The sequence below is a fragment of the Enhydra lutris genome, unplaced genomic scaffold, assembly GCF_002288905.1.
Source record: "Enhydra lutris kenyoni isolate GAN:26980312 unplaced genomic scaffold, ASM228890v2 scaffoldscaffold26, whole genome shotgun sequence".
NCBI lineage: Eukaryota > Metazoa > Chordata > Mammalia > Carnivora > Mustelidae > Enhydra > Enhydra lutris.
In genome coordinates, this window is record NW_019154110.1 from 21791658 (window position 1) to 21861102 (window position 69445).

The 69445-nt window shown below is 55.8% G+C and overlaps 2 protein-coding genes across 2 annotated transcripts; one reads left to right on the forward strand and one right to left on the reverse strand.

Annotated features, from left to right (window-relative positions):
* Positions 1 to 11591: 11591 nt before the first annotated feature.
* On the forward strand, positions 11592 to 15131 carry LOC111151755 (distal-less homeobox 3). Its single transcript, XM_022509929.1, has 3 exons — positions 11592 to 11916; positions 13006 to 13196; positions 14784 to 15131. Exons 1-3 carry the CDS (start codon positions 11592 to 11594, stop codon positions 15129 to 15131), a joined length of 864 nt encoding a protein of 287 aa, XP_022365637.1.
* Positions 15132 to 30159: 15028 nt separating this feature from the next.
* Positions 30160 to 35942, reverse strand: LOC111151591 (distal-less homeobox 4). The gene is made up of 3 exons (XM_022509668.1): positions 35465 to 35942; positions 31814 to 32010; positions 30160 to 31392 (listed from the first exon to the last, which is right to left on the reverse strand). The coding sequence occupies exons 1-3, from the start codon at positions 35718 to 35720 to the stop codon at positions 31150 to 31152; spliced, it is 696 nt and encodes a 231-aa protein (XP_022365376.1). The 5' UTR covers positions 35721 to 35942; the 3' UTR covers positions 30160 to 31149.
* Between the last annotated feature and the right edge of the window lie 33503 nt (positions 35943 to 69445).

The following is a 69445-nucleotide window of genomic DNA, read 5'->3' on the forward strand; positions in this document are numbered from 1 at the left end:
GTTTGAGCTGTCTGTGAGATGTCCAACTTAGACCATCGGGAAGGCAGCAGGAGACCCAGCCCTGCACCCAGGGAGACCTGTGCTGGAACTGTCATCAAAGCCGTAGGAGCGGAAGAGATCATGTCAGGCACAAGTGAGCCGAGGGCTGAGAACAGAGCCAAGAATGGGATCCCAGGACATCCGTGACGTGCCCGGGTGGGTGCAAGGTGTAGGGGACAGAGCGGGAATCAGGGGTGGCCCCTGTCCTTGAGAAACTCACTGTCCAATCAGTAAGAGAGACACAGTGACAGATCATCTCAGTATAATATGGTAAGTGATAAAAAGGATGCATGTTTGTTTGGCTTCGGGGAGCTGGCCCAAAGCGATTTAGGAGAAAGCACTTTGGCTGGCCACCAGCAGGGTAATGGATAGCTAAAGATGCTTTTGCCTGCACGGCATCTCTCCCCTCTTCTGGGAAGAGTCCCCGGTTTCCCTTTGCCACTTCTCTATCCCCTAGCTGTCTTTGAGGGAGCTGGCTTCCTACAGGCTCCCTCCCGCTCTGGGGAGAGCAGATAACCCAGGCTCCTTTGGACACAGTAAGGGGTTCAGGGACAGGCGTGTGAACTCAGGGCCCCGACTGAGACCCAATCCCAAGACTGTGTCTGGAGAAGCGCTTTCCTGGCTAGGATTTTTATGTGAAGAAGCCTGGGCGAGGGGAACCCCATAGAAAGCAGATGGAGAGAGAGAGATGAGTAGACCTCATTTGAGCTCTGTGAAGCTCCGGGCTTCCAGAAGGCAGTGAAGGCCCTCAACCACAGTGACTAGCTTTTCAGAGGGCCAATCTTTCTAGAAGAATGCAGCCATACCAGAAAAAAAAAAAGAAAACTTGATAAAATTTGATCTAAGCATGTTTTATGTCTTTAACATAAAAGTATGGAGTTATTTGAAATTATGTTTTTTTCTTATTATTTTCTTTCCTGGTCCATAAATGCTGTTATTTATTTATTTTAATTTATTTATTTGACAGAGGGAGAGATCACAAGTAGGCAGAGAGGCAGGCAGAGAGAGAGAGGGAAGCAGGCTCCCTGCTGAGCAGAGAGCCCGATGCAGGTGGGTCTCGATTCCAGGACTGTGGGATCATGACCTGAGCCGAAGGCAGAGGCTTTAACCCACTGAGCCACCCAGGCACCCCAATGCTGTTATTTAAATGAAATAATACGACTAGTTAAAAGAGGCAATTAGCACCGAATGATAATAGGACCAATTAAATAATATGTGTGAGAAAAATATAACAATATTTTTAGGACATCTCTTTTTATCTGATATAGGAAAATTTATTTGAACTCTTTAAGAACTCTTTGCTGGACATTTAAATTCTGCGAACTATATGATAGTGTATTCTTTTTTAAAAAATTTAGGTTTATAGGGGTGCCTGGGTGGCTCAGTGGGTTAAAGCCTCTGCCTTCAGCTCAGGTCATGATCCCAGGGTCCTGGGATCGAGCCCCACATCGGACTCTCTGCTCCTTGGGGAGCCTGCTTTCTCCCCTCTCTCTCTCTGCCTGCCTCTCTGCCTACTTGTGATCTCTGTCTGTCAAATAAATAAATAAAATCTTTTTTAAAAATTTAGGTTTATTCATTTATTTAAGTAATCTCTATGCCCAATGTGGGGCTCGAACTTACAACCCTGAGATCAAGAGGCTTCCAACGGAGACAGCCAGGCATCCCTGATGGCCTATTCTCAAGATACAGAAGTTTAAGACTTTAAAAAGGAGAACATACATGTGGTAGGACAAATGGAGCAGATACTGTTCATATTTAGTAATAATAATAACAATAATAATAATACAACAGTGGCATGTTTCTGTCTGACTCATGACATGGTAGGATAATGTGACTCTCAGTTTTCTATTCCAATAATACTTCTTTGAACTTCCTGCACCTTTTTTCAGGACAGCCTCCTTTCCTTTTATATATAGTGCTGAAACTTCACAGAGTCAAATGTCAAAGTCACTTGGACCCACAGCTCTGTTCTTAATAAGCCCTCAACATAGGATTCCTTGTGTCCCTCCAGTGTGATAACTTCCAACTAAATCTGTCCTCAACAAAAACATATATGGGCATGGAACACTTAGGATTCTACTTACTCGCAACAGCGGGATTTTAGACTTCTGGGAATATATTACGGCTCCTCAAAAATGCCCAGCTACTTTGCATCTACAATCCTATTTTTTGTAGATCTGCTGTTTATCAACTGGTCCTTTGTGTCTATGAGTTAATCATATAGACTAGCCACGACTAAAATGTCCATCATTTTTTTAAAAGATTTTATTTATTTATTTGACAGAGAGAAACAGAGAGAGCAGGAGCACAAGCAGGGGGAGTGGGAGAGGGAGAAGCAGGCTCCCTGCTGAGCAGGGTGCCTGATGCGGGCTCTATCCCAGGATCCTCAGGTCATGACCTGAGCCAAAGGCAGATGCTTAATGACTGAGCCACCCAGGTGCCCTGGTTTACTTCTTTCTTAGGAAAAATGGTTTTAAAACACAGAGGTGATCTTGGGGCACTTGGGTAGGTCAGTCAGTTAAAGCGTCTGTCTTGATTTGGGCTCAGGTCATGATCCCAGGATTGTGAGTTCGAGTCCCCGTGTGGGGCTCACAATCAGTGGGTAGTCTGCTTGAGGTTCTTTCCCTCTGTCTCTACCCCTCTCAAATAATAGGTAAATCTTTAATAAAACCCACAGAGGTGATCTGTAGTGTGAAATCCAAGTTGGATTCTGTGACGGTTAATTTTCTGTGGGCTGAATTGTGTCAAGGGCACCCAGGTGTTTGGCGAAACACTATTCTGGTGTGTCCATGTGGGTGTTTATGAATGAGATTAGCATTTGAATCAGTAGACTGAGTAAAGATTACTGTCCCCATCCTCGTGGTTGGCAGATGGGGGTGGGAGGGTTGGGGGGTGGGGCGGAGGGAGGTCCTTGCATCCAATCTGTTGAAGTCCTGCATGGGATAAAAGGCTGAGTAGGAGAGAAGACACTCTCGCTTCTGGCTATCTTCATGTTGGGACACCGGTCTTTGCCTGCCTTCACACTGGAACTTACACCATCCATGGTCCCAGGTCTCAGGCCTTGGAACTCAGGCTGAAACCTCACAGTCGGCTCTCAAGGGTCTGCAGCTTGCTAACTAGAGATCTTGAAATTCCATCTTCCATAACTACATGAGTCAATTCCTTAAACAGTTAGATGATAGATAGATAGATAGATAGATAGATGGATGGATATCATATTGGTTCTGTTCTCTGGAGAACCCAGACTAAGGTTGATTTCAAATAAGTTACAGTTTCTATTAAAAAAAATTAAGAAAGTCTTGTGTGTGGGGGTTTTTTTTGAGTTCTGAAGCACTCTTATTTCCTAAATGTGAGTCTTTTTTTTTTTTTTTTTTTTTATTGCCTGAGTTTTAGCACAGCCTATACATGATACGGAATGATTCCAAGGCAGTCAGTTCATCCTTCTGTAGGTTCTCCATGGCCTGTCCAAGGATCATCAAACAGTTTTGGAGAAATAGCATATAGATTTCCATTTTGCTCTGATTCATTTCATTTTTTAATAGATTTCATTTCTTTATTTGAGAGAGAGCCACCAGAGCAAGAGAGAGCATGAGAGGGGAGGAGGTCAGAGGGAGAAGCAGACTCCCCATGGAGCTGGGAGCCCAATGCAGGACTCGATCCCAGGACTCCAGGATCATGACCTGAGCTGAAGGCAGTCGCTTAACCAACTGAGCCACCGGGTAACCGTTGCACTTTTCAAAAGATTTTATGTATTTATTTGAGACAGAGAGAGCGAGATGGGGGGAGGGGCAAAGGGAGAGGGAGAAGCAGACGCCCCGTTGAGCTTGAAGCCAGCCCCAGACCCAATCCTAAGACCCTGAGATCACCACCTGAGCCAAAATCAAAAGCTTAACCAACTGAGTCACCCAGGCGCCCCTCCTTGCTTCATTTTGGTCTTTCATATGCTTCCAAATTAGAAAAGGACATTCCTCTTCTCTCACCCTAAAGAATGACTTCACAGGTCAACATTCTGACATCTGTGCCATGGACAGCAACCCTGACAGTCATCTTGTAGGCAGGTGTCTAAGGAGAATCTCCTTCCATGTGTATAAGATCAGTAATCTCACTGTGCTTCTGTACATTTCAAGGAAACTGAAACATGACTAAAAATGTTTGTTATGGGGGCTCCTGGGTGCCTCAGTCGGTTAAGCATCTGCCTTTGGCTTGGGTCATGATCCCAATGTCCTGGGATCGAGCCCCAGGTAGGCCTCCCTGCTCAGCAGAAGCCTGCTTCTCCCTTTCCCTTTGCCTGCTGCTCTGCCTGCTTGTGCTCTCTCCCCCCAACTTCTGTGTCAAAAAAAAGAAAGAAATAAAATATTTAAAAGTCTTTAAAATAGTTAAAGTCTTTTCCATTTACTTCTGACTCCAAACCTGCAAACGTACCTCCATCCCAGAGGGGTTAAAAGTCAGACTGCCAGGGCGCCTGGGTGGCTCAGTGGGTTAAAGCCTCTGCCTTCGACTCAGGTCATGATCTCAGGGTCCTGAGATCGAGTCCTGCGTCAGCCTCTCTGCTCAGCAGGGAGCCTGCTTCCTTTAAAAAAAAAAAAAAAAAGGCAGACTGCCTGGGTCCAAATCTTGAATGTGCCAATTACTTAGCCCCTCTGTGCCTCAGTTTCCCCCCTGTCAAAAGGTGGAAAGGAGAGTGGCCACCTTATAGAGTGGTGGGGCAGGAACTCGGGTGTAGAAGATTTGACCAGTGCCCGTCACGGTCAGTGCTGCATGAAAGCCAGCCCTTGTCATTGCATCTTCCCTCTTGACTCAAGGGCAGGGAGAAATTGCTGTGAGTCTACCCCCTTGGGTGGGGCTCCAGATCCTTCCCCTCCCACCTACTCAAGGATGGATCTTTTGATGAACCCCTCTCTGCTGGCTGCTGTAATTGACATCTAAACAAGCTTGCTTCCATTTAAAACACACACGCACACACACACGCACGCACACACGCACACCCTAACATGCCAAATACCCTCCAGCGACCGCGCTTTCCGCTCCCTCCTGCCTTTCCTAGGCAAGCGTTGCCTGCACTTGTTCTCTCCATCTCCTCCCCTCCTACCGCCCCTCAACCAGCTGTAAACAACCTTCCCACTTCCCCCCCACCGAACCTGCTCTTCCAGGTATTACTGACCACCCCCCTTGAAATGTCACCCAAAGGGCACATCTCCGTCCTCATCCTGCCTGAACCGCACGTCCCCAGAGGGATTTGACCTTGCTGACCACTCCCTCCTCCTCGAAACCCTCAGCAGCAACAGCAGCACCCGCAGACACACCCAGGGCCACCCAGACACTGCCCTCTGCACTGCCTGACACCAATCTGGCCACTCTCTCCCAGGTGTCGCCCTAGAACCCTCTTTGGCTCTCTTCTCTCCCTCCCTTCCAGAACCATCTCATCCATGCCTGTGGCTTCACTTACCACAAGATGCCCCAAACCCCCAACTTGCATCTCCCATCCCAGACTCTGATTTTTCAGACCCATAGAGCCAACTGCCTGCTGGACAGCTCCCGCAAAGCCGGTCACACTCCACATGGTCAGAGCTGAGCTGACTGAGCTTAACCACTTGGGACAATGATTAGGCAGAATTTCTTCTTCTTTTTTAAGATTTTATTTCTTTGAGAGAGAGAGAGAGAAAGAGAGAGGGAGGGCCAGGGGAGAGACAGAAGGAGAGGGATAGAAAAAAATCTCAAGCAGACTCCACACTGAGTACAGAGCTTGATGTGGGGCTCAACCCTGAACCCAGAGATCATGACCTGAGCTGAAATCAAGAGCTGGACACCCAACTGACTGAGCCACCCAGGGGCCCCGGCAATATCTTCTTTTAAAAAAAATGTTTTTTTAAGATGTTACTTATTTGTTTGAGAGAGAGACAAGAGAGGAGCGGGAGATGCAGGACTCGATCCCAGGACTCTGGGATCATGACCTGAGCTGAAGGCAGACGCTTAACTGACTGAGCCACCCAGGTGCCCCCCCCCCACACCCGGGAGTATCTTTAAAAGCCAAACATACATCCTGTGGCCTCACAAGTCCACCGTTAGGTACCCAACAGCAGTGCGCGCCAAAAGGCATATACAAGAATGCTCGTAGCGCTGCTCACGATGGTCCCAAACAGGAAACTACTCAAATGCCCACCGACAGCAGCACAGATAAATAAATGGTGGTATATTCACATGATAGAAACCTGCATACAACAGCGAAAATGAATGATCTACAATATATCCAATAATATCAAACTCACACAAACATAATCTTGAACAAAAGAAGTCAGACATAAAAGAGTATACGCTGTATACTTTCATTTATTTCAAAGTTCAAAATCTTGCAAAACTGACTTTTAGTACTAGGAGCTAAGACTTTAGCCTTGGGGTGTCATAACCAGAAGGAAGCCTGAGGGGGCTTCTGAGGGCTGGTACCATCGCTTCCCACCCTGGCTATCAGTTACATGGCTGTGTTTGGGTCGCACAAATTTGTTATTTATGATTTGTGCACTTTTCTGCAAAAAGGTTTAAAAGAGCAAAACAAAACAAAAAGGGCTGCCTGTCAAGCAGCCCCTCTTCTTTTTGTTCTACTCCCTCTCTCACTGAGAATGGTCTCAACTTTCCACTTAGTTGCCACTAGTCCCCACTGTCCCCTCTTCCTGGCCACTCACCTCCAGTCCATTTCCAAGCACTACTGTTCCTTCTCCTCGCTGTCTCTCAAACCCATCTGCTTCTCTCCATCCTCACTGCCTCCTCCTTACCCTGGACCCAATAACTCTCTTGCTTAGGCTCCTTCAGTAGCCTCCAGGCTGTCCCCCCAGGTTCTATTCTTGTCCATTATGATTCATCCCCACACAGCAGCCAGAGGGACCCTTCTACAACCAACACCCAATCATGTCTCTCCCTGATTAAAATCTTCCAGTGGTTCCCTGTCGCCACTAGATAAAGCCCATTCTTTTGCTCTGGGGTTCTAAGATCTCCGTGCTCTGGGTCTCCAGGTCCATCCCAGCTTTCCCTTTAGCCAATCCTTCCCCAACACGGTGCCCCAGGCAGTCCCATGAGTCTTTGCAAAGACTTTTTCCAGAATTCCCTTCTTCCCCCCTATCCTTGCTTTTTCTGGATGAATCTCACACATCCTTCAGGTCTCAGCACAGATATCTTCCTGCCTCCATGTCACCGTGTCACAGCAGAACGTGCCACACCTGTCCCAGTACATGTCACATGATAACAAAACTGGCTGCTTTTGTGGCCACTCCCCCTGTTGACCTTGGACTTCATGGAGAGGGTATTGTGTCTGTTTTGTTCATCACTCTGTCCCGAGCACCAAGAACAGTAGAGGGTCAGGAGGGATTTATTGGGTAGATGAAGGACTCCAGGAGACATCCAGATGGCCAATGGCTGGAGGTCTGGGGTATATGTCCAAGGGGGTTGGTGAGACAGTGAAGGCAAGTTCCCCCTTGAATGACAAGAGTCCGAGAATTTAGAATTAGAGTTAGAAGGGAACTTAGACACCATCTAATAGTCCACTTTTTTAAAAGATTTATTTATTTATTGCAGAAAGAGAGAGTGCAGGGTCGGGGGAAGGACAGAAGGACAGGAAGAGAAGAAGTGGACTCTCCGCTGAGTGAGGAGCTGGACATGGGGTTCGATCTCACGATCCCAGGATCATGACCTGAGCTCAAATCAAGAGTCGGACCCTCAACCAACTGAGCCACCTGGGTGCCCCGCAATAATCGACTTTCTGATTTACAAATGAAAAACTTAAGAGAAAGACCCACTGGCTGGACAAGGATGGGTGCAGGGGAGGAAAATGGCAGCTGCAGAGTAAGGCAAGGTGGTGATGAGAAATGAATATTTAGGGGTGCCTGGGTGGCTTAGTCGTTAAGCGTCTGCCTTTGGCTCAGTTTAGGATCCCAGGTTCCTGGGATTAAGTCCCACAGCGAGCTCGCTTCTCCCTCTGCCTCTCTGTCTCTCGTGAATAAATAAATAAAATCTTTAAAAACAAAAAAGGAAAAGTGAATATTTAGTGCAGATAGGGCTCCTAAAATCAGTGAAGACAATATTCTTTCTGAGTATGATGGTGGGGCTTTTGCACGAAACTCCCTTCCCAGGTCTCCCTGATGGAGCTGGACTCCGGTCTCCTAATACCGACCACTAGATGGCGTCCGCTCCCCAGGTAAAGGAGAGAGCAAGGGCTGGACCGCTTCCCCCTCTGCCTCCAGCCTTCCTCCTAAGTTCCTCCCCTGGGATCCTGCACCTCCTGAGCCCAGTTGCTGTGGCCATGCCCAGAGAGCACGATACCTGGGTTCCAAGAAGCAGCTTGCTTCAACAGTCTACCTTTTTTCATGCCCAGGGAGAGGGTGGACGATGGACCACAGCTCCTCTGTCCCGCCAGCCTCGCAGAGGCTCCCAACAGACCACCCCACAGCATCCCAGCACCAGGGGCGGGACTCTGGCCCGGCTGACACCTGCTTATCATGCTGGCCCAGAGCAGGTGCACTGGGCAGCACTGATCCCACTACATCCTCCCACTGCCTTGCCAACTCTGAGCCTGCAGGGTCCTGGGCGAAGGCAGGTGGCCCCAGTCCCAGTGACCTGACAGGGCCCCTCTGAGGTCACACATGGCCCTATCTGGGAAGCTGCTGCTACTTCTACCCTGGAGGGAGGTAGCCTGACGCCAGGGCCGGCTCCACACCTCCCCTTTCTGTCATTCTGCAAGCACACTCAGACAAGATGATTCAGTCCCTCTCCCGGACTAGAGAATTTCAGTTATTCATTCAACAAACATCTATTGAGGACTGAGGTTGTGTGTGTCAGGACCTGCTCTAGGTATCTGGGAGGTGATAGTGAACAGCAAGATACAGTCCCTAGAGTCATGAAGCGTAAAGTGCAACAGAGAACCAGATGCTAATCTCACCATACCCAATCTGTTGAATTGCCCACTGAAGTCTTCACTGTGCGGTCTTGCCCATTTCTTTCAGACTCTCCTAGCCGAATGCAGCACAGAAACTAGCCTAATGTAATCCACCACCACCACCACCACATTTGCAGGATTCCAGGATTCCGGACTTCCAGTCCAGTGCTCACTCACTGAACTTGGGAGCTGCAGGTTGGGGTGGGGGGAGGAGAGAAAGGAGCGAAGCTTCTTCAAGGACCTTATAAAGAAGGCAGACTAACTCCCTGCCATCTGCCAATCACCCGGCCCTCCTTGTCTCGGTAGTAAATGAATGAATGAAGGCATGAGAAGGGGGGTTGCCATAGGCTGTCTCTTTTCTGGGGGGAGCTGGGTGCTCCAGAACAGGCCCTGACCTCTTCCCCCGCTCCCATCCTGGGAGGGGAGCCGGCCGGGCCAGTGCCCTCGCTGCCCCCAACGCCTCGGGCTTTCTAGGCGCCCTCTTGGCAGCAGAACAGAGGGCATCCCGAGCGGGTGGCAACTCGCCCTGCCACGGGCTCAGAGCGGCGGGCGATAGGCGCTAGGGGGACGCGGAGATAGACAGACAGATAGCGCTCCCCTCGCCCGGCCCCCGCCCCCACCTTTCCCACGCTGCGGCCTCCCCAGAGCCGCTCAGACCTGGCGGGCCCTCCAGCCCCTCGGCCCAAGGACCGTGGCCCTCTGCCTCCGCCAGCTGCAGTTCCCAAAGCCCTGGGAGCCCCTGGCAGTCTGCCCACGGAGTCTAAGTTTGGACAGGGGCACAGAGCCCCCTGCACACTTATCTGCCAGGCGGGGGACTCTGCGAGGGAAACCCGTTCCCCCGGGCCTGGCGAGACGATGGGAGGCTGCGGAGTCCAGAAATAACCACAAGGTGGCGCGCTGGCACTGCGTGTCCTTGGTGGCCTTAGCCCAGCCGTGCCCCCCAAGGGGACAGGGAAGAATTGACAGGGCTGCCCCGTGTGAAGGTCTTACGCGGCCAGGAACTGAGATTTGGAGAACCTTCCCCTCCCCCCAAAGGAAGGCGGAGAGCAGAATAGGGGGTGGAATGGAGAAATGGTGTAGGCTTGGAACAACTTGGATGACTTTGCAGGCCAGATAGGACTTAAGAGGCGCCCGCCGGCAGGAAGGGGAGCCTCTTCAGGGCCCTCTGCGAGGGACAGGACTCAGTGGCGCATCATGGGTTGGAGCTACTGGAGACTGGGAAGGCGCTAAGAGTTTTGTACACATCTGCATACAACTACGCATTCACATGCAGAAACCCCCTCCCACGGCCCTCCACTCACACGGCTTATACTCTCCCCAATGCCCACTCCCGCATGCACACACACACACACACACACTCCTACACTTTTGTGCATGTCTGTATACTGTGGACCACGTGAAACCACGTGAAACACGCCCCAAGTCCACCCGTCCCATATACCTGATCTCTAAAAATGCCCGCATTCCCTTAGTGCTGTCCCCAGTGCCCAGAATAGGCCCCCCAGACTTACCAAGACACACAGAAAGCCAGCCTGTGTCCCACCCAGCCTCATGGGGACTCAGGTCCCCTGCTCCCTCCAGCAAGCTCAGGCAGTCTCTGAAACTGCATCACCCAACAGGTTACGCCCCTCCACCCTCTGGATAAACCCCTAAATCCACACCCACTTGCTCCCCTACTCCAGCCGCCCCCCCAACCTCTCCAACAGGACCCTCACGGCCCCATTATGACATTCACAGTCCTGTGGCACTTTGTCCTGATGGGCCCCTTTTTCTGGAAAGACATTCAAGGTTACATTTTATTACTGCATCGCTGTAAATATATCAATATCCTATTGTCAAACATTTCTTCAACCTAAAGTGCCTGTCCCTTTTCTTCTGATTGTAAAAGAAATTTAAAATATTTTCATGAGCCCTGGGTCTTTCTCATTCTGGGCACATCTGTCCGCCTGTTATTTGCATAGTGTCGTGCACACACCACCTTGGACCACCTCCCTCTACAAATGCCCAATGGGCAAATTCCCCTGCTTCTCCATCGCACCTGAGCCCACCTCCCAGCCGCAGCCAGGGAGACAGACAGACTGACAAATCCCGGGGGCGCCCGGCAGAGACACCCGCCCCCTACGCCTTCCTGCAGAGACACTAGAGGGGTTATCTGAACTGGGGGTGGGAGCCACAGGAAGAGTAACAAGGGGTGTGTGTGTGTGTGTGTGTGTGTGTGTGTGTGTGTGTGTGTGTTTTGGGTAACAACAAAGAATGGGGGAGAGAGAAGAGAAAGAGAGAGAGAGAACGAAAGAGCGCAAGAGCATGTTTTGCCTCGAAGGCAAGACTTGCAGCCAATCAGAGCGCAGGAGCCTCCCTCCGCGACTCCACTATTGAGTCTATAACCGGCTGGCCGGGCGGAGCTGGCAGCATTTGACTGTGGCTTGGGACGCGACGAGAGGCGCGCAGCGACCGCCGGAAGGCCGGCGATGGTCTAGGCGCCCCTCGGCCTCCCCTCCCCCGAGACCCTGCGGGCCCTCCCCTCGGCCCCCCGGACGCACACCCCCGCCTCGTCTCCTGTGCCTCCTCCGCGCTCCTGCCCGCTCCGGCTCGGCGGCCCAGGCCGGCCCCCGGACCCGCGGCGCCCGCCAGGATGAGTGGCTCCTTCGATCGCAAGCTCAGCAGCATCCTCACCGACATCTCCAGCTCGCTGAGCTGCCATGCGGGCTCCAAGGACTCGCCTACCCTGCCCGAGTCTTCTGTCACCGATTTGGGCTACTACAGCGCTCCCCAGCACGACTACTACTCGGGCCAGCCCTACGGCCAGACCGTGAACCCCTACACCTACCACCACCAGTTCAATCTCAACGGGCTTGCGGGCACGGGCGCTTACTCGCCCAAGTCGGAATATACCTATGGAGCCTCCTACCGGCAATACGGGGCGTACCGGGAGCAGCCGCTGCCCGCCCAGGATCCAGGTGAGAGCCTGGAGGGTTCCCCTAGGGAGAGAAAGACGGGGAATTGAACCCCAGATCTAGGGACGCGTTGAGCGGATTTAAAAAAAAAAAAAAAAAAAAGGTGCTGTCTAAAGTTAGGCAGGGTGGGCTAAATGACCCCAGAGGGGTCAGACAACCTTTCAGTCGCAAGGCTGTGCGCCGGGATCTCGGTGAGGATGGGGCCAGCTAGAGGAGGGAGGAGAAGAGGGGTGTCAGGGGACCTCTGAATCGAGTTGCTTTTGCCGGCACATCAACTCTTCCAATGGGTGGCAAGGCTTGGGGTTAGGCAGTGAGGACTGGAAACTCCAGGGACCCTTTGGAAATGGGCCTGGGATAGGGGGTGAATGGTAAGGGTAACTTGGAGAAAGGCAGACACACACACACACACACACACACACACACACACACAGGGAAGCAGAGACTGGGAAGTGGAAAAGTGAAAAAAGAGAAGGGGTGGAGAAGGAGCGAAAGAGAAATATGGAGAGACAAAGTGAGAGAAAGGAACCCAAGAAAGGCCAAGAAAGAAAGAAGGAAGGAGAAAGGAAGGAAGGAAGAGGGAGTTTTATTATGCTTGCAACTTTTCTGAGAATCTAAAACGATTCCAAGATTTAAAAAGAAAAAAAGTTTGAAAAAAGAAAAAGGAAGGAAGGGAGAGAGGAGGGAAAGAGCGAGAGAGGTGACGGTGGGCAAGGTGGGGCGGGAAGGGGGCGGCCGGCGGGAGGGTGGCGAGGAGCCGCGAGGCTGGGAGGCGAGCCGGGAAGGCGTCGGAGCGAAGCCTCGGCTGTCCTCGCCCGGGTGGCCGGCGCCGGGGACGGCGATCTGGGGCCCGGGCGCAGAGCTGCGGGCTGGGGGCGCGCGTCGTGGCGGCCGCCGGGTCCGGGTCTCCGCCCCCAACACCCCGTCCGGCTCGGTCGCCGCGGCACCCTGCCGGGGCGCGAGCGGCGGAGCGCGCAGGCGGGCGGCCCGGAGCGAGTCGCTGGGCGGGAGCCTGGGACTGCCCGCGGGGGCGCGAAGGGCGCAGGGGGTGCAGGCCCAGGCTGAGCCGCCCCCCGCCCGGTGCGTTGCCCGCAGTATCCGTGAAGGAGGAGCCGGAAGCCGAGGTGCGCATGGTGAACGGGAAGCCCAAGAAGGTCCGAAAGCCGCGCACGATCTACTCCAGCTACCAGCTGGCCGCCCTGCAGCGCCGCTTCCAGAAGGCCCAGTATCTGGCACTGCCCGAGCGCGCCGAGCTGGCCGCGCAGCTGGGCCTCACGCAGACACAGGTCAGTGAGGGGCCGGCGACGGCCGCTGGGGCTTGGTGGGGCCGCTCGGGACCCGGGGGCTCCCCAGGCGCCGCCAAACTGGCTGGCCTTTGAGATCGCCGGCAGGCCCTTGAAACCCTCGCTCGTAGAGCGAAGGCCACCCCTCCCCCATGCCAAGCCACAACTGCTGTCGGAAGTTTCTGCATTAAAACGTGTACAGGCGTGCATGATTTGTGAACCTGTGCAACTGTGTCTGTCTGCCACAAGGAGAGGTATCCTCCCCTTACTCCAGACGCCCTGGCTCCCACGCTTCTCCGCAGGGCTCAGGGCTCGTCCCTCACTTAACAGGAGTTCACCTCCCGTCTGGGCCCCCCCTCCCGGCCAGCAGGCCAGGCGTGTGTGGGTAGCAGCGTACATACACGTGTGTATGTGTGTACATTTGCACACATGCCAGTGGGCCAGCGTACATGTGGGAAGGGTCGCAACAGGAGTGTGACCTTTCAAGGGTCATTGTGTTTATAGATGGAGGGACACGTGTACATGGCTGTGTCCACAGCTGTGCACACTGGCGAGCATGTGTTCAGAAATGTTCGCTTCTACCCAAACACCACATTCGTGCTGGGCACCCAAATGCTTCACCCCTTCCTCTGACCCAAGCCAGGGAGGGAGATACCCTACCAAAGGGGGATGAGAACTCAAAGGTGAGCTCCACCCCTCCCCCGAGCCTGTTCCTAGAGCCCCCAGCAGGCTGTCCCTGCTTGGGGGGGGTGGTGGCTGTTGGATGCCTGGATCCCTACAGGTGTTGACAGGCGGGCCTGGGTGGCTGCGTGGGGCCCTGTCCTCTGGGAATCTGGGTCACCCCGTGAGGAGCTGATTCATTGTTTGTATCAGTCATGGGGTGGGGAACAGCAGGGGGAGGGGGAGATACCCCAAGGGAAATGTGGGGAATCATGGCTCACCTGCTCCTGAGTCCCCAGGTCACCCCCATGAGCCAGTCCCAGGGTGCCCACGGGTGCTCACGTTCACAGGGCATTTACCTGGGTGCCTCTGTGCCTGTGTGTGTCTTTATAAGCTGGAGTGTGAGTGCGATGCTGTGAATGGGTGCATTCCTGCACATGGAGATGCTTACGTGGGTGTGTGTTTGTCTCTGTAGGTCTGTGCACCTCTGCTCATGGGTTTCTTATGTGAACAAATGCCACGAACTGCCCGTTCCCCACCCCACTGGCTTTTGTTGAGTGCTTACTACGCAGGCGGTCCTAAGTTCTTCATTCATCCGAATTTATTTGAGCCTCGTGATGACCCTAGGAAGTAGGGGCTGTCAGCATCCCCATTTTGCAGATGGGAGAGGTTAAGTAGCTTGCCCAAGGTCACACACTAGAGCGGACTTTGGACCCAGGGAGTGGAATGTTCCTCACCACGTTCTAGCCCAGATAGAAGAAAGATGCTGGCCCTGGGTTGGGACACTTGGGGTTTTGCCTGAACCTTGTGTGTAACATGGGGTGGGCTGAACTTGGGCTTGCTGTCTCTAGGCTGCGTCCCCTTGGGGGTTTTGCTGAGCATCCTGAAAGGCTAACTTGCTCCCCCTTTTCTGCATGCCCTCCCACGCAGGTGAAGATTTGGTTCCAGAACCGCCGCTCCAAATTCAAGAAGCTCTACAAGAACGGGGAGGTGCCCCTGGAGCACAGCCCCAACAACAGTGATTCCATGGCCTGCAACTCACCGCCGTCCCCCGCCCTCTGGGACACCTCCTCCCACTCCACTCCGGCCCCTGCCCGAAGCCAGCTGCCCCCGCCGCTCCCATACAGTGCCTCCCCAAGCTATCTGGACGACCCCACCAACTCCTGGTACCATGCACAAAACCTGAGTGGACCCCACTTACAGCAGCAGCCGCCTCAGCCGGCCGCCCTGCATCACGCCTCCCCCGGGCCCCCGCCCAACCCTGGGGCTGTGTACTGAGCACCCACCTGGCCTGAACCTCCCATGAAGGACCCCGGACCAGGCAGAAGGCACCTCTGTCCTAGCCGACACTCAGGAATCATCGAGGAGCACTGGGGAAAAGGCACCCCTTGCCCCCTTTCCTTGCCCCTTCCTCCAGGGACCCGAAAGCTTCCAGATGAAATTTGCATGGACCACGGATGTCCCCTGAACCTCCCTCCCCCTGCCTAGGCACTGGGGTCCCCCTCCAGATATTGGGGCACTCCACTCCAGCTGGGACAGCCGTTCCCCTTCTGCTCCAGGAGCCTGGATTGGCTTTCAATGGCCCATCGCCTTCCAGCTTCTAAAACTTAGTGCTCGTTCCGCAGACTGGAGACCTTGGGGACCAGGGAGACCACGGAGCGTTTGCAGCTCAGGCCCGGGGCCGGGGCACCAGGCACCAAGGATCCCAGGACCTGCTAGGCCTGGTCCGTCCTAAGCCACCTGCGGCTCCCCACTTCCCGAGCATCCCCTCTGCCAAAAAGACATTGGACATCGTGACCAGGACTCAGGGTGGGGATGTCAGGAAGCTCCCAGCCTGCACTTCTAGCCCTCATTTCAGATTTGAGGGTTAAACCAAAGAAATCCCCCCAAGTGAGGGAATCGTTTAATATCTGTGGCTTTAGAGGGAAGAACTCAAGGAGCCATCTCTGTCCTCTCTCCTCCTCTGGTCGGAGAGGGGTGGTGGGTCTTAGGGGTCTTTCCTAAGGACCCATTTCTTCCGTGTACAGGACTTTGCACAACTTTGGTTTTAAAAGCTGTTGAAAACTAGGAAAACAAAGGGCATTGTTACCAGATAGGACCAGTCTCCCCTGCATGGGCACCTCAGCTCTGCCCCATCCCCACCCACCTCTTCCTCTCTCTCCTGCAGTAAGTTGGCAGTTCGGGCGCCAAACCCCAAATCTCCAAGGAAGCATGCCAGGCAAGACAAACCCCAAACCATCCCCTTTCCGGTGACTTTGGAAACAGATTGCTCCCGCAGATGGAGAATGGCGGGTGAGGTGCATGGGGAGAGAGGGGAGGGCAACAGCTCCGTGCCTTTAGGGGTGAGGGGGTGGCCGTCTGGAGGGCTGGTAGCACAGCCCCTCCTTGGCCCGGACGTCCCGCCAGAGCTAACCTTCCTCCACCCTGATGTAGTCAAACATCGAAGAAAAGGGGAGGTGGTAGACTAGCTATATATATAGTATTTTTTTTTTTTTTTAAGAGCAACAGAGAGAAACAGCCTCCTCCCTACTGTGGTTTCCTATTTATGTGGCCTTTTCCTCCTGGACATACCTGCCTGTGCGTTGTGAGCAGAGAGAAGCAGGGATGTGGGCTCCGGCCGGATCTGGGTTTGGTGGGAGGTGCGGGAGCAAGGAGAGATGAGGTAGATCGCAGAGTCCCACCCGAGCGGGGCAGGAACGAAGCCAACTCCCACTCCCTCCCAGCCTTCTCATTTCTGCTTTCTTACTGGATCCATCTTTATATATAACGTTAATAAAAAAGAAGAAAATAACCGCTGAGCTCTTTGAACTGGAGGCTGGAGGCAGACAGCTCTTGGGGAGGGCCTGGGAGTTGGGGAAGGTGTTGGACACAGAGAGGCCTCTGAGCTTCCAGGGGCTCCTGGGGAACCCCGCGTCCCCGAGGATCCACTGCTGGGACTCTGGGCTCAAGGACTGGGCTGGGTCTGGCCGCTGGTTACAGGTGTTCCTGACCCTGTGGCTGCCCCCAACTGGGGCAGGTCTGGGTGGGTGGGAGGCTCCCGGCTGTGGCCTCCCTGACTCCACTCTGCTTGGCGGCTTGGCGTTCCCTGCCAGCCAGCTGCCTTCCGCCACGGCCGCCGCCGCCAGGTCACCTCAGGGCTGCTCTTTGATCTTGGGCTCACACGCAGACATGCTTGCACACGCGTGTAAACCCCCTGCCTCCACGCCCAGGCACTCCCCGGTCCCTCACTCTCTGGTCTGTCCCTTCCAGCTTGGGGTGAGGGTGAGGCCTCAGGCAGGGGGAGCACCACCGCGCCCCCAGCTCATGCCGGGTGTCCAAGTGGACTGAGGGAAGCAAACACATGGAGTGGGCTCTGTGGTTCCCTTCTCAGGCTCAGGCCCTGACTCCGAGCCTTCTTGCTACTGTCCCCCAGACCTCAGGGGGGACAGCACGGCTCCCACCCGCCCCTTCTGGCTGCTCACCTCCGAGACTGGAGACAGGGAGCTGGACGAGCTGGAATGAGGGGAGGGGTGTGAGGGACACATGCTGGTGCAGCTGGGAGACCTCGTGAAGGCACGCACACACCTGTGAGCTGCCTTTCCCCCTGAGACACGTGTACCGAGACGTGCGGTGACATCTCTCTCTCCCCTCACACCTACATGGACTCCCACTTGAGACACACACACACACACACACACGCCCCTGAGACCCCCTTAGCGTCACACAAACGTACAGAGCCATAACACTCCCAGAGACAGAGGTGCCCAACACACAGGTGCACACACATGCATCCCTCCCGTGGCCTCAGGGTTATACACGGGGACATGCCCACGCACACAGCTAGACGGAGGCAGCTCCCCGTCCTGGCAGAAGTCTTGGATTGAGAATCAGCAACACCACCCAGCAGCCGGGGTGACCCAGCTCGGCCTGAAACCTCCCTGTGAGGCCCTCAGTTTCCTCATCTGTCCAATGGGGACAACAAGCACCGCCCTGTTGGCCTGGAGAGGGGGTGCTGTTGGGAGGCACCAAGCGCAAGTCTGAAGGAAGGGTCCCAGGACCAGGGTAGACCAGCAGTCCCGGGCACCTGGCCTGGGTGGGTTCTCCGGGGCTGGGCTCCAGAACGGTGGGGAGCCCCCGCCCAGCACCACCCCCCAACCTGCACCCCTCTCCCTCTCAGGAGGCTGGCCTTCCCTTCCCCCAGGCCTGAGGGAGGCGGAAGGGAGGAGGGCCTTCCGCCCACGGACGCCAGCCGGGCTGGCAAGGGTTAAGTGGCAGCTGCCAGGCGGGGCTGCGCTGAGCAGTTTGGTTTGAGGGCTGCGTGCAGGCGGGAGCGGTGAGGCGGCAGCCGGGCAGACTTGCTGGAGACACTGCATTTTATTAGGGCTGGGCTGCCAGCAAAGGGAGGGAGAGGGAAAAAAAGGGCAGAAAGAGAGAGGAAGGAAGGAGGAGGCTGGGCAGGCAGGCTGGCGGGCGGGCTGCTGCGGGATGAAAGGATGTTGTAAGCTCCCTAATTCCTCCCTGCTCATCCCTGCTCGGTCAAGCTGGATTAACTGCCCCGGTGACCTCCCTCGGGGGGGTCAGCCCCACCCCGACCTCCCCTTCCTCCTCTCCTCACCTCCAGGCCACTCAGCTCGCCCTCCTCCCTGGCCCTGGGCAGGGGGCGCACAAAAAGGACTTGGGGGGGGGACCTGGCAGGGTGCCAGGGTGGGCCCACTTGAGCCCATCTTTTGCCAGGTGCTTCTTGACAAATTTTGGGAAAGCGGGGTGGGGAGGGGTGTGCTAGGGAAGCCCAGTCTGCCCTGGGGGTCGCTGTTCTCCAAACCTCAGTAACAGCTGACAATCGCTACAGTCCTACTCTGTGCCAGGCATTTGGCATGGGACCCTCACGACAGATGGGGAGGTGGGTGACATAGTATCCATTCTTCAGATGGGGAGATTGAGGCTCAGAGAGGTTCAGTCTCTGTCCAGGTCCCATAACTAACATGTGGTGATGCTGGGATTTGCACCCAGGTCTGTCCAGAGATTGGGTGCTCTTAATGGGCTTTTCTGTGGCTCAGTTTACTAAGGCACCCCAGGGCAGAGCATGGGAGCCTGCCGCTGACACCGGGCTGCTCCACCCACCCCAGCCCGCCAGCCTTCCTCCCCGGGCTCATCCCTGGAGGAGAAGTGGAGCGGGGAGGGGCTGGTCGGATGAGAAGCTTAATGGTGTGGTCAGGAATGTGGTGCTGGAGTCAGCCGACCTGAACTGAATCTGGCCTCCACCACTTCAGGGGCTGTGTGATCTTGGACAAGTCACTTTAACCTTCTAAGCCTCAGTTTTCCCATCTGTAATGTGGGGATAATGCTACCTGCCTAGTAGGGTTGTTGAGAGGATTAAATAGGATAATGTGAGTAAAATGCCTAACAAGGTACCCAGCACTCGGGGAGTCCGGCTCGGTTAATGACAGTTGTGGTTGACAATGGTGGATGGTGAGGGTGGTGACAATGGTGACAGGGCAGGGAGAAGGGGCTGACTCTCCACCTGGATTCCTGCCCCCTTCCGCCCTTCCGTACCCCCAATTCAGACCCAAGCCACAGGCTGCCCTTAATCCAGCCATCTCGAAGAGCAGTCAGTACGCTCCCAAAAGCATTAAATCGGCCAGTATTTACTGAGTGTCCGCTCCATACCAGGGGGTTCCTGGAGCTGGCACAGCAGGTGCCCGGAGTCTGGGGAAGGGAGGCACACACCTGTACCAGGTGCTCTGGACCAGAAACAGGGCTGGCTGTGGAGAGGCCCCCAGCTGGGCAGACCGGACCCAGTCCGGGAGGACGGCCGGGGCTGTCCGGGAAAGGGCAGGGGCAGTGGGTGGGAAGGAGTCCTGCAAAGGCTCCGTGGAAAAGGCAACATTTGACTTATGCCCTGAAAGAAGGATGACAGCATGGCAGGCAGAGCTGGGGCCTGGAAATCTATTCCCTCGAGCACCAGCTACGGAATAACTCCCCTTGCAAGACTCAGGATGGAGAGGAAGGAGGCTCATGGGAGAGCTCCTGGCTGGCCAACTGGCCAGAGGGCTGCTTGAAGGAAGGGGCGGCTGGGATCCAGAAGGTCCCTATCCTTAAGTCCTTCTAGAGACACTGGGCTCAAAGAAGGGCAGGGTCTGGCCTGATGGACTGGCAGCAGCCCTGACACCGTGAACTTGCGGAAAGAAAGTTCCTTGCCCCCCTTCGGAGAAGAGACAGCCCCAGACTTTCTCTACTCCTGTTGCTGCCGAGGCCCCTCCCTGCATGGGGTCCTGGACAGGGGATCTTCGAGTTCTTACCACCACCCCCCAACACTCAGCCTGCATATACCATTCGCCCTGGCAACACACCATCACTACCACTTGCTCCCCAGTCTAAGGGTGCCCCCAGACCTTGGTGCGGAAGGGGTTTCTGGGCAGCTGAGACAGGACCCCTGGTATGCAACCTCTCAGCCCCTAGATGAGGGCTCCGGTTGGCCAAGGCAGGCTGCCTGAGTTGCATCAACCTCAACGGGAGCCCAGAGGGGATGGAAGAGGAGGGGAGGGGAGGGGACGCAGAGGGGAGAACAGAGAGGTGAGGAGAATGGAGGGGGGAGGAGAAGGGGGTGACTGCTGCCAGCACCCTGGCCTCTGTTTTTCTAGCTTTAATTGCAGCGTTAATCACCTTAATAAGCTGTTTACCAGCCACCCAGCAGCCTGAGACTGGGAGACGTAGCAGCCAGAAAGTGCTTGGAGATGAGTTTCCCGGCAGCCCTGGGGAAGGAGAGGCAGTGCTGACTGGTGGACCCCGGGGGTTGGGGGGGCCTTTGGGCAGAGGGGGCAGGTGGGGGCTGGTGGAGAAGGCTGGGGCCAGGGAGTCCAGAAGGCCAGCCTCCAGCTCTTTGAAGAGGCCCAGCCCCCTCCCACAGAAGCCCTGGAGTCAGCTCCTCTGGCCAACCTTCTCTTGACACCCAGCCTGGGTCCCCAGCATCCCCCCCTTTCTCCTTTGTCACTCACTGGTGCTAGTCACGACCAACAGGGTGACTTCCTGGGCCCCAGTTCCCAGTTCTATGGCATCTTCTGTGCATCTCGCCGTCTTGACTGTCTTGTCCCCAGCTCACAGCATGGAGCATGGACCCCATGAATATTCTGTCCACCCTGGGCTGGAGGACAAGTGGACGTCTTTATACCTAGGTCTCTGGGGGCAGAGCTGGGAGATGGTCTGAAGCAGGGGCCCCAGGGTGTGAGGGCAGGGACTGGGGCATGTTCCCCTGGACAGGGGTGGGATGGCAACGTGATGGGGATGGGATGTGCTACCCCCACTGATGCCCAGCAGAGACTGCCCAGTGAGCACAGGCCCAGGGTGCCTGAATGAGTAAGGAAGTGGACAGAGCTCTCAGGCCCCTCACACAAACCCTCTCGGCCTCGGCTCCAGCTCCCAGCAGATGAGGGGGAGTCTGAGGGGGAATGATACCTGCTGCTGTCTTGCAGCTCTTGGGGGTTCAAGAGGAGGAAAACCCAGAACCCAATCACTGCTCTGAGCCAGCACGGAAGCTGACAGTGATCATACCCTCCCTGCGTATCATCTCATCTAATCGTTGGGAAGCAGCCCCAGAGAGACCAAGTGACTTGCCCAAGGTCACATAGCAAATGGGGAACAGTGCTACAGTGGGCCGTTGGGGGCTCCCCTGCCCGTAAGCCGGCCACAGCTGGGCAGGCACCACTAAGGGGGCTCTGAAACCGTGGCCTGCAGACTGCAGAAGCAAGAATGTTCTCTGGATGACAAGTGGGTCAGACCTAATGATCTAAGCAACCACCTCCCAGGGGCTGCGATGGGTTCAGTCCACCGGCTGGTGAATTCTGGAGGCTCCTGCTGGGGGTAGGGGGTGGGGGGTGGGGGGGAGTATGAGACTGGCCTGAAGGGCCCCTTGGAGTCCTGAAAAGCTCAGAGGCCCTAGAAGCACTTGGGAAGGCTCTGGTGGCTGCTTTGCCCAAGGTTGGTGGTCCGAGAGAGGAAGGGCTTAGGGGCACAAGGCAGCCAGGATATATCAGTACCCTAGGAGGAGGCTGACCTGGGGAGGGGACCCTCAGGATAGGGGATGAGGGGTGAAGCCCAGAGGCTCAAACTTCTTGGTTGTCTCCTGGGGCAAATTGGAGCAGGATTGGAGATGTCTGCTGAGTAAGCAGGGCATGGAGACTCCACACCCTAGAAGATTAGCTGGTATGGAGGAGGGGGTGTCCCCCGACCCCAGGCGGTTCACCTTGAACCTGGCAAAAGGCAGCAGTGTGCCCTTCCCTGTGCACTGAGAGTGCCTGGCCACGTCATGCAATGCGTGTGGCACTGTCCCACACCCACCCCTGGGGCCAGGCAGGCCTGCCCTGAGCTCAGGAATCTCCCATGGGGAGGTGGGGGGAGAGACATACCCTTGGCTAAGGGAGGGTAGGGAGGAAGAGGCCAGAGGGAGTAGGAGGCTGGTGGGTTTAAGGAAGGAAAGCAAAGAGAAAATTGCTTCCAAGCACAGACTCAGATCCTCCCAAGATGTGGGCAGAGAAGATGCTGAGTACGTTCTGTGTCCCGACCCTATGCCAGGAGCTGTCACGGACATTGTCTCATTTGATCTTCTCAACTGTGTGGAAAAGTTAATGCACTTTTTATTCCATTTCACAGGTGAGATCACTGAGGCTCAGAGAAGTTCTGTAGTTTCCCCTAAAGTCCCCCGATGAGTGTGAAACAGAGTCCAGCCTTCTGAATCCCTGGTCTGTGGGCCTCTTACCACCCCATGGACTCCAAGGGTGAAACGGAAAGAAGGAGTGTCGGGGGCCAAGCTGGACCTTTCCCCTTGTTCTCAGACTTGCCCTGTGCCCTTAGAGACACCAGGATTGTCATTCTGTAGGCTAGGACCACATGTCCAAACAGGCACATGTATGCAGACTCCTGAGCTCATGGCCTGGTTTTGGATACTTACTAGCTGTGTAACCTCAGGGAAGTCACTTGCCCTCTCTGAGCCTCCCTTTCCCTCCTCTATAAAATGGAGCTAATCATACCTATCTTGCAGGGCTGCTGAGGAAATGAAAAAATACATATGAAGGGCTTAGCATGTAGCTCAACAAACTTTCTATTGGTTTTCAATGAAACCAGCCCTCCTCAGTTGGCCTAGGGAGTTCTAGGCACCTTCAGTAGGCCCAAAGCTGATCCCTCCTCCTCTGAGTGGGGCAGAGCTCTCATACTGGGAATTTCTCCTCCTACTAGAAAATCGCTTTCTTGATTCCAGTCTAAGTCTGCCATGCTTCAGATGTGATGGAAGGATGGCCACCAAGGGCAGACCCATGTGCTGGGCCTTGGTGCCAACAGAAGCTAAGAGGGCAGGGGTTCTCCCCAACTATATACTTAGAGCACTGTGTTATTTTGTATTTGCATTCTCATAGGAATATTTCCCCTTATTTATTCTAGAAAACAGCTACTGATGTCTTCTGTACACCTTGTATCTAGCCACTATACCAAAATGTTCTTAATTCTGTCTTTTTTCCCTCCTAGAGTCTCTTGAGTTTTCTAGGTATACAATCAAATATCAGTAAAAAGGAATGGTTTTACCAGCGCTTCTTAAGCTTGGTAGAAGGAATTCTGCGGTTATAGGAGGGATAAACTCTCCTGAAAGCCGAAGTCAGGGGCCTCACATGCCTCTGCCTTAGCTCTGAGCTTGGCAGCTCCTGGATGGTCTTGCCTCCTCACCTGGGTTTCCTAGAGGGCTGGGGACTGGGATTCTGGGGTTCCTAGAAGCCCAATCAGACATCATCACCCTGCCAGCCTCCTGTGGAACTTCCTTCCCTCTTCTCAAAGCAGCTTTGAAGTGCAGCCCACCACTCGCGTTTCTGGGGTTTCTGGGTTTCTGGGGACTTCAACTGGACTGGGGTTCTGCTCACAGGTGGAGATCAACAGAGGCATTGGAGTGCTGGGACAAGATCTCTTCTGGGCAGAGAAGGTTTCTCTGGTCAAAGATAGCGATGATGATTAATCCTTGCTGAATCCTTACTTTATTATAATATAATACCTTTTGTGTTTTTCACTCATGTAGTCCACACCACGACTCTGTGAAGACCATGCTGTCATTATCTTAATTCACCGGTTGAAGAAGGTGAGGCACAGAGAGGTTAGGAAACTGGCCCAAGGTCACAGAGTGGGATTTGAACTCAGGCCTTGGTTCTTTATTATTTTGTGTTCCTGGAGCCAGAAGTGTCCTCTTCACCATTGCATGGTAAGCTGGTGAGTCAGAGGAGAATTTAGGTGAGTGGGGGAAGAGGGACACTTTTGTCACCAAATTGGTATGGCCAAGGTGAAGACATAAATCCCCATATCCCCTGGCACGCTTGGCATATTTCACAACATACCAAGGAGACACTCTCCCTGTCTCCATGACCTTCTGAGATAGTTTGATCGTTATCCCCACTGCATCAGTGAGGAAAGGAAGACCCAGGAAGGTAAAGTGACTGGCCCAAAGCCTTGGAGCTACAGGTCTGCATTCCAGAGACTCCATGAAGTCTCCCCAGAGAAGGCAAATTTTACTTTTCAAGGAGTCTGGAGGACTAAGTCTTTCTGCACAGATGGGGCTGCCAAGGGGCTGGGAATGGGAAGGACCCAAAGTCAAGGATGAGTCCCAGGGCAGATTCAGTCTTTGGAAAGGGAGGTAGGAAGACTTGAGGAGGTCACAAGGGATGGGCGAAGCCTGCCTTGGTGGACCCAGCTGATCCCCCTGGGCTTGGGGAATGTGACAGGAGCCCGGCAGGGGCATGTCAGGAGGCTCCTGTGGTCTGGCTTCCCCCAGGATCTGTTGGAGCAAAGAATTCCCGGTGGCTCCAGGGCTGGGAGGAGGAGTCGGCAACAGGCCCTGGCTTGCAGAGACAGAGAAAGCAACTTCTGGGTCCAGCCCTAGAGGAGTGGCCTGGTGGCTGGTGCAGCAGCAGCAGCAGCAGCAGCAGCAGCGGGTAGGCTGGGCAGTGAGAGAGGAGGGACCTGGGCAAGAGTCATGTGCCCTCATCGGCAGGCAGCCCTCTACCCCAAAAACAATGCGTGCACCAGGGTTGAGAGAGGGGTGGTCAAGCAAAGCAAGGAACCACTGAGTGGGAGAGCCCCCAGTCTGAGAGCGGAGGCTGGTGCCCTGTTGTCTGGCAACCCAGTCTGAGGGCAGAGTACGAGTCCTGAAGGGTCAGGCAAAACAGGACAGAGCAAGTGATCATGGGGTGGGCTTCTAGGCTGAGGGGATTCCTGAGCAGAGGGGGGAAGAATGATACCCCCCCAGGGAGCCCCATGATCTCTGTTGGATAATTCGATGCCCTGCTCCCAGCCTCATGACTCGGGCTGGATGTTCTTCATCGGCTTGAAGCAGGGGGATGAGAGAGTGTGGGCCGCAGACCAGAGGGGAATTCCTCATGCTGGCCAAAGGATCTTTCTTCCATCTGACCCCAAGTTCAACTGGACTCTAAAAGGGATGGTTCAGACGAAGCTGAGAGGAATATGTTCCACATATATTCCATAAAGAGTGGCACCCTCCCCTGGAAATGAAGTCATCTCTCCATTTTTGGGCCAGAGAAGCAGAAGGTCTGGCACTATGAGGCGTTGAATCAGAATCCTTGATGTTTGGAGGAAGCTGGGGCCAACTCCTCTCCCTTCCTGGGCTGGCCAGACATGTCCCCCAAGATGCCAATGGGGCTGAGTACGTTAGAGTCATCAAGCTACGGGGTTGGAAAGAGTGGCTGAATGCACCTATTCTGACAAGGGAGGCAAAGCCCTGTACTCAGGAGCCTCCAGTCTGATGGGAGACAGGCTCTGCCTTACACAGCTCCAGACCGGAGTGGAAAGTGGTGGTGGAGACATTTCTACCACTACACACACACACACACGCACACGCACACACACACATACACGCACACACACACACACACACAGAGGATTTGGCAGGAGAATTGATCTGAGCCTCAGAGAGGGTTTGTAACTTGCCCAAGGTCACAGCAAGTAGTGGCAGAGCAGCACAGGTCCCCTTCCTCCCTCACGGCTGCTGGAGTTGCCCTCAGGGCTGGGAATAGGGGTGGGGGAATCCGTGGGGATCTCAGAGAGGACAATGTTTGGGTTCCTGGGCCTTGGCTGGAATCGATGGCCTTGTCTGGGAGCTATGGAATGTGGCAGGGAGGGCTAGCACAGGCTCTCTTGCTGGAGCTCAGGGAGAGAAGGAGGCAAGGCTTCAGGGAACAAAGAAAATAAAGTCATAATAAAATTACTGGGTTTCTGTGGCCATTCAGTCTCCCTCCCCAGCTGCTCACCAGGGAAATCCTCCCTGAAAATAGGAGACAGAGAGCTAGGACAAAGGACCAGAGTGAGAGGTGGGTGGGGGACAGAGAGAGAGCAAGAGAGAGAGAGAGCCGTCTGCACTCCACACACACACACACACACACACACACACACACACACACAGGGAAGCTAGTCTATGCATTTCTGGGTATGTTTCTATTTCTCTCTACTTCTGCCTGTGTTTAAGTCCCCATGCCTCCTCCTAGCTCAGCCCTGTGTGTTGTCCTTCTCTCTATGAGTGTATAACCTGAGAGTGCATGTGTCCGTCTACAATCGTGGTGGGGCCTCGTGTGCATGCACTCACGTGTCTGTGTGCAGCTCTGCCAACCACGTGTGCACCGCCGTGTGGCTGCCTGCCTGTGTGCACACCTTCTTTGGTGGAAGTGTGGGTGCACTTGTGGAGTCCCTGTGCCACGTCTGTCTGGCTCTGTGCCTTGTCCAACGCTCTGGTATCTTGAGGATGGGAGTGGAAAGGTCTTTGATTCCCCCTTCTGAACCCATCTGAGTTGGCCAGGAAAGGGGGAGAAGCAGCCCCTTTTCCCTCTCTAAGCTTTTTCATCTTGGAAGGGGAGAGACAGTAGTCACCAGGGTGCTCAATGGCTCCAGGGAGAAGGGGTGTGGCAAGGGCTAGAGGAGAGAGAAATCAGAGCTGGAGGCCTTCCTCTTCACCCCTCCTCAGGATGGGAGAAATAAGGGAAGAGATGGCAGAGAAGGGAGGACATGAGAGATAAATACTTTGGGTGTCAGAGAATTTTTCTTTTCCACCATTACTGCAAAAAACGTTACTCACCGCCTGGAACCGGAACTTCCGAGTAAAAGGGGACCCTAGTCCCTTGAAAACCAGCTGTCTGTGGGCAGGGTTCAGAGGGGGCTTCCCAGAAGCCTGAAGCCCCACTCACCCCTCTTTCTCAGCTTCCCACTCCTTCTGGCTACCTGGCTACCTCTAGTCCCCCCATCCCGTCCCCTCAGAGACCACAGGAGTCTTGGCATGGAAAGAGTTATCCAGGTGACTGGGGGTGGGAAACACCAGCGGGGATGCTTTTCTGAAGGAAGAGGCTTCTGTGGTCCTGAGGACTGAGAGCTGAGAGATTTGCCCCCCAACCCCCCACCCCTGCGACCACAACAATGGAAAGAATCGGAGGGGAGGCTCCAGCAGAACTCAATCAGGGGAGGAGGGAGAATGGGTGTGTCATCACCGCCTTGGAACGGAGAAGTTGAAGAAGTTGGTTTAGCCTCCTCTGGCCTTTCGCCTCTCTACCCACATCCCTTACACTTTCTGCAGAAGTCCTGCATCTTTGAGACCCCGTCTACACAGGCCTCAGCTACCCCGGATAACATTCCATTGACTCTGGATCCAATCCCAGAGGCAAGTTCGGGCACCCAGACTCAGAGGAGGCTTGGAGCTGAGTAATCAGCTACAAGGGCTATGCAGACAATTTGTCGGGGAACCACCCGCTCCCCACCCCCACCTCGCACAGCAGATTTGGGGATGGGGGAGGGGGGTCTGTCACTCCATGTCTTCCCAGCCCCCTCCCACCACCGCCTTCTCCCACTTCCCACCTGCAAGTAATTTGGCCAATGGGAGGGCGGTTAAGATTGCAATGTGGAGTCCCTCTAGATCTGCGACCGTTTGGTGGAGAGGGGCTGCCTCCTTCGCCCCCAGACCCTGTGCACTCTCTTCCTCTTCACGGCAGCAAATTACTTGTAATTATCTCACATTGGAAACCTTCAGGAGCTGCTCCCAAAATTGCTTTAATTAAATTAATTGAATCTCATTTTGTTGGGGGAGAGAATGGGGGGCCTGTCTTAAAATAGCATATGGGGAGAGGGGAGGGAAGCCCCAAGTCGGCTTCTCCCGTGGCTGAGACCCTTGAAGGTGAGAGAGTGGGCCCCAGCCTCCGGGTTCCCATTCTCCAGTCTTAGCTGATTTTAGATGCCCTTCCGCATTTAGGACCTCGCCTGTGCCCTGCTTTCCAACGGTGGTGACAGGGAATGCGCGTGGGTCTCCAGGCTCCAGCCCCATTCTTCCTCCCTACCCTGGGGAGGCAGAGAGGTGAGAGTCGAATGGATGGTGGTGGCGGTAAGAACTCACCCTGGCTGTGGCCCCTCCTCCCCGATAATCACCCAGCAGCCATAAATGCCATTTGTGAAGCGCGTACCGTGTTCCAGGCACCGTGTCAAGCGTGTTACAAGGACTATCTCACTTCATCATCACAGCTACACTGCGGAGCTGGTCCTATTAGCATTCCCATCTCAAGGGGGGAGGAACACCAGGCTCAGAGAGAGGTTAAGTAACTTGCCGAAAGTCACACAGCAGAGCTGGACACTTTGGAGGCCCAAACTGCCATTCTTAACCAGTTTGTCCCGGCTCCTTTATGGACCCGATTTTCCCAGAGAGGAGTCTTCACGGGGAACCCTAGGTTCCCCTTCTACAGTTCGGATGGCCTGAGGTTGGTGAATGGGGCGCATTCCCCCCACCTGGGGTTTCAAGCCCATCCTCACCCAGGAGCCCAGGGAGTTGGACCAGCTCCCAAGTGGAAAGGACTCCCGTTTCCCCTGGAAAGGTCAGGTGGATGGGGTAGGGAAGGGGGGCAGCTGGCCTCTGGCTGGGAGAGTAATTACACTCCTTCTGCTACTTAACTTTACAACCTGGGCTGTTGTTTTAACGATGCGACTCGTGTTGTGCTGTCCAATTAATCTCGCCTTTGGAGGCTTTCCGAGATGGGGCGGTAGATCTTATCTTGGGTCTGTGGAAAGAGGAGTGTAACCTGCAGTGGGAGGAACAGCCTCCCTGAGGGCCTGTGGCCTCCGAGAAGACCCAGGGGAGGGACCTGGGGCTGGGCCCTGAGAGCCTATGGAGCTGTGGGCTAGAGGCAGGGGAAGACCCAGAAGAAGAGGGGGTGCAGCTCTTGGCACCCCCATTCCTCAGGGCTCTGATCTTGGCTTTGGCCTACTCCATGCCTTTTGCCAACCGCAGGATAACCCTCCAGGTGTGTTGCGGCAAGTGGGGGTGGCCACTGACCCAGAAGGGGCCTAGGAGGGGCTGACAGCAGGCTTCCTGGGGTGGGGGTTCCACTAACTTTGTACCTCTTCTACTCTACAGAGACCCGAACCTGGGCCTCTCTTGGGCCAGGGGGTTTGGCTCAAAGTGCCTGGGTGGGATTTTCCAACTAAGGCAGCCCCTCCAGTTCTCAGTGCTTGGGAACAGGTTTAGGCAGTAAAAGGGAAGATGACTCGGGAACTTTTTGCCTGGAATTGGAGGCCCCTCCCCCAATCCCTTGGGCCAAAGCTGGGCTGGATTCCCTGAATTGTTCGCAGCCCTGTCCCTGGGCCTCTCTGCCACTGGGTGCTGTGTGTGATGGGGTGTGGAGGCCATGAATGCACAGCTGGGTCCAGGCTGAGTTGAAGCCCCTGACTATACTGCACTACTTCCACTAACCTGGCCCTTACGGCACAAGGGGCTGGCCATCTGTCTGGCTCCCCCATATGCCTCAGTCACCCGGGATCTCCAGGATCTAACACAGAGCGGCGGCTTCAGGCATGTTTGTTGGATGGAGGAGAAGTCCAGGTCCTTCTGGGGTTTTCTCCTCCTCCCCCTTCCCATAGGTGGGCTGGGACCTCTCTAGCCCAAGGAGCACACTGGGAAGATGGGACTGGCTCAGTGGGCATGTCCCCTTGTCAGGTGAGCAGGGACAGGAAGATGGGGCATGGGGGGACTCCTGGCCCTGGCTCCCTCCAGATCTGGACGAGGCCAGAATTTGCAGGTGAGGACCATTCAGACTTGGGTCATTTGCAGTACTGACATATTCCAGCTTCACATGGGAGTGTATGAAAATGGTCATTAGAATATTCCAGAGCTACATCAGCAGAGCTAGTTAGTGGCAGAGGTAAAACTTGCATCCAGTCCTCTAGCTCAGTGCTGGAAGAATCTGGCAGGAGATGAGAGACGAACAATGAACACCCACCCCTAGAAGTTGGGAAACAGACTCACAGCCAGGGCCCAGGCTTTTGCACAGATTTAATCTCCGAAAGCTCCCGGTGTGGAGAACGCTAGACGGGTCATAAACAGAAGCGGTTCCTTTGGACAGAGAGCTGTGAGGAGATGAACTGCCATTCCACCCTCCCTATTTGGGGGTGTCTCTTCTTATACGCATCCAGAGAGTCTGTTCGCCCCACCCATGCTCTCCAAAGTGTTACCCTGTGGGTTTCCAAGAGGGTATGCTTGTGAGGTTGTTAGGTATTAAGGGTGGGAAAGGAGGGGCTAGGTTCATAATAAATAAGGATAATTGGATGTGTTATCCACTGCAACTGAACAGACATGGGAAGAAGAAGTCTTTTTTAGAAGAGGATGAATTACCCATAGGTCCACAAATTCCACATTTTCGGCATCTCTTCTACCTCACCTTGGTGAGGTACCACCTTGGTGGCACTACCTTGGTGAGGCAGTGTATCAGTCATGGGGCTAATGGGCCAACCACTGGGAAAAATCGATGGGGGTGGGGCACCCGATGGTGCTCATCGTGAAGACTTGGGATGCCCACTTCATTTCTGCTTTTGCTCATAACAGGGTTGGTTGAGACCCAAGGTACACAGAGAGGAAAAGTTACTCAAGTGTTTCTTAGTTTCGCCTCCAGGCTGTGGCAGACTGCAGTCCAGGGAAGGGGTGGGAAGACTAGGGGTCCTGGAAGAAGTCTGAGCCTCAGCCAGCGACTTTCCCTCCAGAGCCTCTGATCAGCAGGAGGGCATGTGTCCAGTTCATAGTCGTGGTTGGGGGGCGGTGAGTTAAGACCAAAGTCCTGATTAGGCTATTTGGGTTACAGGGCAAGGGAGACCGGACTCCGCCCCATGCTTGTTCTCCTCTAATTCCTTGTCCACTTGAGAAAACCTATCTGGAGCTGGTTTCCTCTGAGACCAGAAGGGGTGCAGGTGGGCTGGGTCCTGGGCTTTGTGGAGGATGGGGTGGGGGTGGGGGCCGACCCACCCTTCCCCTTCCTGGGACTCACATCATCTGAGATGGAGCCAGGACATCTGGGGAGTGATGCTGATACCAGGCTCCAAAGTTGTTGCCATAGCCACCGGTGGGCAGGGCCCCTGCCTTGGGCAGATCCCAGAGGGATGGGAGGGGTGGGGAGCAGGGAGACAAGGAGGGGGGTCTCCCAGGGAAGTCCCCTTCCTGTCCTCCAGAGTTCTGCTTCAGGAGCTTTTTGTATTTGGAGCGTTTGTTCTGAAACCAGATCTTTACCTTTGGAGAGAAGAAGGGAAAGAGGGAAGATGAAGAAGGGTGTGCGTGTGGGAGGCCACGGTGAGCCAGGGAAAGGGACTCAACCGCACCACAGTCCTGGGAGCAGGGCAGAGGCTGGGGACATGATGCAGTCCTCCAGAGTCCCCGAAGTCACCCGAGGTCCCGCCCCGAGCTAGTACCCAGTTCTCCCGTCTGGGCTCCCTCCTCTACCTGCATCCACCCCTCCTCCCCAAACACACCTTTTAACACAACCCCCCCCACACACACACAGGAAACTGTGGGCCCGCTCTTAACACACGCTGGAGACCCGCAACCACAGGGCTAGGGGACTCCTGGGGCATCCCCCCCCTGGGGAGGGCGGTGGGTTCCCAGAGAACACATGTGGGGAAGGCTAGCTGCAGGAAGGACAGGACGGCCTCACCTGGGTCTGGGTGAGGCCAAGCTGCGCGGCCAGCTGGGCCCTCTCGGGCAGCGCCAGGTACTGCGTGTGCTGGAAACGCTGGTTCAGGTGCTGCAGCTGCAGACTCGAGTAGATGGTCCTCGGCTTGCGGAGCTTCTTGGTCGGGGCTTGCGGGCGCTGCTCCGAGGGCTCCGGGGACAGCGGCTGCTTCTCCGAGTCTGGGGGGCAAGCACAGGGCAGTGCGTGCGGGAAGGTGAGAGGGTCCGACGCGCAGCTCCAGGAGCTCATTTGCATCTCGTTTGCATGTAGGCCTCCGACCCGCCAGAAACGCAGGTGCCGGGCTCCGCCCTCCTCTTCCTTCCGCTCCACGCCCCCTTCCGACCCACGCCCCCTGTGAGCCAGGTGGAACAAGAAATGGTCCTTGCCCTCAGGGATCTCCCACTCTTATGCGTTCTGTGACCCCAGGAAGAGCGCTCCAGGGGTCGGAGTGAGGGTACAGGTGGCTCCAGGGGCCAGAGGTCAGAGTTCAAGAGGGTGCGGTGGCGCCAGCTTGGGGCGGGGCGGGGCGGAAAGGCTCTGTTGGGGGCTGGGCTGAGGCCTGTCGCTGACGCGGGCAGGTCATTCCAGGCGGAGGGAACACCAGGGCAATGCTCAGAGACGTGTTTGCGTGGCAGCTTCCCTGCTGCCAGAGGAGAGGTGGGTCAGAGGGCCCGACCAAGCGGGCTTGAAAGCCAGGATGCGCACGCGCCCCCCTCCCCAGCATCGGAGTATGGAAAGGTCTCCCAAGGTTTACCATCCCCTGTTGCAAGACACAGGCCCTCTCCCGGGGTGCAACCTGCAGGCGTGACCCGCTCTCTCCTCCCCCATGGCCGGCGGGCTGGGACAGACGGCTTTCTGGGACCCTAGAAGCCCGGGGGGACTGAGGCGACCCCTCCTGCGCCCCGCCACACTCACAGAGGGGTTCACGGCTCTCGAGGATGGGGACCGGGATTCGGAGAGCGCGCAGCGCCGGTCGGCGCCGGCCCTTGCGGCCGCTCCAGTATCGCGCTGCCGCGCTGCCGGGTTGCCCCGCGAGGTCTGGTCACCTCCTGCCCCCAGGCCCAGTCACTCCAGGAACCTCCGCGGAGTAACAGTGGCCCTCTAGAATACAGGGGTTGCGGGGCGAGGGGTCCTCCTCTTCCCGTTCAAGCGGCCCCAACCTGCGCCAATCTGTGGGGACAATCCGGGACCATTCCATTAGGGTGATAGGACTGGGAGGACAAAGTGACCGAAATGCCCCCGGGCTTAGGGCCACGTTTGCAGCTTTCCACTCAGGTCTGCTGGGCCACCCCAGCCGAGAGAGCTCGTGGCTCTGGTGCCCAGACGCAGCTGGTGTCCGCCCGCGACCCCCACTCTCACCGCGCCCCTCCCTCCAGTCGTGCTCCCCCAGGAGTGTGGTTCCTCGCCCCGGACCGGCCGCGGTGACCGGTTGCCTTCACCTCCCCCGCATCCCTACCCCGTGGCCCTGGGCGCTGCAGGCTTCTCAGATCCACCCCCCTCGACCCCCGCCTCGGCCAATTCCCAGAAAAACCGTTGGGTTTCCGCTCCCGCCTGCGCCTGTCCGGCCTCCCCTGCTTCGACCCAAAGGCTCGCAGCCCCAGGCTGGCTGCCCAGCGACCGATCCCCCCACGCCTCTCTGGCTGCGGGGAGAGCGCGGCTCGGGCGGGGACGCATCGCCTGGGAGGCAGCCCGGCTACTGAACTCCTCCAGCCCTCGGCTCCCTCGCTTTCCCGGCGGGCGCCCCTTCAACTTCCTTTCCCGACAACTGCCCTTCTCCACACCAGCGGCGGCAAGTCGCGACTGGATCTGCCCTGGTCGCGATCTTGGAGCCCAAAGGCCTCCCTCAAGGCGCCGGCGCCGCACCGGCGGGCCCCCCCCCCCCCGGGTGGTGGCAGGGCTCTCTTGGAGCCAAACCTCTCCGTGAAGCAGGGGTGGGCATGGAGTGGGGGCAAAAAGAGGACTCAAGCCCTCTCTCACACCCCAATCATTCACACTAGAACGGGCAAATCCACCAGCTTTGGGAGAAAAAATGCAACCATCTAGACTAAGCATGTGTATGGTTTTCGTTGGATCCGGGGAAATTCTGTAAAGGAACTCTCCACTCTCTCGTCCTTAGAGGTGGCAGAGGGAAGGCTAGGCATGCAGAGGACAGGAAGGAAAATACTAACCCCATAAACAATTCTCTGAAGGACAAGGCTATCTTATTCCCAGCCCCACTACACACACATACACACAAATGTGCCATGTACTAAAGGGAAGACTCTGAGGGATTCGTTTGTAGAAACTAGATAATTTGTATAAAAAAAAAAAAACCAACCCAAAACCAAACAAACACACAAACCTCCTCTCCCAACTGTTCCTCCTCTAACAAGGACAGACCCAGCGGCCTGGGAGAGGCAGCCCAGTTGGCACAGAAGGCAATTAACTTTGGGGGCTCTGAGGAAATTCCCTAAAATCCTCTTTTCTGGCCTCATGCATCGAAAGTCAATTTGCAAGGGCCAAGTGCAAATTGGCTTTCTTTGGACCTCAGTTTCTTTGGGCCTCAGTTTGGCCATCAAGGAGGCTGAGCTCTCAAATCCTTAGGGTCGCTTCTGGCTCTGATGTTTTCTGAGCTCCTGTGTTGGAGTAACGGAGAGAGATGTCTTGGCCAAGGCCGACTCCCACCCAGTGGGTGTGCGTCCTTGGAGGAGACTGTGCTAAAGACAATTGTGGGGGCAATTAGGTGGGAGCAGGGAGGACAGGGGACCTGAGCTCTAATTCGGAGATAGTACAGGTGGCTATGTATAGGGTTACAAGCATTTCCGCCATACCAGGCCCAGGACCAGGAAGACAGGCTAGCTCCTTGGCCTTTTTGAGGCCTCCCAGATAGCACTTTCTCAGGGGTTCCATGTTGCTCCAGACAACAGGAACTGGGGCCTAACCCATCCCCCACAACGACAAGGGGTGGAGATGTCCCAGAGGGCCTGCTCCTTCAGCGCTGAGGGGACCAGGGTCTACAGCTAGAGACTGCCTGACACACCTGTAGTTACATTCTTAAAACAATGAGTGGCGGGGTCCCGGCCCCCATTCCGCCAGGCCAGCTTCCAGTCTCTGTCGGGCATATTCAGGCACCCGCCAAGGGAGGGGGGAAGGGGCCCCGAATCAGCCCCCAGTTCCACTGCCCTCCCACTGCGGCCTGACTTCCATTTGTCTGGCTCTGGCTTGAGGGCTGCTTTCTGAGACAAGACAAACGCGGAGAGACGACTGGGGTAGGGAAGGAGTGCACGACGGAAACAATCCTGGGGCAGGGGCTAGGCACCCACACCCACATCTGGATTGTTTCAGTTTTCCGTTACACGTAGGTACACACAACCCCGCTGCTCCAGGGGGTGGGGTAAGGAGCCCAGCCGCCCGGCTTCACACGACTGCAAATCGAAACCAGGTCGGTCTGGAAAAGGAGACCTAGATCAGCTCGCCCCCGCCCCTCCCCCCGTCTCCCGCCCCATCCCTTCGCCCTCCCCCCACCCCCAGATCCCGTGGAATCTGAGTAAGGTCTGAATCCCGCTAGTTGCGCCCAACCAGGCGAGGGAGAAGTTTAGGGACGCACGGGATCAGGACCCCAGAGGTGGGAAGAGCCGCGGCGGCCAGACTTACCTGCCTTCGGCTCCTGCTCAGAGGGAACCGCGGGTAGCTGGCAGGACAGGTAGGTGTCTCCCGGGGTCGCCTGCGCAGTGTAGGAGTAGGACAGGAGGGGGCCATAAGGCCCAGAGTAGGGCAAATCGGAGGCGACTGCGGTTGCGGGGGACAGGCCAAGCGAGTAGGTAGCCACTACCGATGGGACAGGGGCGATGTCCGGGAAGATGGCTTTGGAGGCGTCCCGGCCAGGGAGGGGGCAGGGCAAAGAGGTCATTGCGGCCGGGGCCGGGTCGGAAGGGCCTAGGCCATGGCTCGGCACGTAGTCCGCTCCCTCTGCCAACTCTCTTTTTTCTGAGCCTCGGGCGTTGGGACCGGATGAGCCCCCAGCCAGCCTCCCGCACACTTAGGATTCCCGGGAAAGTATCTCTCTGCGCCTCTTCCAGCGGAGAGCGCGCGCCTGGGAAAGGGGTTCCGAAGGGGTGCCCCCCATGGCTTTTCCCCTCCCCCCTAAATCCATGGGGCCCCCCTCGTCTCGCTTTCGGGTTCGGTTCCCGGGACCCGACGGGGGCACCGCCCACTTAGACGCCGCGGATTGGCCGCCGCACGCGGTGACCTCACGGAGACTGGAGCCGGGGCCCGCCCCCGGGGCAGCCCGCGGTAGGGAATTTCAGAACCGAGAGATCACAGGGGCGGTGCGCACGCTCCAGGCCCAGCTACCTCGGGGTCTTCTCGGCGAGGTGTGCCGGGGTGTCACGGCGATTGGGGCAGTCTGGGAACCTCGGTTTCAATGGCAGAAACGCGAGGGAGCTGGCCGGGCTGGGACTGCCCAGGGCGAAGGGAGCAGGGTCGTGGCGGAGGCCCGGCGGCTGCGGGGACTCCGGGCACCGGCAGCCGCGCTCTCCAGCTCTCGGGGATCTGCATCGCCGCTGATCCCGTTGCCGCCCACCCGCAAAGGACTCGAGACCAGACCGCCAGCGCAGGCAGCTTATTCAGCTCGTCGGAATGCGTCGCTGCCGAGCGGCTGCAGTTCGTTGGTAAACAGACGCCGGGTCGGGGGAGGTACCGCCCCGCCGCCAGCCTGCCCAGCACGCGCGCGGCGCACACGCCCCCGCGGGGCGCCCTCGGGCTGACACGCCGCGACCGCCGCGACTGCGCCTCGCCGCACCCCCGTCCCGGCTTCCGCTTCCGGCAGGGGCCCCCGTGCGCTTGCGACACCGAGGCTCCCGCCGGCCCCCCAAGGCCGCTGGAGGGACCCGCAGTCCCGGCTTTGCCCGTGCGGCACCCCGCCTTTCCTGGCGCCCTGTGAGGCTGAAGTCTTGCAGGAACCGGGGCAAAATCCACCGAGTAGGAGGCGAGTCCGGTTTGATGACTCTTCCGAGGGCGCAGGAAACACGGCGGGCCTGTCTTGGTGGCCGCGTTTTCCAATCTGTGCAGGACCTGCCTCTAAACTTTAGTACCCGAGACCTTAATGGGCAGGTGTCCACGTACGCAAGTTACCTGCAGCCACAGGTACACAACTACACACAGGCTCCATTCAGATACAACATACATACAAACACAGGCCTCTACACTGATGTTCACATTAGCATCCCTCCACAACTGAGAGGTTCATTCACGGATCTGCAAGTACGGAGTGTAGGCTCAGATTGCAAAGCCCATCTGTTTTGGGTATATATATGTACCCAAAGATAAATAGCACTATCCCTGAAAAAACACCATACTTGTCTCTTAAGCGGACCCACAACTATAACAAGTCAAATCGCCCATGTACACACTCAAAAATGCAGGAAATCCAAGCAAATAAGCATTTAGGCATATGTATCCACCCTCCATGAGTGATAGCCGTCCACACACCTCTAAGTTGATTCATGGGAGTAGGAGAGACAGTTACACCCCCAAATCCACCAGTCCCCACAGATTCCCCAGCATACCCACCTACATGCCTCTTCTGCTTTGAGTAAGCAGCTCTGTGGGGCTTAGTCACGTTTGTATATACACATTTGCTCCCATTATCAGGGCTCAGAGGGAAGGCAGCAGTCTTAGAATTGGAGGGTAGGAGAAGACCAAGATCAGACAAAGGGGGAGGCTGAGAAGAGAAGCCATTGGAAGATGGTCAAGATCAGAGAGAGAGAGATCAAAGGGGTGGGGGTGCCAGGGTGGTTGAGCCCCCCAGTCAGTGTCCCAAGGGGAAGACTAGCGAGTTGGCTTCAAACTGGACTGTCCTCTGGAATGGAGATGAGTTTTTGCAAGAAAGCACTTGACTCTGAGCTCTTGCCCCTGAAGCCTTGGCGCTTCAGGAGAAGGGAAGACTCTTCCTTTGGGTGTCTGGAGAACCTAGTCCCCTTAGTCCCTCTCATCCAACAGGGTGCTGTTGGGAGGGGGGAGGGTTTGCTCAGTTGAAAAATGCTACTTTCATTGCTTCTCGGCCTTTTGGCTAAGATCAAGTGTAGTATCAAGTGAAAATTGCTAATTTCACGTAGGTCCACTTTCCCCCTTTCTTACCCAACTCCAGCCCTGCCACGACCATGTCAGCTTAGAGCTGGGGCTATGAACGTACAAGGATATATCCTTCCAAACCTTTCTATCTACCACCATCACTTTCTTTTGGAAGGAGGCAGCCACACAACAGTTCCAAGGATGGCCTCTCAGGGCACAACTAAGGAAGAGAACGCTTTCTTGGGTGGAGTTGGCTGTCAGAGAAGGTGACACAAAAGAGATACTTTTTTTTAAAAGATTTTATTTATTTATTTGAGAGAGAAACCAAAGAGAGTGTGCGCGTGTGCGCGTGTGCGCATGCCCCTGCGTTCAAATGGGGGGAGGGGCAGAGGGAAAGGGAGAAGCAGACTCCCCGCTGAGTGGGGAGCCTGATGCAGGCCATCCCAGGACCTGGGATTAAGCCAAAGGCAGCTGCTTAACCAACTGAGCCCCCCAGGCACCCCACAAAGGACGTACTTTTGAGGTAGAACTGAAAGAATGAGAGGAAGGACACTTTGTCTCTCTGTCATGTACCCAGAGTCCCTTCTGTGCTGGACCTAGCCAAAAAAAAAAAAAAAAAGGCAAGGGTGGGTTTTCTGGCAGGCCTCTGTAGGAGCTGATTTTGGGCATCCTCCAAACCGGGAGACCCATAATGAGAGCCTCTCCTAAACTCCCAGGGGCTTCACTGAACTCAGGCAGGATCCTCATTCCTGTGCAGGGGTAGGAAACACCCTACAGCCCTTTGGAACATACAAAACACAGCATTCAAGTCCTGGGCATCTTCACAAAGAACCCACAGGGTACGTACCATTATGATCCTCATTTTACAAATGAGGAACTATGTCCTTCCATCTCCACCTCCCTCTTCAGGGCTCCTTTCTTCCACAGGCCGGAGGGTGTGGGTCTGGGGCACTTGGCTGAGAAATGCTTTTGTCTCCTCAGAAGCAGACTCTTCAAGGACAGATCCCATCCAAGCTGTATCACAGCCCACCAGCCCCCAGCTGAGAGTCTGGGGCGAGACAGGGAAGGCAGAAGGGGCTGCGTGTTGGGACTAGGAAGGGCTGTATCTGAGAAGGGTGTGTTTGAGAAGAGGGGAGGGGAGGGGAGGACCGGCTTGGGAAGTCTGAGGCCTGGGTTGCCATCCCAGCTCACAGAGTGGAGGGCAGAGATAGCCTGGGTTGGTCATTGCCCGTCTCTGAGACGCATTGTATCCAGAAAGGATGACAGGAGGGTGCTGCATTGAACACATCCAAGCCTTTGTTGTCTGCTTAAGAATGAACTGCAAAAACAGAAACCCCCAAACACAATAAAATCAAGAAGAAAGTGGAGGAGAAAGGCAGGCAGGCAAAACAAAACGGACTCTCCTGCCACTACCAATACCTCTCAGCCTCTGGCTTGTCACAATAGCCAGAAGCGGCCCTCCCAGTTCTTTCTAACGCAGATCCTCTCCGTTAGCAAAAGGGGCCAGCCTGGAGATCAGGGACGTGGGAGTGAAGCTACAGGAAAGGACAGCAGGGTCCAGAATGAGGGACACTGTGCCACTGGGGTCTCTAGAGGCAGCCAAGGGTCAGCGACGACCTGATGGGATCTGGGCCATTCGGGGTGGTTTGCAGCTCTTTGTGGGTCTCAGGGAAAGCGCAATCCCACCGGGATCCGTAAATACCCTCGGCAGTGGGATGTATGCCTTACTTGAGGGACTCTCCCCTGAAGCGGGAAACTCCATACTAACCAGTGCCTCTCCGGGGCAGTTCATACTGGACAACCGAAACACATGGTGGGTGCTCGGGGCTCTTGGCACAGTCCCTGCAGTCCGGACCCGGCGGGCTTCTGCGACGCTAGCCCGGCACTGGGGTCTAACCCGGTGCAGACTCCACGCAGCACCTGTATGGACCCTGCTCAGGGGAATAGAGATTCCACTGGACCCCAGTCCTTGGCCCTGGGCGGCCAGTGCGGGATTATCCGCGCCCTCCGCGCTGCACCCCACCCACTGTCTCAAAAACGAAATCTTCGTTAGGTCTCCTCTACTCTCAGCCGAATTTAGGTGCGATTTGGCGGGGCTTTCGTAGTAATCTGGTTTGTGGAAACTGTGAACAATTTGGTTTGGCGGGGTGTGTGTGCGGGATGGGTGAGGATTTCGTCCCTCTGCTCCGCCGCGGTGTGCGCGGTGGTAAAGCCCCCCCACCTTTGGCAAGTCCGGGGGAAGGCACCGTTGGTAGAGGCCTGCGTGCCTCGCCACACACTCCGATTTTACTTGTCTCACATTTTTTTAAAGGTGATTATTTAAAAATTATTTTAATTCTTTTTAATTTTTATTGATTTTATTTTTTAAATAATCTCTACACCCACGGCAGGGTTCAAACTCACAATCTCTGAGATAGACCGTCGCAGGCTCCGTGGACTAAACCAGCTAGGTGCCCCTTGTCTGGAAACTTTGAATGATTGTGTCTCTTTTCTTCTTTCGGATTGATCAACTAATGAGCGCTGGCGGGAGCAGGACTGCCGACTGCAGGCTGAGGTCACCGCCCACCGGCCTCACACTTGGGTTTGCGCTTCTCACCCGCACGCTCCCCGAAGAACTTTCTCTCTATGATTGACCTTCCCCCCACTATCATTTTCCAGATAACTTTGGAGAAGCTCTCAGGGGGAGGGGAAGGATGAGATCTCAGCGTCTGCCCTTTGAGATCCCGACAGTGCTCGGCAGGCGGGACCCACGAATCATTCCGCTTGGTCTCTAGCCAGACTCTCCCCGCGTCGTCTTTGCTTTTCTTTCCAATGCCAGCCTCCGCCCCAGGAAAAGTCTTGTATTTGGGATTGACCCGGACGTTTGAATGACCGGCACGTATATATGAAGTCACCAAACATAATAAAAACAAAACTATGACGACTCTTGGACATACCACAATCCCCAACCCCCCCCAAAAAGAAAAGGGTTAACAAAAGATGGGGCGGTCTGGAAGGTGCCCTGCGCGTCGCCCCCCCCCCCAAGGCTGGAGCTGGGCGCTTGCAAGGGAGCTGGACGCGGCGCGGTGGGGGGCGCGGGGGTGGCGGCCCGAGCGCGGGGTTCCGGCCCGCTGTCCCAGCGCCAGACGCTATGGGCCTGGGCGAGGAGCCCGCGCCCTGAGCTGGGCAGACGGACGGCGGGACTAAGCGCCAGATGCCGAGGATCGCGGAAAGCCCGCGGGAGGCCCCGAGGCCAACCCGGCTGCTACGAATTCCCCGCGCTCGGAACGAAGGCAGCTCGGCCGAGTGCTGCAGAGTTTCCCAGACCCGGGCACGGAAACTAGGGCGCTCCGCCGAGGTCGCCCTCGCTCCGTCCCGGCGAAGGTGGCGGTAGGACGGGGCGGGAGTGGGGAAGTGCAAACCAGCCCACAGAAACTGAGCGGCAGTGTGCACAGGCACCCACAACGTAGCTCGGAACTCAGGCGACCACGGCAAGCATACGCACAGCAGCAGCCGCAGCCCCACTCCCTAGGCAACCACACACACCTGCCGCATATACACAACCATAGCACACCGACACAGAACACCCAGCACACACCCGCTGCACAGGTACACACACACCCTACACTCATCCGCGACTCGCTCTGTTCTATGGAAGTCTGTAGGGATGGGTTGCTGGTTTCACTTTCTCACTCCCTGCCAGACTTTGGAGGTCCAGACTGTTTCTCTTTCATAAGAAAAGACTAGGTCGGGTCCCTGAATCGTCAGGGACTCTGAAGTCAAGATGAAGGGGACAGCCTTCCCTCTGCTGGGCTGGGCCTGAGAGAGTGAGGGCGACATTGCCTCGGGGAGGAGAGCGGGATGGCCGGGTGGGCACTGCAGGGCCACCTGCACCCCCATACCTACGCCCAAATGAGAAAAATAATCACAAGTACAAAAAAAAAAAAATCCCCCACTTTCCCTCCGTGAACCACTGCTCCCAGCTGCAGGTGTCAGACCTGGTGTTGAGGCAGGGTAGGCAGGGGGAGGGTGAGAGGGACCTGGGTCCCACCCCCACTCTTCTCCTGTCTTCCAAACCCTCCCGCACTGGACTCAGCTATGAAAGGCGGAGGCACTAAGCCAGCAGGGGGGAGAGGGGAGGAGGAGGAGGCTCTCAAGCTCTAGGGGAGACAAGCCCTCCTCAGCCCAAATTTTGGGGGAATGTGCCCCAGAACTAGTAGGGAGGGGGAAACTCAGCTCTACACCCCAACTACCAGCCAACCTGATAGGGCGCTGGGGGCCTCAGTTTCTGTCCACAGGAAACCTGCATGGAGGAGAGCCAGGTAGTGATTCTCCGGTTCTCATAAACATAGGAGGATCCCGATGGAGGCACTCTTCCTGGAAACAACTCTGAGGAAGCTTCTGGAGCCTTTGGGGGATAAGGGGAGCAACAGTGATCTGAGGCCCTGTGTCTTGGGTCAACACAACAATAATGGGGACATAGATAACACTTGCTAAGTGTGTTCTGTGTTCCGGGCACTGTGCTAAGCCCTCACATGCATCATTTCACTCATCAATCACACTTATGACATAAGTATCCACATTATCTCCACTTTACAGAAAAGGAAACTGAGGCACAGAAAGATTGAGTAACTTGCCTAAAAGTGAGAATTGGAATGCTGGCCAGCTTGTCCTCTTACCTGCTGCAGAGTTGTCTTACCTGGCTAGTGCCACTCAGCAAGGGCAGGGGAAAGGGCTGAGGGGGCAGAAGGGACCCCAGGAGAGGAATGCCCTCCCCGGAAGGGTGGTAGGAGGAGTAATAATATTTACAATGGTTAATATTTATTGTGGGCTTGTGTGCCGTGCCTCCCATGTGCATTTCCTCATTGAAAACTTCAGAAAACCCTGTGAGGGGGTCCTGTTATTTCCCCCCATCTTCCAGATGGGGAGACTGAGGCACAGAAAAGCTGTGTGCCGGGTCTAAACCCATCTGGTTGGAAGGGAAAAATGGGAGGAAGGAGCTAAGACAAAATCAGGAGGTTCTGCACTGTGGAGGGCCTCAGACACCAATCAGGAGCTTAGAATGGGGCTTTGGGCAGTGGGGAGGACCAGGGTGGGAGCTGAGAGGCTTCCTGGGAAGGGGAGAGTCAGGAAGCAGAGAGCTCAGTTAGGAGGTTGTTGGTGGAAAGGAGGGCAAGTGTCAGAGCATGGCTCAAGGAGAAACTCTCCTGGTGATTGTAGCACAAGAGAACAGAGGCAAAAATGACTCTGAAGTTCCCGGGCTGGGTGTTTGGTCCAGAGATTGAGGCATTTGATGGGCGGGTGGACCATGCACCAAAATTCCAGGTTTGGATGCTCCAGCAGGCAACCAGCCACTTTGGTTTCCCTTCTTGCCCCTGCACAGGTGTCTTTCCCCAGGGCCCTGGCCAAGTGCACAGGTGAAACTTGCATATATGCAGATGTATGCAAATGAAAACAACCCAGGCTGGGCCAGGCGCCAAAAGCCAGGGGAGGGGGAGAGCCGCCCTCTCCCTGACTCACCTGCTGACATGCCGCCTGGAATGCCACCTCCCCAGCTGGGCTTCCTCCAACTCGGGGAACTTGCTCCTGGAATCACCCCGCAGCTCAGACCCAGATCACAAGCACGAAGGACCTGGGGGAGCTGAGGCTGGGGACTTTCTAAATCAGAGTAAGGCTTTATTCTGAGCTCTGCTCGCAAAACTGTGTGCAAATGGGGCAGGAAGCATACCCGGGTAATATGGCATGTATACGTATACGGGGCACGTGACATGCCTAAAAACATTTTCACAGATATGATTTCATTGGGGGCTCATAGTTACTTGCGATGTAGGCGGTTTATTAGCCCCATTTTGCAGATAAAGACACACACGAAGTGCTTCGCCAGGAAAAGCCTGCCTAGTACAGACCTGGATTTCCAGTCCAGGCCCTCTGACTTAGTCAGCACTCTTTGCACTATCCTACGGTTTGGTGCTAGGCTGAGGGGAAGGGAAGCTAATTCTCAAGTCTGGGACTCCATTTAGGGAACTGCTGCCCCCTTAACTGTCTAGATATTCATGGTCCAGCTGCCTCTAAGTCTTTTGGCCCCCAAGAACTTCAGCGAGTAAGGGAGCTCGTGTCTCTAGACCTGCGGCCGTACCCCTCCTGTCTGGCTGGACCATGCAGCCCTACTTCCAGCACGTTAAGCCTCCCTGTGGGTCAGTACTCTCTTTCTAAGTACCTATTAGGCACAGGATCCGTGCAGAGCCCTTTGGAGAATCAGCCTAGGTCCCACCCAACAGTGAATTTAGCAATTTATGTGTACAAAATTGTGGGAAAACTGCATGGGGGCGCCTGGGTGGCTCAGTCAGTTAAGCGTCTGCCTTCAGCTCAGGTCATGGTGCCGGGGTCCTGGGATCGAGTTCGGCATTGGTCTCCCTGCTCAGCGGGGAGTCTGCTTCTCCCTCTTCCTCCGCCCCTCCCCTCCAGCGTCCAGCGCAAGACCAGGTATGGAACACATGCGCAGTGCACATGCAGTGAATGAATGAATGAGTGAATGAATGAAAATGAGTGGAATGGCATACCTGTGTTTGCCCTTACGAGAAATCCCAGGGGTGGGGGGGCTTATAGGAGGCCATAGGGTGACATACAGGAGGTTAAGTGTTACCAAAGGGCCTCTTCCCCCTCCCTGTCCTCCCACTGCCCCTCAGTGGGTTGTACCATCTCTTACATCCTGGCCCTCACCACTGCCCAGCCAGGTGCTATGGGAAGCACACTAGCTCGGCAGCCAAGCAGGTCTGAATTCTAACCCTACCTCCACACCTTCCTGACTCGGGCAGATAAAACTTCCCTGTGCCTCAGTTTCCTCATCCCTGAAAATGGACATCCCAAGAAGCCCATTTTCACAGGACTGTGAAGATTTAGCAAATTACTCTAAGTGGCTGACACGTAGTATGTGTTTTAATTTGTTTGCTCCCCAGCGCCCGGCTAGCTCAGTCGGTAGAGCATGAGACTCTTAATTTGTTTGCTCTCCTTCTTGCTCTGGGATCCTGTGACTCAGCCACAAGGAATATGCTTGTCCCCATCACTTCATCTCCCTGGAGGGTACCACAGCCAATCTGATGAAAAAGCTGTGATTCCCAGAGGAATTGGGGGCGGCTGGAGGTGTCACTCCCAGGACAGAAATCTGCGGGGCAGACAACCCGCCTGCCTCATGCCCTGAATACCGAGGAGTTCGGGGCAGCCTTCATTCTCCAGCTAATTCCGAAGCCACCCTCTGCTCTTCTTAAGTCCAGGGATGCTGGTGAGGGTCTGCCCCCCTCAGCAGCACGTGGAACACTTTCACACTGGGGATATCAGCTAATCCTCACCACCCGGCCAGGTGGGGCAAGTATTACTGTCCCCATGTCACAGATGAAGAAACCAATGCTTGGAGCAGCTCAGCGCCTTGCCCAACATTGCACAACCAATAAGGGGCTGAGCTGGGATCGGAGCCCCAGCTTCCTGACTCTGAGGTTCTCTGGGTTTTTCCAGAGCAGCCCAGCTGTCTCCGAATGGGCGAAGGAGGAGACAGAGACAGCTGTTAGCAACTGGCTGTTACATGGCCTGGTGGGGCTTCTGCCCAGGTGTGGGAGGGCGGTCCGAGTGAAACCCCGATCTCTGCTGGGGAGTGGTACAATGACAGGAGTTGAGACCAGGAGAGAATGAGGGCAGCGGAGAATTGCAAGAGCGTGAAGGGATTCAGCCTCGTTCTGGTTGATTATTGAGGCCAGAATAGGGAGACCCAAATGTAAGTTAGAGGAAGGTAGACTTAGGGGCAATATAAGGAAGACATTTTTAATAGAGCTTTCCAAAAGGGGCACACCCTCCACCTCTGTCTTAGGCACCATTCCTTTTACCTTGTACAGAGTGTGTATTTCATATCTCATCTCCTCGGTTGGAATAAGATGATCTAGTGGGGCAGGTCCGCTTCCTCTGGAGCTCTGCTAACTCCACTGGGCATGGACGGCTGGCCCTCACTAAGTGTTTGAGAGTCTCGATCGCTGGCGGTATTCATGCAGAAGTGCAGGGACGCTCAGAGATGGGGCCGAGACCCTGGGCTTGGTCAGGGACAGATGGCAATCTGCCACCAGGACAGGTGGCTTCGAGTTTCAGAGCCTCATTCTTCTCATCTGTAAAATGGAGTTAATAATACCTACCACATAAAATTGTTGTGAGAATCCAGTGGCGTGCTACGTGTGACTAGCAGAGTGTCCGGCACATGGAAAGCTCATAATGTGGCTTTTTTATGATGTATGTGGTTGAGGGGCCCTGTCATGGCCTAGAGATTGGGGGTAGGTGCCCACTAATATCCCTTCAATTCTCACAGCCAGTGATCCTATTCCATAAGCATCAGGAAAGGAGCTAAGCAGAAACCAGGAAGCGGACTGACTCAGTGGAGGAAACTGGTCAAAATAAGCAGAATTCCTATTCAGAGTCCCCAGGGACTTGAGATCATCCCTCGGACTCTTCCTACCTTGCCCTGCCTGCCCCTGTCTTAGGCGAGTCCCAAGGTCTAGACTTGGGGCCTAATCCGTAGAGAGCCTGGACATCATTAGCCCTGAAAAGGATACCAAGAGTCCCCAGCAGTATGTCCCACCCTAGAAGTCTACCCTCAGCCAAAACTTCTGATTTGGCCATTACCTACCCTAACCACAATCCCTTCACCGGCCCAAGCCTCTAAACCAGCCAGATGATGTGGCACCTCCTGGAGGGTCGTGGTGGCTCTTGAATGCCAGGCACCTGGGCTTGGAGGAGCCCTCGGGAGCCTCTGGGGCAGCCCTGGGCTCCCTTTCAAAGTTGTCATCCTTCTTGCAGCTGGATGGCCCCTCAGAGGTCCCCAGAGCCATGGGGTCTCCAGTTCTGGGCTGAAGAAGGTCTGGAGTGGGCCTGGAAATCTGCATATATAAGCACACCCTGTGAGAAACTGATTTAGCCCAGCTCCCTTCACCCCCCCTGGGAGAAGCTGAGCCTGAGACGGGAGGGGACTGGCCCAAGATGACATGTCAGAACTGGACGGGAGCCCGGCTCTCTGGACCCTGGTGCAGGATGTTTTCCAACCCAGCTCTCTGTCAGGACTCACTTCCCCAGAGACGTGGAGGGGAAGCCCACACGGTCGTCTTTCTGAGTATCCCCCGGGGCCCCCTACAGAGGGTGTGTCAATTATGGGAGACCTAGTCATCCTCCTAGAAATGGCTGCTGCCCAAATGAAACGGAAGCATCTTGAACTTGCTGGGGGCCCCCGCGATGTCAAGGTGTGAGAGCAAGTCGGGGTTTGGGGCTAGATCCATGGGGAGGGGCCGTCACAATCACACTGGCAAAAAATTGTGGTCTGATTTGAGAAGAGCCTCCCTATCCACCAGCACCTAGCGCAGCCGCTGGCATGTGGGGCCGAAGGATGGCATGTTCACTAAATGGACAGTGATCTATGTTGAATGAATTCTGTTAGCTCTGAGCTGCTTCTCAGGGGCAGAAGGTGTGGGGACTCAGCAAAGCCTGGAAAACGCCAAACGGGGTTGCTCCGAACAGACGGTGGCCAGGGAAAGGGCATCCAGGAGTGCGGAGAGGGTTAAGCTGGCGGCCCTGAACTAGATTCGTCCCCATGGCAGCCCCGGGCTGGTTCCCAGCAGATCTCGGCCCCAGAGGCTCCGGGGATGGACCGGGTCTCCGTGATGGTGTGCGTCCCGTTGGGCTGTGGCCGCTGTGACTGCTGGCATGTGACTAGTGGGTAACCGAGATTGCGTGTCTATGACTCTTGCGTGCGGCTGGGGTGTGGCTCCTGGCCCTGGGTGGGTGCTGTGCGGTGGGGGGCCTCGCATGCCCGTTGGTGCGGCGGTGTGTGAGTGTGACCTTGTGCAGAGAACCGGGCGCTGGCTGTGTGATGCCCCGTGGGGCTCTCGGGGATGGGTTTGGAGAGCAGCCGGGCATTGGGTGTGTGCCTGTGGCTGTCTGCGTGGCTGTGGGTTGCTCCGCGGGACCCGTGTGCACCTCTGGGTGGAGATGGTCGTGGCGGGCGTGTGTGCTTGTGAGGGACCCCGTGGTGTTGTCTCCGGGCGTGTGGTTGTGCGCAGGGACGGGCGCCACTGCCTCTGGCCCTTGTGGTGGTGTGTGTTGTGTGTGCAGCTAGGAGAGGCACCCTCGGGGGCGTGTGTCGCTGTGTGTCCCTTAGGGACTCGGCTGTGTCACCGTGTGTGACTGTGACTGTGTGTGAGCCAGCATGCCACTCAAACCACCTTTCTTGGGTGGCTTTGATGTGGTCGAGCTTCCAGGGGCCGTAAGGACGCCTGCCTCACTCGCAAGGACTTCAAAAGATGGCTGTCCTCTCTGCCCAGCAGGGGAAAAACCCATTTCCCCCTCACCCTTTCCCCTCTCCTCCCTCTGCCTGGAGGACAGGCCTGTTTGTTTTCCTATTTTTACTGCTTCGGATGAGTTCATGGCCGCAACTGACTCACCACTCTTTCCGAGAGACTTGGGGAAGGAAACAGGGGTTGCTTGGTTGGGGCCTCTGCCCACGAGCCCTGGGGGCTTTCAGAGCAGGGCCAAGGAAGACATCTGGGTCCACTGCAGGCTGTGTGAGCACCTCAAGCCATTCACCCTCCTCAAGCTTGGAAGGTCAAAGAGCCTTCTATAGAGGTCATTGTCCGGTCCCTGCCTCCTATCCCAAACGAGAAGGCGTCTCTCCTTCCCTAAGAGCTCTCCCTTCCCTTGAAGTGAACAGGTCAGTTGAAAAGCAAGCCGGGGCTTTAGGGGTATGCGTGACATCTCCCCCAGACCCGTTTCCCCGCAGGTAATTCACAGGGCAGCAAGGATGCCCTGAGTCAGCAACACTGTTTGGGCGCCCCCTATGGGCGGAGGCCGCCGCGGCTGAAGGAGAAGGCTGGCTCCAGGATGGAGACCTGCGTGGTTTGTGGGAGAGACACAGTGGCATTCCCCAGGGATGCCCCAGTCTTCTGGGGGAGTCAGAACCCTCCCATGCACAGGCTCTGAGACAAAGAACAAGGAGAATTCAAACAATCATTCCCTGGGCTAGGAGAAGAGTCATGTTCCCAGTCTGAAGAGGGATCGGAGAAGGCTTCTGGAAAGGGCTGCAGGGACCCTGGGCAAGCAGGGAGGGAGTGCATCCTGGAGGGTGGACAGTTGGGAGGGCCTGGGGATGGAGCAAATATGGGAGGCAAGGGGAGCTGGGAAGCTCGAGATGGCGGAGTTCTCGCATGGGTTGATAGGAAGAGCTTGGGCTAGACTCTGTCCACGTGGCAGAGGGACTCTAACTAAACAGTCTGGGGACAGGCAATCCCGTCTGGTGTGGACCCCGCATCCCTCCAGCGGCAGCCAGCATACAGCTACCTGCATCTGGTCATCCAGGAGGGAGCTCTGAGGCTGGGGATCATCCCTTTCCGCTGCCCTTAGCCTGGCAAGCCAACACCCCAACCGCTCTCCCAGCCTGCTTGTCCGAACCATAGGCCCCCACCTCCGCCCTGCAGATGCCCCTGCCAGACTCTTACCATAACTGAGGCCATGAAAACTTTCTTCCACTGCTGCCCTCCTCACCCACTGCCTTGGAGGCTCCTTCCCACTCCTGGAACTGGCTAACTCACCAGAGCCCGCTCCTCCACCCCCAGGGGCCCTGGGGCAAAACTCCCCCACTTCAAATTTAGGGGTGTTTGGGCCACCCTCCTGGAGGAATTGAGAAGAGCTTCAGACAAAGGAGTCAGGAGGCCAGGCTCTGGGGAAAACACTGGGCAAGGCATTTAGCCTCAGTTTCTCCATCTGCAAAATGGGCCTGGTGACGCCTGCCCTGCTGGGTTCCCAGAGCGGGTGGGGAAGGCTCCAGTGAGCTCATGGGTGTGAGGCCCTGGTGAGCCATAAATAGTCCCGTGTCTGTGGGAGGGAGGGAGGGAAGCTGTTATTCCAGCTGGGCCTGGCTGCCTGCACGGAGGGCTTGGTCAGCGGGGGCCTGGGGAAGTGTGAGGGTCTCTGTGCCAAGTGCTGACAACCGGAGGATTCAAGACTGGCACCCTAATGAGAGCTGGGGGCAGGCAAGCCCCTGCGGAGGCCACACCAAGGACAAGTGCTGGGGCGACAGCGGCAGGGTCTGTGATATAAGGACTTTGGGCCGGTCACTTGGACAAGTGACCCTGAAGAAAATGCTTCTGGGAAGATGGGTGAGAAACCTGAGGTCACCGGTGACATCACTCTCAGCCTCTCTTGACTTGACATCCCTGCCTCTCTGTAAGGAGGGGCCTTCTTCTCTGCCCCTCTGTCCCTGAGCCCTGGGGACAGGAGGGTGAGCATGTTAGTTGCTATGGACTCAGGGGATTAGCTGTGGCACTTTCTGGTAAGGAATATTCTGGAGCTGTAACCACTTCCCCAGGAGGGTCGTGTTGAATCTTTCCCTAGTCCGCCAGAGAGATGGTTCCAGACCCTTCTCCCTCCTCTTTAAATTGGAGGAGGCCCTCTGCCTCCTCCAATCCATCTGCCCACTCTCTCCCTCAGCATCCTTGCTCAGCCTTCTCTGAGCATTTGAGCAGGCTACTGCCCTTCTGGAAAGCAGCTCTTCCAGGACATTCCCCCTCATCTTCAGATCAACTCCTGTCCCTGCCAGTTTCTAGCCAAGTGACCTTGGTCAAATCATTAAACCTCTTTAAGCCCCAGTCTTACTATCTGTGAAATGGGGCTAATACTATCTCCCAGGGTAGCTAGAATGAAGTTATAACACATAAAGCACGAAGCTTAGCTCCTGCCCCAGGCGAGAGTCTCAACAAATTCACCCTTCCCAGAATCTACCCCTCAGTGCCTCAGTTTACCATATACTGACTTCCTCTACTTATGGCTTTGTAACAAATCAAAAGACAGATATTTACGGAGTCCTCCTTTCCTCTGTGTTTAGCACTGGAACGTCCGACCACTCTGACAGTGTGGCTTTCATGCCAGCCTAAGTCAAAAGCAGGGTTTGGTGAGACAGAGAATGGTCAGGGCAGGAGGGGTTCAGGGGGACTTCCTGGAGAAGGAGGCCTTGCAAGGCAAGTATGATAGGCAGAGGAGACAAGAAAGGCAATGTGGACCAAGGGCACAGCACAGGGTTGACCACGATGTGCTCACTGGGGACACAGGAGAGAGAATGTACGGGAAATCTCGGGAGTAAAGACTGGATCGAGATGCTCAGACCAGCCATGGAGACCCTTGAGTGCCGAGTAGAGGCATTTCCACCAGACACTGCAGGAAATAGGGAGCTACAGCAGATTCTTGAGCAAGAGAATGGAGTTTGAAAGGGAAGGGATGGGCCATCCATTGATTAAGCACTAACTGTGGTCCAGATTTTTGCCAGGTGCTTATTATGTGTTCCCACTTAACCTCCAAGAAACCCAGTAAGATATGCACTGTCTCCATTTTATGGGTGGGGGAACAGACACTTGGAGAGGGGAAGTGACTTCCCCAAGATCGTGGAACTGAGGAGAGAATGAGACAACCAAAGTCTGCTGAAGTCCAGAGCCCCTGAACTTGCCGGCACAACCCAGTTTCTGCCAGGGCATGGGGGTCAGAATCTGCAGGTCCCCTCCTCCTCTCCCCACCCTCCCCAACCCCTTGGTGGAGTTTGCTTCTGGGGCCAGGAGTGTCTGGGGCCAGTGGCGGTGAAGCTTCCTCAGCGGGTTGATGGAGACAACACTTGTGGTGATCAGTCTACAGTCACCCGAGGAGAGGTCTGGAGGGCAGGGGTGAGTGAAGAGGGGACAGCAGTGACACTAGGCCTGTGAGCCTTGCTGTCCAGGAAGGAGGAAGGATGAGGCATCAGGTTTGGGACGTGCTAAGGCCTGACACCATGGGTCAAGCAGAAAGGGACATGGCTACAAGCTCAGCGAACAGGACTGAACTCTAAGCACTCTGCCTGTCCCTTCCAGACTGGAGACACCCAGAGAACATGGCCTGTGGGACCTCCTTCCTTAGCCTCCCCACTGGCCCTTAGAGTGGAGCCTGGGGGGGTGTCTGGAAAGATGCTGACTGGAAGCCTCCCTTACCATCTCCCACCGTCATCCTACCTCAGCCCACGGCATGCCCGCTGAGGCCTGGGAACCAAAGGACCAGCTCTCTTGTTTTTGTTTGTACCCACCCCACCAGCCCTTGGGCTCTCTGCTGTCTCTCTCCTTCCTCAGGCCGCTCACCGATTCAAAAGGTATCTCTTAAGCACCCACCATGCCAGGCCTGTGCTGGGCCCCAAGGATATAGCTGTGTTCTTGGAGAGCTTACGTTCTTGTGGGGGAGACAGACAATAACCAAGGAATGAAAGAGAAACTCATTTTGGGTAGTGACAGTGCCGTGAGGAAAAATAAGGCAGCGTTGTAGGGATAGAGAGGAACTATTTTAGATCAGGTCATTTAGAGCACCTCTAAGAAGAGACATCTTGAACTCTGAATGACTAAAACAAGGACAAGTATAGGAAAGAGCATTCTAGTTGGAAGGAAGTGTAAGTGCAAAGGCCCTGGGGTAGGAGCTGGCCTGGCATATGTGAGAAATAGCAAGAAGGCTGGTTAGCCTCGGATGCAATGAACGAGGGGGAAGGTAGGAGATGATGAGGCACGAAAGGTAGGCAGAGTCCAGATGGTGTAGGGCCTGTAGAGTTTCTAGATTATTTTGAGTGAGGTGTGAGGCCCTTGGGGCAAGGGCGGTTGAGGCAGGGGACAGACATGTTCTGATTTACATTTATCAAGATCCGTCTGGCTGAGAGGCTGAGGGCTAATCAGTCCGTCATCTCTCATCCTTCCCCTCCAGGATCTTGAGGCCCCGCAGCCCCATAGCCTCTCCTGAACAACGGACATGAGCTTCAGGAAACTTGTACAGAAGTTGCCTTCATTTATTGTCTCATAATGAGAAGGTCCTAGGGGTGACTTGAGAGCCCCCTAAGGAAGTGGTTATCATAGAACAGCCTTGTTTGCCTCGTGGGGGTTCCTTTCCTTCTCAGCCTGGTGTGGGGTACCTGTGGGTCAGGGGCTCCTGATCAGGGCCCACACCAACACCTAGACAGAAATTTCAGGTCCGGAGACACTGACTGAGGACAGAAGGGATGAGGAGGTAAAGGCAATGGCTCACCAGGTGACCTTTGCCCTCTACTGACCCCTCAAGTCCTTCCAGAGCTCCTGGGTGCCCAAGTGGGGTGGGGGGCGGCCTCTGTCTGGGTGGGGCCTGAGGAATGTGGTGGACCTCCTGGGGGCTGACCCTGGGGATGGACACCCAGCAGCACTGGGAAGGGACTGAGTCAGATCCGGAGAGCAGCACAGGGCGGCCTGGCTGAGGTCACAGTCTGGTGGCTGGAGGTGGCCTCCCGACCCGAGTCCTCCACCCCCAGCTGGTGTGCGTCCAGAGGGCCTTCTGACATGCGCCAGGCGCCTTCCTGGCCTCGCTGGGGCACTCCTGGGACGTGAGGCACTCAGAGCCAACACCAGGCTGCGGCCAGGCTCCAGTCTCCACCCTCCCCATGGGCCCAGATGGACAGAGGCGTGACCCCGTTCCCCCGAACCCCCAGACTCAGGAAGGGACACGCCACTGCCCTTGAGGGGCCCTCAGTCTCCAAGAAGACGAAGACACACTGAGAGACCACAAAGATGGAGATCAAAAGGAAGTCAGAGTCGGTCAGTCTCCAACTGAATCAAAGCGGGTGTGGAAAATGGTGGTGGCGGGAGGGAGCAGGAGATGAATGGCCCCCAAGGAGGGCAGTGGGAATGAGGCCGGCCCAGGGTCCGAGACCCTTTGTCCACACCGGGTTCCTCTGCCCGGATTGTCTCCCTCCCATGGGCCACTGTGGGTCAGGGGATCGGGGGCGCCATAGGCTTTGGCAACCCCTCCTGTGCCCTTGGAGAGAAGCACTGTGCCTTAGCAGTCTGGGGCAGGCACTGTCCCGGGGGTCAGCTCGCCCCCGGCTCCTGCCTCTGGAAGTTCCGTCTCTGACCCCCTCGTACCCACAGTGCACCGAGGCAGGGAGTTGTGCAAGGGTCAGGAGGCAGGGCGGCAGGCTGGCTGGGGAGGGGAGATTCCAGTCTCCAGCCCCGACCCCCTGAGGCCTTCCCTCCCCAGCCCTGGCTTGTGTGTGCAGCAAGCACCCTCCTCCGAGGTTGTTGTCGGCGGCGGTCAGAGCTTGTTTGGCCTGTGGCTTCTCACCCCAGCGCCTCCTCCCCCTTACCTGCCGCCCAAGAAGAGCAGCCAGAGGCCTAAGACGGGAGGCAAGCCAGGGGCTGGAGCCAGGCTAGGCCAAGGCTGAGGCTCCAAGTCTGACAAGAGCATCGCGTGCTGCTGGGACAGAGTCTCACACTGGGGGTTTCCTGCCTGAGGTGTGGCATTGGTGAGCCGCCAGCAGGAAGGACAGGACGGAGCCCCAGACTCAGAAACACAGCAAGGTGGTCTCTGGAGGGAAGGCCGTGAAAATCCAAGGGCCCTGGGGAGAGATGTAGGCGAGTGGTTTTCTGAAAGTCCCAGCCATCTCCAGGTGGCACTGACTGCCTGGGGAGGGAGTGAGCTGCCCACTGGGGAGGCATTCAAGTAGAGGCTACAGAAGTTAATCACACTCTCACTGAATACTCACTGAGTGCCTTCTGTAGGTGGCCCAATCCAGGCAGTAAGTGGGGAGGCAGGTGCCGAACCACATGATAGTTTAAAGTCCCTTCCAGCCCTGAGATCCAAGAGGGCATCAATCTGGGTGGGGTTCTCCGAGGAGGCGACAAAAAGAAAGGGCTTTTCTAAGGGGCCGGATTGGCCAGGAGCCTGCCTAAGCCTGGGGCCAGCTAGACACCAGCCCCCGCCCCAGGAGGTGAAGGGGCTTAGGTCTTGGGGGTGCAGGGTGGGGAAGGGGAGCCAGACAGCTCCTTAGAAAGTGGCAGGCAGGTGAGCGGGTCTCCCCAGTGATAATTAAGGAACAAAGGTGCCGAGCAGCAGGGAGCCTGCGCAGGCCTCTGGGGCGGGCTGGCTAATGGGAGCCTGGAGGAGAGGTACTAACAAGCAGAGAAGAAGCAGACAGCCCGGCGTCGCTACGCCCACAAGCCGCCCCCTCGCCCTCCTGCGCCAGGACAATAACCCAGCGCCCAGCTGGGGGTGAAAACATATGGATAATGCGCTGGGCCAGTGAGCTGTTCTGACACTGCTGGGAGGTTGCAGGGATGTGGATCTGGGGGGCAAGGGGGCCTGATGAGCCTGGGAGTGGCAGGAGGGGGTCAGGGCGAGGGCAGGGATGGGGGCAGAGAACTTGGGCAGGTGCACTTACCTGGGATCCCGAAGATGTATGGGTGCCTGGGAGGAGATGCTTGAAGGGAACACTGTCACCCACAACTGTCTTCTGGTGACTCACCTCTCCAGATGGTGCAGGTGGCCACTGAGGCAGGAGAGCTGGTCCCAGAGTCAGAAAGCCTGGGTTCTGCTTCAGCTTTGGATCGTACTGTGACCTTGGGCCAGGTTCCTGGGTCCTGGGCTTTCCCACATGTTGAAATGGGAACAGTAGCCTTTTTTTTTTTTTTAAGGAAAAAAATTTTTTTAAGATTTTATTTATTTATTTGACAGAGAAAAAGAGAGCGAGAGTACGAGAGCATATCTGGGGGAGTAGCAGGCAGAGGAAGAAGGAGAAATAGGCCCGCTGAGCGGGGTTGCCTGACGCAGGGCTCGATCCCAGGACTCTGATCATGACCTGAGCTGAAAGCAGAAACTTAATGACTGAGCAACCCAGGCGCCCCAGGAACAGTGCTCTGTACAGTGCAGGGCTGTAGGACGGATCTATGGGCTGCCATGCAGGAAAGCCCCCAGCCCATAGCAATCCTCAATAGGGGTATCCCCAGCCCGAATGGAAATCAGATTCTCACCTGGAGCCACACGCCAGATTAGTCCTCTAGCAGAGCCTGCGTGAGACAAATTTACTCATAAGACTAGACATCCCGACCCCTTCCCTTTACCCGTATATACCCACACACATGCCTGTGTGTCACACCTGTGACAGCAGAATTCCTGAACTTCCCTTCCCACAGATTCCCATAAGGGCATGCACATCTTTAACTCCCCAGCTACACCCCAAACAGAGGCGCGTGAAGCCACCCCAACGCTGACACCAGTACAGCGTGCATTCTTGTCAACCGTACAGAGCACAATCCATAAATAAAGGGTGCAGAATGACATATTAATTGACCCTTGAACAGCACCGGGGATTAAGGGCACCCATCCATCCATCCCACCCCCACCAACTCAGTAAAAAAATCTGTGTATAACTTTTGATTCCCCCAGGACTTAACTATTGATACCCTACTGTTGACCAGAGGCTTTACTGATAACAGAAACAGTTAATACACATTTTATATGCCATATGTGTTACACGCTCTATTCATATAATAAAGTAAGCTACAGAAAAGAAGATGTTATTAAGAAAATAATAGGTGGGGGGCGCCTGAGTGGCTCAGTGGGTTAAGCCTCTGCCTTCAGCTCAGGTCATGATCCCAGGGTCTTGGGATCGAGCCCCGCATTGGGCTCTCTGCTCAGCAGTGAGCCAGCTTCCACCTCTCTCTGCCTGCCTCTCTGCCTACTTGTGATCTCTGTCTGTTAAATAAATAAATAAAATCTTAAAAAAAAAAAAAAGAAAAGAAAAGAAAAGAAAATAATAGAGGGGCGCCTGGGTGGCTCAGTCAGTTAAGGGTCTGCTTTCAGCTCAGGTAATGATCCCAGGGTCCTGGGATTGAGTCCCACATTGGACTCCCTGCTCAGTGGGGAGTCTGCATCTCTCTCCCCCTCTGTGTTTTCTCTCTCTCTCTGTTTCAAATAAATAAATAAAATCTTCAAAAAAAAAAGAGGAGAAAATCTATTTATGGTACTGTACTATATTTAAAAATCCGGGTGTAAGCGGACTGATGCAGTTCAAACCTGTGTTACTAGGGGCCAACTGTATACTCGTGTGTACCGTGTGTGCACATACATCCACATATACCTGTGCATGTGACTAAACCTTAGGAAACAGGGCTGAAGGATTGTTGAGGCTTGCCCTTCCTCTGATACTGGAGGCCAATCAGCACCCTCACAACTGATGGTTGTCCAGTCATTGGAGATTTCTGCTCGCACACACTTCATACATGTGTTCACACACACGGACACCCACCGGGGCGTTTGGCTGGTGTAGTCCTTGGTCTCCTGTGCTCCACATCCCTCCTTATTCCAATCCAGTCCAGCGCAGCGCTGCTGTCTGATTCATCTTCCTGAGCCCCAGGTTTCTCTGTATCTCTCTGCTGCTCCAACACCCTCCATGGCTCCCCATTGCCCTCTAAGGAAGTCCAAAGCACTTTGGGCTCCGCCATTCCTCCTTCTAGTTCTTCAGGGGCTCCCCCAACTTCACGGGACCCCAGTAACCCTAGATGGCATCAGTCAGCAAAGCCTCTTCACAAGTGGCCGTCAAGCTTCCTTTGAGGTCCCGGTGAGGAGCTCCCTGCCTTCTGAGCTAGCCCATTTCACTTCATGACGGGGAGGCTGTAGTTATTTGGGCTTACTCAGGTCGAGACAAGCCAGGCTGGTTCCACTTCTGCTGCCTGCTGGAAGTTTTCTGTCACTTGTGGCTCCGTGGCTTAGTCTTTGTGTCCTTTCAATGGCACGCACCCACAGGCGCCTCCGCATCCGGGTGGGCGCAGGCCGGTCCCTGTGCATTCTGGGGACTCACGGAGACAGCGGGTTCTGACACAGGAGGCTGTCAGAGTTCCTTCTGGGAGGCCCCACTGTTCCCACTCTTTGCCACGAAGCATAGGGACTCAAGTGATCCCACCTCCCTAGTTCTGCTCCCCTCTCCCTCCAATGTCTGAGGTCCCCTCTTAACTCTCCTGGAGCCCCCAGGCTGTCACAGCCCCAATTCATTTTCTCTACTCCACCCGCCCTCCCCCCATTACTTTTCTTACAGCCCATGCCCTTCCACAGGCCATATCACTTGCTTACTTCTTTTAATTATTTTCTGTTTCCCTTTTCTGGGAGGGATCTGTTCATGTGCAGATCCTCAGTGCCCAGCATAGTACCGGGCACATGGGGCTCATCACCTGTAGAATGACTGGCGGGCACTGGTTTCCCTTCTGTCACCTCTACTGGACAGGGAGCCCCATGAGGGTGGAGTTCATGCCTGGCCCTGTCTGCCTGGGGCCCAGTATGGTGTGGGGCACACAAGGGGAGCTCAAGTCCATGTCTGCTGGCTGAATGAACAGAGGCCATCACAGAGTTTCTGCCGTTCACAGCATGTGGGCATGGCTAAGGGCAGGATGAGCCAGAGGGCAGAAGCAAAGAGGAGGAAACCCAGCTCCCTCTCTGGCGGGTCCGTGCGTACACCTGGCTCCCAACAGGTGCTCTGGTTCACAAGTTGCAGCCTTAGGACCTGGGCAGGACATGGGCAAGGGGCATGGTAGGATTCTCAAGTGTTCCGAGGGAAGCGGGAATAGAGCCAGGGGCCGTGGCTTAGAGCTACTAGAGATAGGGTAGAACTGCTTGGCTTTATGCCCTTCCCACAGCCTGCGGCGTCAGCCCCTTCCTGACACTTTCTGACCTCAGTTTTCCCAGCTGAAAAGTGGAACAGATAACAGGGCTGGCTTATAAGCAGACTGACACACCTAGAGCAAGCACCCAAATGTTCTCTTCATCGCTGTGAGGCATGACTATGATGAGGATGAAAAAAATTAATAGGGAGAAACCCTTTCCAGTCCTGGGGGTTGTCTCAGACTCCCGTTCTGGCCTTTGGGTGGAGGAAGCAGGAGACCCAGAGAGGAGATAGCCAGGTCAGCGGGGGGCAAGGCCCAGGGAGGCCATGGTCTCCAACCGGTGGGAGAAAGGGGAAACTGAGGCAGAATCAGCTCCTAGTTCCTTTGCCGCTCTGCATTGTGGACCATGCTTGGGGTAGGGTGCAGAAGGTGGCAGCATCAGGAAGCCCTCCCACTGGGCCTGTTACCTTGCCTGGGGATGTGTCCTCATTGGTGTGGCCTCCATCGGCTCAGGGCAGAGAATGTCCTTGTCCTGAAGGTCTCAGGGTTAGTGGAAAAGCAGCCCTGACATGGAGTCCAGAGACTCAGACCCCAGTCTGGGCTCTGCCTGTCACTCACCTTGTGGCAAGTCACCCTCACCCATATCTGAGCCTCAGTTTTCCTTTTCTGTCCAACGGGAGGATGGGACGAGCCATTGTCTAATGCCTCCCTGACAGACAGGCTGTGGTTCTCTAGGGAAGAGAGGTAATGCACATCAGCACGTGTCTGGCACATAGTAAGTTCTCAATTAACACTGGGGCTCCCACACGCTTGAAGCTGTCCTCTGAAGGGACAGAAGGCAGGGCTCCCCTCATACACCACCTGCCCCCCCATTTCTGCAATCAAGGGAGCCAGAGATGATGATGAAAATACCCGTGGGGTTCTTTGGTTGACCTCTGCCTCCTTCCAGCCATCCTGAGCCCACCACCCACTCTGGCTACCTCCAGGCATCTCGCATCCCCTGTCCCTCTGGCTCCCCATGGCTGTGGGGTGGCTGGCAGGGAGGCTGGTGGGGGTTCCCACCAACTTCCTCATAGACAGTATTTGGCTCTCTAGCGTCTCCTCAGGTGGTTTAGACCTGGGCAGAGACCAAGGTTGCAGCTAGTTTGTTCTAGAATTTTTCATTTCTTTTCTTTTTTTTAAAAGATTTTATTTATTTATTTGACAGAGAGATCACAAGTAGGCAGAGAGGCAGACAGAGACAGGAGGAAGCAGGCTCCCCACTGAGCAGAGAGCCCGATGTGGGGCTCGATCCCAGAACCCTGGGATCATGACCTGAGCTGAAGGCAGAGGCTTTAACCCACTGAGCCATCCAGGCACCCCTAGAATTTTTCATTTCTTTAGGGCCCAGGTTCTATAGACTTCGGAGGTATCAAAACCTCAGTGGTCCTGGTGCTGAGGGTCAGAACTGAGCTCTGGTCACCACAAATGGCATCTGTCACCTTCCACTGAAACCCCTGCCTCCTCTCTCAGCTCTTATCCCTCCCTGCCCACAGGAGGGTCCGGGTCCATGAGGAGGCAGCCTGCGAGCCCCACCCCAGAAAGAACTGCTTCACCAGGCACCTTCCAAACAGTGGGGAACCCAGAAGGACACCTGTGTGCCAGCTGGGGCCAGGGGAGGGCACATGTGGGCTCAGACTGGAAGTATGAGTTGGTATTTTCCCACTGAAACAATGGCGAGGCAAGGAGAGGTCACCCCGGACACCGGGCAGGCACGGAACGTTCCCCCCCGGGAACTCCCACATCCGGGCCGCCTGAAGACATTGGGAGACAAGGCTAGAGAAGTCGACGGCGGCTGGGCTGTGGAGGCCTTTGTGGGTCACACTGCTGAGTCCAGCAGGAAGAGGGGAGCGATGAAGCCTGCCACCCCTAAAATGTGTGGGGATGAGGGGACAGTGCAGGCCCACAAACCAAGACGCCAAACTGCTAAGTACGATATGTTCTTCTTGCCTTCCTCGACCTTTGTAACAGCAAAATTTAAACGTGGGTGTAAAGCCATGGTTTTTATACGGCTGGATATTTATGGGACTAAAATATTCTAGTGTAACTATCACAACTGAAAGGCAAAATACAAATTATACTTAACGATCATCAAAATAATACATCAAAATTATTGAAGTAAACCCACACTTTAATGAAAAATTTTGTAACTATGATGAAATATGATGAGATACGTTTATAAAATAAGATGCTTCCATAATTCCAACATTCAGTGCCTATCATACTGCCAATATAAAGATTCACTATCGGGGAGCCTCGGTGGCTCAGTGGGTTAAGCTTTTGCCTTTGGCTCAGGTCACGATCTCAGGATCCTGGGATCGAGCCCCACATCGAGCCCCACATAGGGCTCTCTGCTCAGCAGGGAGCCTGCTTCCCCCTCTCTCTCTGCCTGCCTCTCTGCCTGCTTGTGATCTCTGTCTGTCAAATAAACAAATAAAATCTTAAAAAATAGATTTAAAAAGAAAGATTCACTATCAAATTTCTCATATATTACATCTAGATCTACATGTATACAAATTAAGAGTTGCATGGACTGTTTAGTAGGATAAAATGTTCCTCACCTACAGTGTGCGCATCTATGTCAAATATTACGCTCCTTTGTGGGTATTTCTGGAATTCAAAGAGAATTAAGAACATGGACGCTTGACACTACTAGGATATTTTATGCTATAAGAATCCATTGCAATTTTCTTGAATGTTTTACAGAAATAACCCTCTGCGGGCACGCCATCCAAAAGGAAGGATTCAGCAAGTATATCTATTTTTTATTTCGCCCAAGCACTGGTGCAGTGTCCATCTCTGTCGCGGGTAGAGGCACCCTCTGAGGACATAACAGACAGAGTTGCTTTTTGTTTCAAGAGCTTGGAGCAGGAAGCGTTTCCCCATTTGGGCCTGATCAGTGTTCATCGCGGGAGTCTTGGGTTGTGCCATGCAGCGTATGCGGCCAGATACTGCCCGACCTAGGCTTATAAGGGGTTCCTTCCCACATGCAACATCAGTACCATGTTTCTGTTTGGGGGGTCCTGGAGCAGGGGCCCTCTCGCTGGCTCTCAGGGCAGTACTAGCACGCAGAGCCCCTAGTTGGAATCTCATGTTAGCAAGACGGCTGTGGAAGCTTCAGGGGAGAGAATTAGAGGGCAGTGAGGAGTCTGGGGGGCTTTGAGGTGGGCACTGTTGGGGTGATTTCGGGATGAGAAAAGATGGAAGTGTGGACAGAAGAGAACCTTCTGGAACCTTCTAGAACCTTCTCTCCAAGGCTGGGTGGGAGGGGGTACATAGACAAATAATCAGACAGTGGAAGGAAGTAAAGTTCAGAATCAAGGACAAAAGGGGAACAGGATCTGCCCAGGCCTGAGCTACCTGACATACTCAAGCAGTTAGCGAGTGGCTGGCTGGCCAGGGGCCAGGACTGGTGACCCTCCCAAGGGAGGGCAGTGCTAGAAGGTCAAGACTTTGGGTGGGGGTACTGCTGGGGCTGAATGCAAGGTGGAGGACAGGCTAGGGCTGGGGAGGAGCAGCCGGCCCCAGAAGAAGCCATCCACAGGCAGGGCCTGCTTGGTTTGGGGCCCAGGGCCTGGAGGCATCAGGCTGGACAAGATGACCTCATAGGGAACCCTTCCAACTCCAGGCTCCTTGCCCTGATCCCAAGGGCTAAAACTCCGTCCGCGTCCTCCACACTCCATGTCTACACCTGGCAGCCCTCACAGATGGTTATCTCCCCTTCCCCCACCCCACGCCTCCACCCGCCCGCCTGTCCGGCTGCCAACAGCCCCACTCCCAGCCTTTCATCTCGTGCCACAGCAGCCGGCCTCGACGCTGGAGTCCCCCGCCCCCCGAGCTGTCCAGCTCCAAGGCTTCTCCTGGGCTTGGGCCCCATGGGGCTATAAGCTGGGTCCCCCAGGGCCTGTGCTTCCTGCAGCAGCCCCTACACAGGGTGGCCTGGGGGCACACTTCCCCTGGCACTGAAGCCGGAGCGCACCCCCCCCCCCGTCTTTCCACCTTCCCTCCACCACTCCTCACCCCCAAGAGTCCTCCTGGCTCTGGATCCCTCTTCTCGCCCTGTCCTCTCTGGCTGGAGGGCCCCAGGCAGCCAGGGAGAGGCCAGGAGACCACACGAGAAGGCTCCATGATCAGAGGGACAGACATTGGGAATGACAGGCACCCTTTTCCCCATAGGAATTTTCTTCTCTGCCTGGGATTGGCAGAGGCAGGGGGATGGCTGAACTGACCAGCTTCTTAGGCGGACGGGTTGCTGCCGTAGGCATCAGCCCCTTCCAGCCCCTTCCAGGCCCAGCCCTCTGCCCAAGGCCCCAGGACATGATGGGGGGAGTGAGGGGGTGAGGCCAACTGGCAGAGGTGGGGAGGAGGGACGAGATAAGTTCTCTGTGATACTGGTGGGTGGCGGCTGCCCTCTGGGAGGCCGGGAGGGAAGCCGAAGATCCTTTGATGGGGGCAGGTAGGCTGGAGCAAGAACCCCGAGTTGCCCTCTAGGGCTTGCTGTGGACGGAGATACAGAGGAGACAGAAAAGGTTGGAAGAGAGCCTCCTCCTCTGGCCTGGGGTGAGTTGAGGCTAAGTCATATCCTGGCTGTCCTCCTGCCTCCCGCAGAAAAGAACAGAAATCACACCTGACAGAGGGGGCAGAGGCTTTGTCCAGAAACCACATCCCACCCCCAGGCTTGGGCACCCTGTGTGTATAGACTGGTGTATAGAACTCGTGCCAGGCCCACCAGTCTGTGGTCATCCGGCCATGGTCATCCAGGAGCCAAGCCAGGATATGGGGGTGCCTCCTGCACAGGCTGGAGGGCTCCTGAAGGCAGACACACTGCGTCTGCCAAGCCACGGGACTGGGAGCTGCTGCCCACTGCCCATGACATCCGGCTGACTTTCCTGAAGCCCCTGTTCACTTCTCCGTTCACAGCCTCACTACAGAACATCCCCCACCCCGGGCATCCCAGGAGATGCTCAGGGAACAGCAGGATGTGGGGAGCACTGTCATCACCCCCCCAACTCTTTGCAGGAACTGGGGAGAGCAGCGAGGGCAGCCAGGGAGAGGGGAGGCCAGAACCAAGACAAGGGCAGCGGACGTGCTCACTGCCCGAGCTCAAGACCCACTGTTTGGGGAAAAGGGGGCCAGGAAGAACATGTTTGTGCATAGAGGGAGGCAGAAGAATTACCCCCAGGGAGGGAAGCGTCTGGTGGGCCCGGGAAGAGGGAGGTCCATATTGTGCTGTTTACTTTCCTACACTATTGAGACCCATTCATGCAAGAACGTCTTCACCTATGACTTGTGGAATTAAAAGACACAATAAATAGTGAGATTCAAATGAAAGATTGGGTTTAGTTCATAAAAATGTACCAATGTTTGTTTCTTAGCTAGTACAGAGTTACCCCAGTGATACAGGCTGTTAACAACGGGCGAAACTGGGTGGAGAGGTTCCGTCTTTGCAACTTTTCTGCCCATCTAAAATTATTGCAAAATAAAAAATGATGTTTAAAAATATAGTAAGCCCCCCCCCCCCCGAAAGGACTGCCACTGGGAAGGTCCATTTGCTACCCTGCCACACTGGGGGCCGACATTGACCTGATCGGGAGGCTGGGGAAGCAGGCCGACAGCAGGAGAGGGTGCTGGGGTCCTTTTATTGAGCACAGCTGGTTGGGGGCCTCAGTGCTGGACCAGAGGGCATCAGGGAGGTCTGTCTTGGTGGGTCAAAGGACTTCCAACAAGTGGTTAATGGCAAGCCAGCCAGCCAGGCAATCCAACATGGCGTGATGAGGTTAAGGTGGGCAAAACGCCAGATCCGAACCCAGACTCAGGGGAAGGTAACATCTCATCATTTTCATCTTACTGAAAAGTAAGTAGGAGATGGACGGCAGGGGAGAAGGGATGAAAGTTTTCTAGAGGGAAGACCTGCCCGTAGCTGGTCCTTCCAGCTAGAGTGTGGGGTGGAGGGTACAGCAGCTTGGGGCCACGACCAGAGCCTGGAGCTTGGAGTCCAGACTCCATGCTCATGGTGTTTTTGGGCACATCGCTTACACTCTTCGGGCCTCAGTTTCCTCATCCATAAAATGGAAATTATCGTCTCGTCTGCCCTGCCTGCCTCCCAGAGCTCTTGTTAGCGCCATCCCAGAACCATACCATGGATGGGCCTGGTGTGGAGCGTGATGGCCCTGGGAAAGTGGACCCCGGGTCTGGAGGGAATGGGAGGGGGGGCACGCCATAGGCAGCGATGGCCGTGCACTGCCCCAGATGCGGACCTCAGAGGATCTCCCCACGGCAGGGCCCTCCCCGGTAGCCAGTGTCTTCCCAGAATTGCCCCTCCAAAGGAGCCAAGTCCCCAGGAGATAGGCCCAAGTCCCCCACAGTGGGTGGGGGCAGGCAGGGGGGCCTGGGAGAACAGGCTGCCAGGGCTGGGAAGATGCTGGGGTGGGGATGGAGGTATCTGTGAGGGCCCAAGCCCAGGGGGGAAAAAATTCTTGCTGGAGCTGTATAATTAAAATCCTATTAAGCGGCGCCTGGCAGTCTCCTATCAACCCCAGCAAGGCTCCACGCAGAACCCTCTCACAGCTGCGGCACCCTGCTCTCCGGGGAACCAGCTCGGGGCTGGCTCTGTGCAGGGAGAGCCAGGGGCCGGGACATGGCCGGCCTTGGGCAGAGCAGGGGTGGGCCAGGACGGGCATCGGGGAGGGAGAGTACGGTCAGGGCTCCAGGCCAGGCCTGCCTCTGGGCCCCACCCCGGCATCCCTTCCACCCCTCCCCTTGTCCTGGAGGGCTCAGCGTCCTCTCCACCCCTTCAGCCCCTCTGCCCCGGGCCACAGCACCCATCTTCTGGCCTCCCGTCCTCCTTCCCCTTCTTTCCCAGGCTCCCAGCTCTGCTCTGGGCAGCTCCTCCTCTCCCATCTTCTCAGCTCAGGGTTGTCATCCTCTGGTGCTCCCCCTTCTCCCAAGCCTTCCCCCTGCCTTAGGCAATGTCCCTTTCCCCTCTCCTGCTCAGGTCCAAGCCCTTCTTCCATGCAGCCTCCCATGACTCTGGACCCAAATTCTACTTAGCCTCCCCAGTGTGCCTGGCTCTCTCATACTCACTTGGCTACACACTGCCGTCCATCCCTGGATCTATACCCTGAGTCCATCAGTGTCTTGCCTTGCCCATCAGACTGATTACTGTCACCCCTCCCTCGGGAGGGCTCCCTGCTAGCCTCGAGCCAACTGTAGTTTGTTTGACAAGCTCAGGGGTGGATTGGTGTCCCCTCAGGAAAGCCCTCATCGTGAGAGCCCTGGGATCCGGTCAAAGCAACAGAATCCTGGGCAGAAAGGGGAGCAACTGGTGGGACCAGGGGCTCCCCACCATCCCCTCTGACCAAATGGCCTAGAGAGGAGTTCTGGAAGCAGGACTGATGAAAATGGAGAGGCCAGCTGGGCCCTGGCATTGGCCCCTGAAGAGTGCATCCTGATACCTTCCCAGACCCACACCCCCAGTTTTGGATCCTGTCCCTCAGCTTTCCCCCTTGGGCCTCTAATAGGAGGGACTGCTCTAATCCCTTCTGAGGGGGTGAGTGCCCGCAATAATCTGACCCCTCAGTCCTCCCCCCAGGGCCAGCCCTGGATGACCAAGAGAGCAGGCACGGCAGGAAAGGCGTGAGGGAGGCAGACCACCCGAATGCCAGCCACTAGAGGTGGGCCCCTCTCTGCCTGGGTCACCGGGCAGGGACGTGCTGAGTGTCCCGAGGGCCCTGTGCCCTGCCACCACACCAGGCTGAGCTCACCAGGCTTCCCCTGATTCTCTGAGTCTTCTAGAGAAGAGGATCTCACTCCCTCGTTCAGAACCCCTCTGGGATCCCAAAGGAAGGCAGGACCGTGGCACGCTGCCCTTTGACCTTTCCAACCAGTCTGAGTCTTTTACAGCCCACCTCACAGCCTGGGACCCTCCTCCTGTCCAGAGGGACCACACCTTCCTGCAGGTGTCTGGCTCCTTGTGACTGAGAACTGAGGGCAGCCACTCTTTTAGTCTGAGGGGAGGTGACATAGGACAGGGGAGCCCCCCCACCGGCCCCTTCCCTCAGGGCAAATCAGGAGTCAGAAGTCAAGGGCTCGAGTCTGACCCCTGTCTCCCAGCTGGCCGTGTGAACTTGAGCAGCCATCATGCCCCTCTGGGACCCCATTTGACCACCTTAGAATCTTTGGATGCAGACATTGACTCTCCTCTCTCCCTGACACTGTTCTTCCCATTCCCCCCATCAGCCCCTACCCCCCAGACACTCCCCTCCTGCCTCCCCCTTCCCATCAGGTGCCCACCAACTCCTCTTCTCACCCATCTCACTGGTCTCCTAATTTGGCGCCGGCCCGGTGCTGAGTGATGGGGTCACAGAGACAAGACACGGTCTCTGTCCATTGTGCCCGTTCCCCGGGATTCATGTCATTTAGGGGAGACGTGAAACTGGAAATTGAAGCAAAATCAGCTCAACCAAGAAACAGAGAGAGGGCTGAATGCTCCGTACAGGTTTGTGCAAATGAACAAAAACCACTCAGGCCAGTCTGTGGGACCGGGTGAGTTTCTGAGCATAGATTTGATGTAACATTGGAGGTGGAAGGGACTTTGGAGATGACCCGGTGACACTGAGGCTCAGGGAGGGACATGCCTTACCGAAGGCCTGTAGCTTGTAGCATTGGGCCCATCTGTCTACCAGACCAAACAGAAGAAGCTGGTCCTTCTGGGGGAGGGGGTCCTTTTCCAAAGTCCCCCAGGGTGGGGATGGCCAAGAGAGGTTAGCAGCTGGGCTGCATGACTTTCTGTCCCCTGCGCATTTAAACTCAGCTAGCCCATCTGTCCCTGAGAAGTAGGTGGCTGCCAGAGTGGGGGTTGGGCAGCAGCCCCTGACCTTGATATCAGGCTCAGGAGCCTTGTCCTGGGAAAATCTGGGGCTTCTGTGGTAGAGCGTGGAGGAAGGAGAGATTCATTCTGGCAGTGGGGGCTCCGAAGGGCTTTCTCTGGGGTGGGGACAGGGAGAGGAGGCCCACTCCAGACCCTACCCATGATTTCCCCATCCCAAGTCTGCCTAGAGCCATCTTCTGAGCTGCCCTTCTATGCAGGTCTCAACACTGCTGAGTCCTTACCGGCGGGAAAGCTGCAGCTCAGGTCAAGGTCCCTCATGTGAAAACAAGAGACGGAGGATCCAAGAAGGGCGCTGACACCCCCACTGAGCCACACAGAGCCAGGTTCCCGGACTTCTCTTTGCTCTAAACCACTTTATCGGGCTCTGGCCACTAACAGAGAGTCTCCAGGCCCGAAGGACCCTGAAGAGACACATCCTGTTCTGGAAAGAGGCCCATGAGGGAGACAGGGTGGGGACAGAAGGGAGGAGTGGGAGCCAGACTCTTTGATTCTGGTTCCCTCTGCTTCCTGACGTGGCCTCTCCCCACAACTCCCCCGTAAGATCTCAACTGAGACCCTCACAGCTGCAAGGGCGAAGGCTCAGCCGGGGGCAGCCACACACCTGGTCCAAAGCTGCGATGACGTCACCTCCTGTCTTCCCGGATGTGGGATCTTCCCATGATGACAGAGTCCATGAGCCTTTCCTTCCGAGTCGAAGACAGTGTTTCAGGGGCAGGCGTTGGGTGGGGGAGAGCCTGGGTGCCACTGCACCCCAGAAAAGGATCTAGGGTACCAGACAAGGCAGAATGCCTGCTCCTTTGTAAGTCAGGCACTTTTCTCAGAAGCCCCGATCCACGAAAGGGCACGGTTCTTCTGGAAGTCTACCCTCCCTCTCTTGCCGCAGCTCAAACCCCTGTGCATCCTGGAGTCATTAGCACCAAACAACCCAGCTAGTGAGTGCAGAAGGATTTCTCTTCTGCCACGGTCCCAGCGCAGCCGTGAAAGAAGTTAACCACAAGATCCCAGCTCTCGGGGAGCTTATGGCTTTGTGAGCAATACAGTCTCCCTGGAAATCCCCCACACCTCTTAGCCATTCCCTGCTCCCACCTTTGCTTTTTCCTCAGGAGCCCGAATTTCACTGACCAAATTCTGTGTTCTCCAAATTCTGTGCTTTTCCCTCTGCACCGTGCCTTCCCAGTTGGACAAGTCATTCCCCTCTCTAGACCTCCGGCAACTTGTCTATAAAAAGGAAAGCCCTATCCCCCTTTGTCGGGGGGTGTCTTGAAGATCTCACAGGTCACTAAGCACCGGTTGGCGGAGTAAAACAGGGTCAAGAGGCTGGCCTTGCTCTCAGACCTCGGAGGGCAGCCTCTGCCTTCCCCAGAAGAGGCAGAGACGCGGGGTTTCTCTTGTCCCCAAAGGCAGGGCCATCCTCAACACCAGCATCCTGGTGCCTTCCTACTTCCTGCCAGTGTCAGCATCCTTGCCTGCCACCCCCACTTCATCCCACCCAGCCCCACCCAGCCCAGCCCCACACAGGGTGACAGCATCACCAGCCTCGCAGCGGGGGCCTCTGGCAAGCTGACAAGAGGCAGGGTGGGGGTCCCTCCGCTCCCCAAGTCCTATTACCTAAAGTGCCACCGCCCCGACTCTGTAGTAATTGGGGGGCTCATTTGCATTTTGCCTGCGTGTGGTTTCAGAGAGGCTCCCTGCCCACCACATGCCGGGGCTCCTCAGCTTTCTGCCCAAGCCCACAGTAAGCTTCCAGAGACAGAGAAGCACTGGGGAAAGACAGGAAGTTGGAGTTGGAAGGGGAACTGTGCCCCAGCTTCTCCCAGGAAAGGGAGACTTGGCAGGGTCCCCAGACCTCACGCCAGTCCTGGCTCTGGGGCCAGGGCGGGGATGGTGGGGGTGACGTCCTCCACCGCCCTCCCCGGTCTCAGTTTCCTCATCTGTAAACTGGGGCTAATAACACTTAACGAGCGAGGGGGGTAGGGGGCGTGTAATTAGCACCTACTGGCTCTGGGCTTTGAAGTCAGGTAGGGGAGGGGGCTGGGCGCGTGAGCGGGAGTTGGATCGAGCTGAAGGCCTGAGTGCACGGGCCTGTGGTGGGCTACAGCAAGAGACCCAGGACCCTCTCTCATCCGGGGGAGATCGCACACCTACGGGAGGTCTTGGAGAGCAGAGGTAGGCGAGCAGATCCAA

Bases quoted from the DNA above. Each gene is read 5' to 3' on its own strand.
- LOC111151755 (XM_022509929.1), top strand. From the start codon at position 11,592: ATGAGTGGCTCCTTCGATCGCAAGCTCAGCAGCATCCTCACCGACATC. The intron at 11,917-13,005 runs GTGAGAGCCTGG...CGTTGCCCGCAG, and splicing joins GCTGCCCGCCCAGGATCCAG to TATCCGTGAAGGAGGAGCCG. The intron at 13,197-14,783 runs GTCAGTGAGGGG...CCTCCCACGCAG, and splicing joins TGGGCCTCACGCAGACACAG to GTGAAGATTTGGTTCCAGAA.
- LOC111151591 (XM_022509668.1), bottom strand. From the start codon at position 35,720: ATGACCTCTTTGCCCTGCCCCCTCCCTGGCCGGGACGCCTCCAAAGCC. The intron at 32,011-35,464 runs GTAAGTCTGGCC...CTTGCCCCCCAG, and splicing joins TGAGCAGGAGCCGAAGGCAG to ACTCGGAGAAGCAGCCGCTG. The intron at 31,393-31,813 runs GTGAGGCCGTCC...TTCTCTCCAAAG, and splicing joins TTGGCCTCACCCAGACCCAG to GTAAAGATCTGGTTTCAGAA.